Source organism: Microcebus murinus, chromosome 7 (genome assembly GCF_040939455.1).
Source record: "Microcebus murinus isolate Inina chromosome 7, M.murinus_Inina_mat1.0, whole genome shotgun sequence".
NCBI lineage: Eukaryota > Metazoa > Chordata > Mammalia > Primates > Cheirogaleidae > Microcebus > Microcebus murinus.
The window spans coordinates 10,385,707-10,457,220 of NC_134110.1; the positions used below are offsets into that span (position 1 = coordinate 10,385,707).

The 71,514-nt window shown below is 50.7% G+C and overlaps 1 protein-coding gene and 1 long non-coding RNA gene across 2 annotated transcripts in view; both read right to left on the minus strand.

The window, feature by feature from the left end:
- Window positions 1–21,785: 21,785 nt before the first annotated feature.
- On the minus strand, window positions 21,786–53,688 carry FAM174B (family with sequence similarity 174 member B). The gene is made up of 3 exons (XM_012748570.3): window positions 53,348–53,688; window positions 34,699–34,830; window positions 21,786–23,725 (listed from the first exon to the last, which is right to left on the minus strand). The coding sequence occupies exons 1-3, from the start codon at window positions 53,686–53,688 to the stop codon at window positions 23,722–23,724; spliced, it is 477 nt and encodes a 158-aa protein (XP_012604024.2). The 3' UTR covers window positions 21,786–23,721.
- Window positions 53,689–69,974: 16,286 nt separating this feature from the next.
- LOC142871845 (uncharacterized) overlaps window positions 69,975–71,514 on the minus strand; it is a 23,993-nt gene continuing 22,453 nt past the window's right edge. The window contains exon 3 of the long non-coding RNA XR_012920007.1: window positions 69,975–71,219. This is a non-coding gene — a long non-coding RNA (uncharacterized LOC142871845). The remainder of the gene's footprint in view (window positions 71,220–71,514) is intronic.

Consider the following 71,514-nt stretch of genomic DNA (forward strand, 5'->3'; position numbering starts at 1 on the left):
TTATCTTTTGAACCATGACCCCAGTAAGATACACCTGATGCAGGTACCCAGCACTCCCGCAGGTGTACCTGAAGAGAAAGTGTAAGTTTCACAAACAGTACTTACCGTGCTGTGTGCAGTGCGTGCTGATGATCTCTATTCCACTATTATCTTGACACTGTTCAAGGCCCACTAAATTGTTTCACACCTCACCGTTGGGTGGCAACTGGCAGTTTGAAAAGCACCACCTTGGGAGGTGCATGGTGTCCCCTGGACTCTTGGTTAGTATTAAAGAAAAACGGTCAGAATCAAGCCATGTTCGTGACTGACTTGATTCCTTCCCTGTCTCTCTGTGGTTGTCACAGTAAACAGCCAGGACTCTGGCAGAGCGGTCAGGGAAGAGAGATCAGACACTGGAAATTTTGCTGCTGGAACTCGGACATAAAAAAGGCACACGGTCACAGGACCCGAAAGCAACACTGCAGCTTGTTCCTTGCGGCAGGCGCCCCCATACTGACGGGGAGGTCAATTTGCAGTCCCTTTACTGCAGTTACTGACTCAATTTTACAGGGTGTGCCGGAACCAAAGAGTGGCCATTTGGGGAGCCCCACCTCTGCCCACAGGAAAACTGCGCTCCTGAATAATCAGGGTGAAAAGAACCAGCCCGAGGCCTTTGCGCACAAGCATTTAGCTCCCTGCCCGGTGAACTGCCCTCCAGGTTTGGCAAGCTTGTCCTGACCCTCCTACCAACAGCTCCCCCAATGGCCAGAAAAGCAACATCTGAGTCCCACCAAGGCTTTTCAAAGCCTTTTCAGGCTCCCACAACCTAGCCATGAACTGCTTTGCTCCTGCCCTGCCTTGGTGGTAGTGGAGATCAAGAAACCCCTGGGAGGTACAGGGTCCTTCCTAAAGCTTGGGCCACTCAAGTATCCTACCTGGGGGACCAGATTCTACTACAGACACAAAAGAACATCTCAGCAGCTGGCTGTCTCACAATCATCAACCAATGACAGGGAGAACAATAATAGAGCCCATAATAGCATCTTCTAACTCAAGCAAACAGGGTGTGGCTAAATCACACAAGCACCACCCACCATCACGGCCAGTAAGCTGGGGACCTAACTCACTACACACTGTTGGGAAGAGGTGAAGACAGCAGGTCAGAGATGACCTTAGAAGTACACCAAAGCTTCTAGAACACCCCATAGGCAACTCAGGACCAGCACTTCTCTCCCTGGCATGCCCAGGGATCGATTTTTCAGGGACCCAGAGACAGGTCCCTGAGCCAGGCCTAGCACCCCCAGGTCTTGACCAAAAGGCCAGATGAGAAGGAATCAGTGAAAGAACTCTAGAAACATGAAAAATCAGAGCACAGGATACCCCCAAAAGAAAACAATAACTCCTTACCAATGTATACCAACCAAAATGAAAAGATCGGAATGACATATGAAGAATTCCAAATATGGATTTAAGGAAGCTCAATGAAATACAAGAGAAAATAGAAGCCCAACACAAAGAAACCACAAAAACAATGTGGGAAATGAATGAAAAATTTACTAAAGAAATTGAATTATTAAAAAAAACAAACAGAATTTCTAGAAATGAAAAATTCATCCAAGGAAATACAATACACAGTGCATATTTCCAACAAGTAAATACAATAAAGCCTTAAGAATAAGCTAGATCAGGCAAAAGAAAGAATTTCAGAGCTTGAAGACAACAACTTTGGGATAAACCAGTCAGTCAGAAAGAACTGAGAAACAAGAGGAACAAACAGAACCTATAAGAAATATGGGATTATGCATAGAGGCCTAACATAATCATGGGCATCTTTGAGGGCAAAGAAGAAAATACACCAGGGTTGGAAAACCTATTTGAGGGAATAACTGAGGAAAATTTCCCTGGCCTTGCTAGAAATCTAGATATCCAGTACAAGAAGCTCAACAAACACCTGAGAGATTCATCACAAAGAGGCAATCACCACAACACACAGTCATCAGACTGGTCAAAGTAAACATGAAAGAGGCACTCCTTTGAGCCATAGAGTGAAAGTGGCAGGTAACTTACAAACGAAAACCCATCAGACTAACTGCAGACTTCTCAACCAAGACCTTACAGGCCAAAAGGAATTGGGGCCTCATTCTCAGTCATCTCAAATAGAATAATGGCCAGCCTAGAATTTTGTATCCTGCAAGACTAAGCTTCTTATATGAGGGAGAAATAAAGACTTTCTCAGACAAGCAAACATTGAGGGAATTTGTCAGACCAGATCCTCCTTGCAGGAAGTACTCAGAACTGCATTATACATGGTCAGCACAATAGACACCCATGAGTGTAAAATCACCCAAAAGCTAAAGGTTGGAGACCAGATACCACAATGGCTCAAGAAGTAAAACAAAGCAATAAAGTCCTACTCAACAAGATGAATCGAAATACACCCACTGTATCAATTCTTTCAATAAATATGAATGGCTTGAACTCCCCACCCAAGAGACATAGGCTGGCTGAATGGATTTAAAAAAATGCACCTTCAGACTCAAGGTGAAGGGATGGAAAACAATATTCCACACAAATGGAAACCAGAAGAAAGCTAGTGTAGCCATTCTCATATCAGATAACATAGACTTCAAGTGAGCAAAAGTAATGAAAGACAAAGATGATCATTATATAATGGTGAAGGGAACAATTCAATAAGAAGACATAATAATCCTAAATATTTATGTGTCTAACACATGTGCACCCAGATTCATAAAGCAAATCCTACTTGATCTAAACAAAATAACAAACATTTTGTACCATTGCAATAGCCGGGAACTTTAACACCACACTGACGGAATGGGACAGATCCTCCAAGCAGAAAATAGCAAAGAAATGATTGACTTAAACAGAACTCTAAAACAAATGGGCCTAACAGACATTTACAAAAAATTCTACCCCAAAACCACTGAATATACGTTCTTCTCAGTTCATGGAACTGAGAAGTTCATGGAACATTCTCTAAGATTGACCACATCCTAGTCCACAAAACATTTCTCAACAAATTTTTAAAAATAGAAATTATACCATGTATCTTCTCAGACCACAGTAGAATAAAATTAGAAATCCAACAGAAACACTAAATTCTGCAAAAAGTCATGGAAATTAAACAACCTACTGCTGAATAATTATTGGGTCAAGGAGGAAATTAAGATGGAAATCAAAAGATTCTTTAAACTAAATGACAAAGGCGATACAAGTTATCAAAATCTGTGGCATTCAGCAAAAGCACTAAAAAGAGGAAAATTCATAGCCATAAATGCCTAAATCCAAAAGACAGAAAGATCACACATCAACAATCTGATGAATCATCTCAAGGAATTGGAAAAGAAAGAGCAAACCAATCCCAAACCCAGCAGAAGAAAAGAAATAACTAAGGTCAGAACAGAACTAAATAAAATCAACAATAAAAGAATTATACAGAAGATTAATGAAACAAAATATTGGTTCTTTGAAAAGGTGAAAAAATAGACTTCTTGCTAGATTAACCAGAAACTAAAGAAAGGACTCCAATTAGCTCAATCAGAAATGAAAAAGGATATACTACAACTGATATCATAGATATACAAAACATCCTCTCTGAATACTATAAAAATCTCTATGCACATAAACTTGAAAATGTTGAGGAAATGTATGAATTTCTGGAAACACACAACCTCCCTAGGCTCAACCAGGAAGAAATAGAACAACTGAACAGACCAGTATCAAGTAAAGAAATTAAAGCGGCAATAAAAACACCCCCAACAAAAAAAGTCCCAGACCAGATAGTTTCACAGCCAAATTTTACCATACCTACGGAGAAGAACTGATACCTACCCTGCAGAAATTATTTTGTAACCTAGAGAAGGAAAGAATCATCCCCAGCTCATTCTACGAAGCCCATATCACCTTGATACCAAAGCCAGGAAAAGACACAGTGTCTCTCTTGGCCTGTTTATCACTAACAGGCAAACTTTACCCTCTGGTTCTATTGTGCAAATGGAAGCCTGCTTGTCAAAAGATGTGTCATTATGTGATTTCTCAGTGAACTGAAGTTTTTAACAAGGAAACACCATTACATTGTGACCCAACCCGATTGCTGTGAAAACATGTGTCTTCGCCCATTAGAAGCGCATAAGGCCTAGCAGAATATCTTTTTCTAAAACACAAATGAAAGTATACTAGGCAAAAGAAAGAGAAAGAAAAAGGAGGAAGCATCACTGAAAAACAATCTTTGGCTCTAGCTACACAAGTGGAACCGCCATGGGGGTGGGAGGGAGGAAGGAGTACACAGAAAAACCAAGTCTAAGAATAAACAAAGCTGGATGGGAGGCTCTTAGGGGCCAGCTTCTCCTGCAGGCTCCAAGAAGCAATGGGTCTTGATTTTACACATGCACAGTCAGGCGTGGGCGTGCAGCCTATAAGCCTCAATCTTAAAATGCTACCTTGCCAGGTGGCTGCCTCCATAGACAGTTGGGTTCAAAGTTATTGATCCTCAGGACCTGGACGGCCCTTTTCATGCTGAGCTGGTGAGGCTCACTCTCCACCTTCTAAGACAGTAAGTAGGTCATCCTGTAAAAAAGAACCGAGGAGGAGCCCACTGTGCTGGCCTCCGGAGGGGGACTGTCTCGAGAATCTCTGAAAACTGGAATCAAAGTAGAAGAGCCCCCTCAAACCAATACGCCCCAAGGGCTCGTCTGCGTTTTCAAAGCTTTTATATAGTAACAGAACCCTTTTTTCTGTTCTGAACAAAGTCCTCTCCCAGAACCCCAGATTGACGTCATTGCCAATGAAGCTGACTTCTAGTGGTTTCTCGCCCCTCAAAAGGAGAAACATCTGTAAAAATGCACACGCTGGACGGTCTCTGCAGAGAGGGCGTCCTGTGGATGCCATTCTGGAATCTCACCCGTGTTTCCCTGGAGCTCACCGCTGCTCGCTTCCCGTCGCCTCTTAGGTTGCAGGGGCAAAATCTCAGAGCCCCCGCGTGGGTCGGGGGAGGGCAGCGCCTGCGGGAAAGACTTTAGGAGAGGAAGGAAGGTTCCAAGGGGATCTGCCGCAGGTGCATGGATGGTTGTGTCCGAAGTCAACGTGCAGTGTACTGTCTAAGCCTCTTCCATTCCCCACTTCCTCCTCCCTGCTGAAGAAACACTTTCTACTCCATAGGATGCTCCTGAGATGAGCTCAGGAGTCCCAGGATCCCAGACAGACCCTGAGTTTCAAATAGAGATGAGCTCGTCACCCACTCCCTGAATGACTGGAGTTTAGGGGACAGGGGAGAGGCCTTTAAATTCCAACTTGAAGAAGCCGACTCTGAGCTTATCTGACACCTTAGACACAAGAGATGTTGTCTCCTCTCCACCCCACCCTTTGCTCTCTCCAGGCAAGAAGCACTGTCTGAAATGTCCCTGGGGAACAAGGCAGGGGAGGTTGGTGAGGTGGCCCAGAGCACCCCTGCCCCACAAGCCCTGCTTTCCTTGCTATGGCCCTGCGTCCCCCATCACTCTGGGAAGCTGCTGTCTGTCCACTGAGCTGCTTCCAGTAACAACACCATCGGCCTCTAGCAACATCCCTGATTGCCAACACCCTGGCATTGCCCAGACAGTCCAAGACCCCAGGGCACAGCCCACGTGGGTTTGATCCAGCTGTGTCTGGGTTCGCTGTTGCTAAGTGAAGTTGGGAGCCCTCCTTTTGTTGTTCTGTCCTCTTGCCAAGTCTCCTCTTTGGCTCCGATCCACCAGTAGGGATGGATTTCATCAGTCCCTAGCATCAAAGGGTTACATCCATGTACATCTCCGGCTCAAGTCACTCCAGAGCCTCCCGAGCTCTCACACGACTGCCATCATCCACTAATGTTTACAGAAGGCTCACTGCACCATGCTCAAGCCTGAGGAAGAGACAAAAGACAAGACAAATTCCAAATGCTCAAGGAGCATACATCACAGGGAAGACATGATTAATGTTGGAAGAACGTGCAACAATCCAGGCAATGTATTAAGTGCCCACAAGTGGTCAAGAGAGAGGAGTCTAGGGGTGAGATGACTGAGGTTTTCTGCATCTGGAGGTGGAACAGGAGCTCAAGGGCCATGGTAGGAATATGCAAGTCCAAGAACAACTGCAGACACTGCTAGGCCAGGAATGGGACTGACGTGAGGAAGTTACAGGTCAAACAAACTAAAGATAAAGACTATTCATCAGGTAGGATGCAGGGAAGTCTTCTAAAGTCACCTGTGGGTTGATGTTGGCTCATCTCCAAAAACACACACAAAAAAATAGTTATCCTTTTAGAAATGCAACCACAGCCAACTGGTTAAGATGCAGTTAAGATACAAGCAGTGACTGCGGTTTCCAGGGATCCTACGACATTGCCAGTGACAAATCACTGTTCTGTGAGTGCTAGGACAATGCAAGCAAAGGATGGCACCATCCCAGCCTCCCAAGGCTGTGAGGAGTGGGTTTCCCCATGCGGGTAGCTTCTCTGGATTTATTTTCTCTCTCTTCTGTATCATTTTTGTCAAGTGTCAAAGAATGTGTTTGAAAGAGACCCTTCCTGTTTCCCTCCCAGGGGCCAATGCTTACTATTCCTCTCTGCCCTAGATCAGAAAGTCAGGTGAGACACGCAGTGGGGGCAGGGAGCGCGCGCGGCAGGAAGACCAGTGCTTGTACTGGGGTTGTACCTGAGTGAGGAGACGCCTAAGACCTCTTCCAAATCCAAGATGCGTGAGTGTCCGCACGCCCACCCAAATTCATCTTCCATGGCCAAGGTCGCCAGGTGTGTGGCTGGGCAACTACTCCCCCATCTCCCAGTCAGGAAGTTAGGTGTGACCATCTGACTACACTCCTTTCCCATGTGAGCAGAAGGGGTGCACCCCATCTCCAGGTAGCCACAAAACTTCTCAGGTATTCTCCTTTATGTTCTTTCCCATGTCCTGTGAGCTGGAATGACCGATGGCAGCAACCTTGGAGGCAGTTGAATATGGCAAAGCCACTACCAGCCTGTTTCCCTAGAGAATGCACAGCGCAGAACTTTCTCCCCTGCCCCCCAGCATAACAATCTAGAACATACAATAGTCCACCCTGGACTGTTATGTGAGAAAGAAAGAAATGTCCATTGTGTCTGAGCCGGTATATTTTTGGTCTGTGTGTTATAGCAGTTTGATTTACCCTAACGTAATCTCAGAGGCCTGAGTTTTCCTATATCAGTCAACGAAGAGACTAGATACCCAATTACTTGCAATTCTAGGGATCGAATTGTAGGGAATTTTAGGGAGAGAGAAAATGAGGTGGGGATTTTAATGAAGGGTTGCAAATTGGTAAACTTCCTCTAAAATCTTTTGGAGGTGTCAGCCTCTATTACATGTATCTCCATTTGAGTCTGAAGGCGAATTTGGAAATTCATTTTAAGGACGTATCTAATTGAAGACTGTTATGCAATTCAACCAACACCGTCTGGGAGTCTCCCAAGTAGACCAACTGCGGGAAAGGGAACTGGACACAGAAATTGAAGAAGACCCCAGTCCTGGCCCTGTGGATGAGCCAAACGGCAGTGAGGCAGTGATTGACAGTTTACTGGGGGGCACTGCCCCTTCTTCCTGCTCGGCCCGGCTGTGACTCAGCTCTGGGCACAGCTTGCTGGATTCTGACCGACATCAGCAACTGAAGTCCTCTGAGCTCAGAACAGGGCTTCAGGACACCCAATCTCATGCCGGCCTTGACACTGGGGTTACCAGAGAGCCCAGTGTGTGCTTCCAGTGACCTCCTGGAAACAACGACACTCTTTATTGGGCTCCGAAAAAGCAATCAAATACAGTGACCAAACCAGCTCTTGCCTGCCAAGCTCCTTAGCGAATACTGACACTGCTAATGCGGTGAACGAAAGAGAAAAACCAGGAGGCTCTGGAAGGAGAGATGGTGCTGTCCTCCACCCTCCGAATTCTCCTTCCAGAGGGGCATCGGGTCTTAGAGTCTGTTTTCTGAGGACAGGAGGTCCAGGACTGTCTCCATATCCATTCAGAGAGAACAACAGCCGGTGGGCCCACAGCCAGACTCGGTGCGTGGCTGGGCACAGGTGTGTCGCACCCTTGGAAAGGTATTCTACACCTGAGGGGTGACAAGGGGCATCCTGGCAGCCCTCTCCCTCCCAAAGTCCTAACCCTAACCTCCACTACCTTGTCAGGGGGTGAGAATTCACCGACAGGTGCAGAGCCCCCGGCTTTGCTGGGCACCGTTTGGGGCTCAGCTGTGCCAGCTCAGACGGCGGGTGTGCAGAGGGCTCTGTCCTTCTCCCTAATGTGGGGGGAGGTAGGGACAGGGAGGGGCACCAGTGATGTCTCTGAAGACTGCATGTGGTTTTGGTGTGAGCCCCTCGTTGAAGCAGAAGCGGAGGAGGAGACGACAGAAGAGCCCCGTGCAAATTTTGCTGGGCTCAGGTTGTCGGGGGAAATGGTGAAGGGGCTGCATTTCCCATTTCTTGACACGACAGGAGGAACTCAAGCAGAAGTCTGAGGCCAGGGGACAGCAAGAAGCCCGTTTGCAGACGCTGGCAGGAACACGAGGGTGTGCTTTGGCCTTCTGTAGAGCTGGGGCCTGGAGCGTTGGCGAGAAGGTGCTCCCGTGAGCTACAGGCAGGGCGGTGGCCCCCTCCCAGGGCAGGCCCCCGGCTGTCCCGCGCAGCAGCCTTGCCGGGAACGCGCACGTCTGCACAGGAGTCACTGACACGTTTTGAGAAGTGCTGAATTGCAGCCGCACAGATATGCCACACATCCCATTTCTTAATCCATGTAACAGAGAGAAAATGCAAAGGAACGCATCCAGGGGACACCGTGACTGGACCGAGTCTTCTTTCAATTGTGGCACTCCTCTGAAGGTAGACGTCTAAACCCCGGCACTGTTACTGCCTGGCCTCAGGTCCTCACATTCCGGCCAAGCGGACTTGTGTTGGAGCTGTCTCCCATTGACAGCCCTGCCGCCCGGGCGACGAGCCCCCGCCGGCCATTGGGAGCAGCCTGTCCCCTCGTCCCCCGCCCAGCATTCTCCCCTTGGTGCTCCGGGTTGCGATGCCGCCGGCCCCCGCCCCCGGCATAAACTTGGCAGAGGGATCTGCACGCTCCCAGGAGGTGACATGCGCTAAAGAAACTCCACACAGCCCGGGCTGCCGGCAAATGCGAGTCCCGGAGAGAATCACCGTGTACAAAAAGGAGTGAACCGGGCGTGGGGCACGGTGGAATCGGCATCGCGAGGAGAGTGAGGGATAACTGAGCATGTCCTCAAGCAGGATGGCATTCCTGGGAATGTGCCGTCTACACGGGCAGGGCTTTCTGTTATTTTTTGGTCTGTTTCTTAGGATGATGCCCAAAGTAGGACTTGGAACATAGTAGGTGCTCAGTATATATTTGTGAAGTGAATACATGGATAGGTTTCTCACAAACTGAAAGCAGACGCACGGGATTATGAAGGTGAAAAGTGCTCATGCTAGCAACAGCTGCGCACAGAAGTTACTGGAAAGGCCAACTGGTGCACTTCCAACGGGCACGCTCCTCCCTGGAGGCCAGCAGAGGACCGGAGGAGACACAAGGACCTCCATCCAGCCCTCGCAAGCTCAGAGCCTGGTTTTCCTTGGCGTCCAAAACTGGCAAAAGTCCACGGCCAAGGCAATCGTTAGAAGAGAGAGAAGACCTCCGTCCCGGGGGCCGTTGGCGTGGTCTACAGACACGCCTCCCTGGGACCTGACCCCCACTCTGATCCTCTGTGGGCTGCAGGCCCCTCCAGCACTCATGTCTCTTCTTCTCTCCTTCTGGGCTGTCTCTGACCCCAAAGCCCCTTTGAGCAACGTGGGCTCAACAGTAGATGAACGAAGATGCCAGTTCTGGAGGCGTCTTGGGTGCCCAGGTGCCCCGGCCTCCTCCACCCTCAACTCAGACCCAGCCAGCCTCCTCCTCTCCCCTCTTCCCTCCCCCAAGCCCTGCTGGGCCCCACTTCCCCAACTTGCACATCTCTGGAGCTGCTGAGAAGCCACATGGAAAGGAAGGACCAAGAGAAGCAGCTAAGATTTCCACTTCTAGAAATGGCCATGGAAACCACCCGCTGAGGACAGTCATGAAAGAAGGGGTGGGACATTAAAGCAAGAACAGTCTTCTTAAATGCATCAAAGAGATAATGAGCCGGTGGGGAAGGACTGGGCAGGGTCATTCGCTGAGAAGAGAACCCAGACCAGCAAACCCAGCTCTCAAAGCTGCTTTGTCCTTGAGGCCACTGGTGGGCCCAGGCGGACCTGCTCAGGTGCGCTCAGGTGCGCTGCGCTTCTCACAGGCCCCCGCAGCGCCCGCCGCCCCGCCGATGCTGGGGCCCACGTGGGTCCCCTCGCCTCCTTTACGCTGGCCCTGAGGGAGCTCAGGGTTGGGGTGACCCAGAAGGAAGCCAACCCTCCGTGGACCTGCAGCTCAGCTTCGTGTTATCGCGTGGATCCAGGGACCCTCAGGTTGCGAGCTTGGGGCATAACGGTCCCAGGCTGGTGCTGCCAGCAGACTTCCGTCAGAAGAAGAGAGAAGTCCCCTCTGGAAAAAGATGGCATCATCCTAGGCCTCAAATCATTCCTGCGAGGAAAGAGCAACCCTGTAAGTCCTCCCCCACCAGGAACTCCCAAAAGGACTCGTGGAAGTCACCCCGCAAGGGTGCCGTCCATCTGACTCCCGGGACAGAAACTGAGCTGATCCCTCCCCAACCTCAGCTCCCCTCACTGTCTGCTTTTCTGGGATGAACCTGGATCCAGCTGCGGGTTCTCTACGAAACCAGCTGTTTCCATGCTGAAGGCCTCTCCCTGCAAAGCGAAATAAGCACAAAATCCAAATTAGAGCCATTCAAACCCCTCATCTGTTTCTCCCATGTCTTTCTTTGCAAGGAGCTGCAAGTACCTCTTAGCAATCAGCCCTGTCCCTGAGAGGGTGGGCGTCTAGCACCGGGCTCTTGGTTAGGGAAGTTGCCCCCGTGATGAACTCAGGGCACATCCCACATCCTGGCCGGTCCCCCTGAGCCTGGCTCCGCTCTGGGCCCTCCCTAGTCCCGCCCACAGCCCTTCCACTTCGGTTCAGAGCTGACTATCCCCCCCCCACAGCCTGCGGGCTGCCCCTCCACTGCCCTTAGCGATTTATATTTGCTCAGTGTCTGTTTTTTGCTTGGTATAAACCCTATGAAAGCAGGAACCAAGTTGCTTTGTCCACTAGGGTGCTCCCAGTTCCTAGAACGGTGTCTTGCACAGGACAGGGCTCAGACGCTTATTTTTGAGTGAAAGAAGGAGATCATAGCATTTCTTCTGGAAGCCCAGAGCCGGGCAGGCAGCTCCTGCTCCGCCCGCCTTGGCTGCAGCGCCTGGCTGCCCTGACCTCCGGGGACCGGGGAGCCAGGGTTCCTCGCCTCGCTTCCCTCTCCTCTTCTTCTTTCGTACGAGACTTTTCAGAGTCATCTGGTGCTGTCAGAGTGCTCTTGTGTTAACAGCATGAAAGTGCTGGCTGGCCCCATCTTCTCTAAAAACACTCCCGGAGTCACCTAGCCGTGGCGGTGAGGGGGAGTCCTCATACTGCCATCATTGCCACTATCAAGGTGATCCCTGCCCGCCGCCCCAGTGGGCCCAGGCCAAAGCTGCGCCACCACCACGGGGAAGGCTGACCCAGGCAGGGATCGGGGCCGAGGTGGGACCGAGCGCGCGTGGCACCTTCTTAGAGAAAGAAGGCGGTTTGCGCAGGGCAGGGGCGAGAGAGTGAGGCAGGTCCCACAGGCCTGATGGGGGGCCGTTCCGGTGCTCAGAGAGGAGAGTGCACTGACCGCATCGTGAGACAAGCAGACGGATTTTTCTTCCTTTGGGGGCGGGGGAGGGGGTGGAAAAGGGGCGGGAGGTAACTGAGCAAGGCAAAGGGGGGCAAAAAGAGCAGAGTGGGCATGAGCAAGACGCAGACCCGGGGCTAAGGGAGCCTTCCGGCGGCAAGGGGCCAGGAGGCACGCTTACAGCAGAATGTGCCAGGCACCCCTGTAGGCGTGTGCGGCACGTGTGCGCGTATGTTCGCCAGGACAGTCCTCTCCAGAACATCCCCAGTTCCTCCATGAAGTCAAGACGCCACCCCCGAATATCTCATGGGGTTGAGCTTTGACTGCATCTCGCGCCCAGGACAAGGCAGTGACCAGAAAGAGCAGGGAGGTGCCCAGAAGGCAGAAACCAGGAGGCCAGGACGGCCGCACAGCCACGAGCTGGCCAAGTGGAATCGCGCCTGCGCTGCCTTGGTCTCCAGTCCCAAGGAGGCCTGCCCACCCCCCCGCCCCCGTGGGCACCATCGCCACTTAAAAGCAGAACCTGAACTGGACTTGACCTGGAACTTGGCCACTTAAAAGTGGAACTCGACTTGGAAACTGAACCGGACCTGGGCTGGAGGGGTCTGGGGGCCGGGGGGAGGACACGAGAGGCCTGTTCAGGGACCACCGAGAAAACGAGCTGGGCAGACCGTTAGGACGCCAGCGGGGGGAGCAGCCAAGAGCAGGCTCGAGAGAGACTCGAAGCTGAGCTAAGTTTAAGAGTTTGGACTTTTAACCTGTTGGCAATGGGGAGCCACTGAAGGTTTGCTGACAGGAGAAGTGACGAGAGCCGGTGAGCGGCTGGCTGGGGGGAAGGGGCGGGGAGGAGGACAGGTGAGGCCCTGAAGCACAGCCGGTGTGGACGTCTCCCAGGTCAAAGATGAAGTGGATGACAAAGGAGCCCGGGGCTAGGGGTGCGGGGACCCTGCAGGGAGGCAGGCGGGCTGGGCTGTGGGGGGGGGACCTGCCCCAGGAGCTCATCTGGGGGGGAGAGGCGGGAGGACTTGCTGACCTTCACACTGCATTTCTCAAGTGCAAACTTCCTCCCCTCTGTCTTCTCAAGTGTACAGAGGCTCCGCACCTTCTTGCTTTGGACTAACAGAGGTATCTGTGTCTTGCTGGACAGAGAGATGGGGCACCCCAAAACGCCCTTGCGGCAACCATCCCCACGCCCCCGACCTGCAGCGCTTGGGGCTGGCTCTCCCTGCAGTCAGACCAGGGCCCGCCCTGCTTGGCACCCACGCAGCCGCCGGCCTGCCCGTTTACCGTTTCCCTCGTGCCATTTAGAGCCCCCTGTGCAAAAGCAACCCTTCGCATTTCAAGGGCTCTGTGGGCAAAAGTCTGCAATTCCCCACTTAAAATGCCCCACCTCCACGGCCAGCCACCCTCCTCGTGCACTAGGCTCTCGATTCCAGGCTTCTACTTGCAAAGCCTGAATGTGCCACTTTGCAGGTACTGCGCTTGAAGGTTTAAGAGTACTTTTCTCTGTCTCTCCTCTGCATCTCTTCCCTCCCTGGGCCACCTGTGTCACTGTGCGCCTGGTTTCCAAACACAATCCTCTGCCGCTTTCACACCCTCCAGTCTTCACTCCCCTGGGTAGACGGGGACTATTTGGCCTAAAGCCCTGTGATTACACCGGGTCTCATCCTTCTCTAGCCCCAGATGGAACCTTCCTTGCGCATCTTTTTTCATGTTAACTCCCCCTGGGCTCTGGGCTGTCCACACTGCAAGGATCTCTGGGATCCAGCGGGGGCCTGTCTTCCCTAGGACCTGCCTCTGTCATGCTTGGCGGGCAGGACGCCGCCACCACGCTTCCTCCTTCTGTGGAAGTCTGGCCTGCAGTGCGGGCTGGGCCCTCCTGGCAGGGACCCTCCCTCTCTGCACCAGGTTTCTTCTCCTGTACCTTGCCGAGAAAGGAAGCACGCTCTGTAGTACTTTTTGAAGTCTTTTCTGCTCATCAGAAAGATCCAGCCGAGTATCTGCATGGGTTTACAACCTGCCATACGATCGACTAGGTGGCGACCCCTTCCCAGACGTTGGGACCATCTTCTGCCACCCCACCCCCGCCCCCTGGCGTCCTGGAAATCCTGTTCCTCCAGACAGGGTGGCTCTTTGGGCACGGAGAGGAATCTGCCAGCTCACCCAAGTCCTTCCCCTCCGGGGTGGGCGATACCTTCCTCTGGGCCCTCTGGCCTCAGGTATCCCGGATGGTCCTTGGAGCCCCACGTGTGAACCCCCGGCCATGACATCCACGTCTGGATGCCATGGTGTCGACCCAGGAGGCATTGTGGTACCCACGAGGTGCTACAGAAGAGCCACAGGCAGGGATGGTCACGGACTGTGGCCTATGCCTCCAAGGCTAGAATGCAGAAGCTCGAAGCAGGGTGTAGGAAAAACGCACCCTAAAATTCTGACTCCTCAAGCTGCATGTCCTGGGCCCGCAGCCCGGCACCTCCAGGGAGCCTGCTGAGGACACGGGCTCCCTGGCCGCAGACCTTCGGGTCACCACGTGGGGGCAGCCTGTCCGGGCTCCGGCGGTGAGGTCTCACACGTCTGCACACGCTATGTGGCATCGGCCTCAGTGGGCCTCTCGGTGGTCCCCAGGTTGGCCCCTGGGGCCTTGGGCCTCCGCCTCTCCCACCCGGCCACCCCTCCCAGGACACCCAGCCCTGGAGCCTCCTCCTCCCAGCTCAGGCATGCCCTGCTGGGGGGCTCGAGAAACACGCAGCCGCAGCCCCCACAGCAGAAGCCACATGCTGCCTGGCCATCAGTCGGGGTCACCACCCTGCCCGGTGCTGCCTGGTCCCCCTCAGGGCGAAGTTCAAGGATTTCAGACTCCCTTGGGTCCCTTAGTCACTGCGCTCACAGGGCTGCCCTTCAAAAGCACTGTGGTGTGAACGGAGAGTGTTTCTCTAGACGGGTCCAAACCCATTCTCTGCCCCGAGGGCAGCAGCCACGCCCCTCACGGTCTGGACGCGGGTGAGCGTGGCCACCCGACACAGCCCGGACACCCTCCTCCGTGTCAGCAAGGGAACTGTGCAGCGGAGGCGCGGCCAGGGCCGGCTGGGGAAGTGGTGCAACCGGCCTCCGCTCAGCCCTGCTTAGGGCTCGGGGACTTGGGTCCAGGCTCTGAAGGCCAGAGGAACTCGCCCTGCTCGGAGGAAACAGTTGGAATTCACATGAACCCTGTGAGCCCGAGTGTCCTCGCCTGTAGGATAAAGACCCTGTACCCCACGATCTCTGAGGGCCACTCCGGGGTGAACACGGCTCCGCCCCCTGCCCCCGCCGGCAGATTCCATGATGGCATCATGCCCAGGAGGGTTCAGCCCTTGGGTTGGCCCTTTCCAGGCTCTGGGATCTCGTCCCGCAGAGAGTTATTAGGGCCTTAGGAGAGAAGATGCAAACACTTTAAACACAAGAACTCTGATGTAGAATCTAGTCTACGACAGAGGCCACCTTGAGAGATGCCGCCAGTGCCGCAGTGGCCCCGGGACAATTGGATGGACGCTTGGGAGCAAACGAAATTGAGTCCAAACCTCATCCAGCAGCTGCCCCGGAACCGCGTCCAGGGCACTGGGGGCTTTCAGTGCTGCAAGGCCTGCAGGGGTGGGGAGGCCCGCGGGGGTCGGGGAAGCCGGCGGGCGGGGGTCTGGGTGCGCTCGTCCTGCGCGCGGAGCTTCGGCTCGCCCTGCCCTGCGAGCCCGCACTTGACAGGCTCCCCGCCACCCGGGCAGCAGCTGTCTCTTGCGCACTCTGCTCAGGGACGTGAGGACCCACGGTCGGTCGCTGAGCCTGTCTCTGCTGGGGAGGGCGAGCGCAGGGTCAGCACTGCTCGGGCTGGCCCTCACTGCTGGGCGCGGCAGGGAGTGGCTGCTCCCCGGCCACGCAGAGATAATGATGGCCCACTGCGGTGGCGAGCTGAGCCCAGCGCTCAGGCAGCCTTCACCCTTCCCTACGTTCCAGATGGAAATACTTTCAGACGGGAGAAACGCAGGAGGGGGCAGACAGGAGGCGGACCGGCCTCGGAGCTCTTCCTGCGAGCCAGGGCCGGCCCCAGGGGCCTCGCCCTTCGTGCTTCTTGGTGAGGCCTCCCGCGTCTGTTAGCTCTTGCCGATGCCGGGAGGAGATGGGTCACTCAGCAGCGCAGTCCCGTAAAGGACAGTTGGAGGGTTTTCTCTCAAACGGCTGTTTTAAATATTTATGGCCGCGGGGGGATGCTCGCATGGTTAAGTGAAAAGATGAGGTCAGATGGCCCAATTTTGCGGAGAGAAACGTGGCAAGGCGCACACGCTGAAGTCCAGAGGTCACTCGTTGTCCATGCAGAGCTGGTGCCTCTCTTGTCCGGCTGCTGAGGCCCACATTCCCCGCCACAGCGCTTGTTCTCTGTCACCCCCGGCGGCGACGTGTCGCGTCCTCCCCAGCTCTCGAGCCTTCCAACTAGCACAGCGCCTGGCACAAGCGGGCGCTCAATACCCGTCTGCAAATGACGAGCGAACGTGGGACGGACGGACGGACGGATGGACGGACGGATGGATGGGGAGGAGAGAAAGAGGGAGAGAGGGCAGGAGGCAGGGAGTTCAGAGGGAAACATACCAAAATCCTAACAAGGGTCATTATCATCTGAACAACTTATTTCATCTTCTTTATAAATATGTGACTTCCAAATCTTCACCAATAAAACGATCACTTTTATGATAAATTTTTTTCATCAAAGTTCTGTGATTTATCAACGAATCAGTCTGAATGCTTCCTCGTAATGTCGAGTCCTATTTTTAGCTGAATCAAGAAGGCCCTGAAGTAGGCTATGTCTATGAGAGCGGCCAGGTCTTCCAGAGCCAGCGCCGGGAGACAGGCTCTGACGGGCTCGAAATGCTCATAGAAGCGGGACTGTCTGGAAGCAGGGCGCCCCACAAAGGCAAGACCCCCGCATCTAAGGAACAAGTGCTCCACTTAGGGGAGAGGACCAGTAACACTGGGTCGTGGACGGACGGCGACCCTCAGGAGGACAGTGGGCCTGTTGGCCCCTCGAAAGTGCCCACGTAAGGGTGAGAAGAGGGAGCTGTCAGAGGGAGGAAGACACGCGACCTGGGCGCCATGCTCCTCCCAGCTACACTTTGCTTCCCTGAGGCTGAGCCCATTCTGCTTTTGGGATGATGGATACTGTCTTCCAAAGGGAGGAGCTGGATTATCAGGTAGGCAGAAGGCCCTTCTGGAACCTCCTCCCCACCTCCATGGGCCCTTCCCCCTTCTGCTCTGGGGCCGCTTCCGTGGACCCCGCTCAAGCACCAGTCACTGCCAACGTCTCGCCCGGGGGGCGGGGGGGAAGAGAACAGCCTCAGGGGACCCCTGGTGCCCAGCACCCTCTGTGCCTCTGGAGTCCCACAGAGCCCTGCAGCTCAGGCGGGGCCTGGAGCCAGAGGGATGGGCACCCGCCCCTCTGCAGGCCCGGCCCTGACCTTGGGCCGAGGTCACAGCACTGGGTGGCGACGCAGCAGCACTGTGCACAGCGCCCGGGCCTTCAGTAGCAGGCAGACTGCTGCTAGCAAGGGATCTGGGCACGTTCACCACCAAAGCCTGGGTTTCCTAGGTTGAAAGCTGAAACAACACAGAAGCCACTCTGCGGCGCTGCCAGACACGTCAGCGCATCAGGGCTGCGTGCGGGCCCGGTGGCGTTGCAGTACCCGGATGACGTAGGTACTGCTTTTATTCCCCTCTGACAGACGAGGAGCGGCACTCGCAGAGAGGTTAAGAGATGTGCCTAAGGGTCGCACAAGGGGTAAATGTTAGCACCGCGATTCCAGCCCGGGGAGTCTGGCTTCAGAGGCCAAGCTCAACTTACGTCACAAACGAGCCTCTTTCCCATGCAGGTAAGCTTGTTAACGCAATGCCCGGAACGTATTTAAAGCTCAGTAAACAGGAGCTGAGGCTCTTAGCTGCTGGGACGCGCAGGTGCCTTTGGGAAGCGGAGGGCAGCCACGGCAGGGCTCCGCGCGCAGACTGCGGCTCCCTCCTGCCCTCGCACCGACAGACAGCCGGGAGCCTGCCCGTCTCATCCGCCTCCCCGGGGCCGGCATGGCACCCTGCAGCTCCCTGAACACCTGCCGGGCGTGTGATTCAGCAGCACCCCCTGGGTGTGCCTTGTCTCACGCGACCCTTCCACCGCCTCGCGGGAAGCCGAGAATTTCAGTCTCTGGGCGAAGGGACAGGGCCCGTCCGCCAGCGAGGGGCGAACAGTGGGCCCCGGGGGACTGACTCGCCGGGCAGTACAGCACGCCCCTCGGGTGGATTTCACACGAAAAGGAGATCATTTATGCGGTGTCATTAGTTACATTATGTGCTACTTACACAGCTCTGTTGTTCTTCCCTTTCTATTCAGAACATTTCCAGTAATTATTTTCCACGGGACAGTGATTCTAACCAAAGGAGTGAGAGAAAAGTATACCGACGTTCGCCAGGACCTTGAGGGAATTAAGAGGCCGGCTGAATCAAGAAACGGTCTCAGAATCTCATAATGCGGGCAACACAATCATTACAAAGTAAAACAATGTGATCTTGGAGCAGTGGCAATCTCAAAGCATATCTCTACATCTCAATTAAAAAAAAAAAAAAGATGAGACATGAAAAATCCCCTAGAACCAGACTCCTATTCGGTGGACAGTCAGTCATAACATCACCGGCTCCAAGATGGGGCTCTTCAGTGATGAGATCAGAACCAGAAACGGAGCCCAAGTGCACATTTTCCCCAGTGCACAGCCCAGGTCGGGCCCCAGCTGAGCCGAGCTGCTGCTGTCACCTGCTGGGCCCTGGGCAGGGTGTCTGTGAAGACCCCCAGCCTGCAGCCCATTCCCCTTCCCTGGCCTGCGTTACGAGGGGCCCCCACGTGTGTGTGTGGACACGCCTGCATGCACATCTGGGCTCCATCCACACGCACGTCACAGTCACCGCCTAGGCGCGGGCAAACAAGTGGCCCCAGGGAGGATGAGCCCGGCGCAGGCCCTGGCAGCCAGCGCAGGGGCAGCTGGGCAGAGAATTCTGTAACAGAAAGGGAAGGGCCTGGGCTCCAGGGAGCACGTCCCCTTTGCCCCGCAGACTCCTTTCTCCATCAGGAGGGGCCACGGCCAGAGTGGGTGCCTCTTGGGACATGTGACATTACGTCTCTTTGGCCTAGAGTTAAGACTTCTTATGCTGTACCAAGTGTGAGCTCTTTTGGTCTCAAAAAAGAAGTCCTCTATCTCTTCCCCTCAGGCACAAGTGCTGAAGAGGGCAGGAGACTGGTGGTCCAAGACCTGCCTCTTATAAACCACGTGACCCTGTGCAGTGACAGACCTTAGACCCATCTGCACGTACAGAATGAAAGCCTTGACCACCCTCCCCACATTGTTGGTGGGACTCAGAAGGTGTTACAGTGTCAGGCAAACAGGGTATCTGTCTTCCTATGGAGCCAGGGAGTGGGGAACAGCCTGGGCCTGTAGAAATGATCACAGAGCCCCCAAGGCCATTCCAGGAATAACATCTACCTGAAGGACACTCTGAAGGACTGAATAAGAAAGTGTGTGCAAAGGCACCTGGCACACAGGAGGAACTCCAAGATTATCAGTGGTGGAGGTGGCAGTGGTGACCATTCCCAGGTGCCTGCCACAGCAAGTACTTTGCTAAATTGTACATTTTAATGATCACAATAACCAAAGAAGTAAGGGTACCCCCCCATAGTACAGATGGGGAAAATGAGGCCAAGATCACATGGTTTGTGAGCAAGCAGCAAGGCCAGGAATCACAAGTGGGTCTGTCTGCAGCAAGATTCTTCTTCCCACCACACTCAGCACCGCCCAGCTGGTTTTCTTGCAGGCTCCGAGGGTAATTCATTCATGCCATCCTTACCTGCTCACAGCACCCCGTGCCGGATCAGCCACTGAAGCCCTGCAACCAGAGACCGTGGGCCACCTGCTTTGCCAACAGACAGAAGAGCTCATTGTGTTCCCGTCAACTTGGCTCATCAAAAAATCTATCCCCGGGAAAGCGGAGGTCGCTGATAAGACAACTAACTAAACCTAACAAGAAATATCAATAACTTCAAATTTTGAGGCACTTCACAAGGAGAGTCACACGCAGGTGCTCTGTGAACCAAAGACTCAGGTGGCAAGGCTGGGAGTGGCTCATGACAACCACCCAGAATGGCCACGTCTATCTGGTTCCCAACAGTAATGGAAAATACAAGTTGAGTCTGTCTCAAGTGCACTTGAACTCTCCGACCGATAAAAACCACAAGAAATCTCTGGCAGTGCCAGGCTGGAGGTGAGCACCGGCTCCCACCTGTGGGCAGGGGCAGCGAGGGGCCTCGTGCAGCAGACCCTCTCCCTGCACTGGTGGTGCTGGGGCGGGGGCCTCCAGATCCCCAGAGATCGGCCCTCACCCTCAAGAGGGTTAGACCTCTTATTTGCAGCAGAAAAGACCTCACTCAAACATGCTCAAGGAGGCCCAGGGAGCAGCCTGTGGTCAAAATGCAATCAACATTTGGACCCGCAAATTGAGGGCGTTGCCTTCCCTGTAGGAAGAGCGTGCGGGGAAGTCGGGCAGCTGGGGAGGCAGCAGGGGCTGTCACCGAACCCTCCCCTACGGTCCACCCCACCCCCCACCCCCCACCCCCAGGGGCCAAGGCGTGACCTACAGCATGACCCTCTCCTCCCTCCCCAAGGTGCCAATCTCTTTAAGTGGCTTCTGTTGCCAGCTCTCAGCAGCACATTTGGGGCACTGGTGCACCCCGTGCCCTCCTTTCCCCCTGGAACCTGCTTTTCTGGGTCATTTCCCCGATTCCATTAAAATAGTAACCAAACCCAAGAATCTCACCAAAGGGGACAGCCACGGGACATGAATTAAACTTACAACTTCATCAGGGGCCTTTTGGGGATAATGTGTCCATATCCTTATAAAGCATTTTGCATTGACACCCCAGTCTCTCCCCCAGCCCCACAGGGTGTGAGAATAACCCCATGACTGATGCTTTTATAACAGGAAACGCAGGCAGAGGGAAGGGCTCTGACGGCAGGGACTCTTTCAGGTACTGTTCTCCAGTAAGTGTTACGTGGCTCACAGGGAAGACAGGTTTCCTCCGTGCGGGAGGTGGCGTGGTGGGGACAGGTCCCCAACTGAACCCTCACCACTAGGAGGCAAGTGGCAACACCAGCAGACCGTCTGCGGGGGGGGGGGGGGGGGGGCGCTGCTGGCTCCAGAACACGCTCCTCCCGCTTGGGCTGGCTCGGCCCAGGGTGTGTGAACGGCCCAACCGCACACGATGGTGCTCAGTGCAGGACACGCCGCTGAGCGGACCAGGACGATGGGAAACTCACCTCGGGGGCTTGCTTCCCACGCAGCCCCGCCTGGAGAAAGAGCTACCCGGAGAAGCCTAGCCAAGCGAAGGTTGCAGGGAGGAGCAAGGACAGGAGGAAGAGTGAAACAGACCACACCCGCCAGCTTCTCCGTGACTTCTAAAGGGCACCATGTTAGACTGCAGTAAAAGTGCTTTTCCTTCTGGCTGTCACTCGCTTAGGTGCTAACCCAGCCCACACGCACCCACTCACAGGAAGGGTAAACCAAGCCGGGCATGCGGCAACAATACGCCGGCCACTTTTGATGGTGATTGGTTCTATGTTCTCTGGAGATACCCCGAGACTCTCCAAAAACAATTAGGGCTCAGTATTTCCTACCCAAAGCCAGCTTCCAGGAAATAAGCAAGTGAGCCTTCAAATGTAAAATGTAAAAATAGCATCCCCGCCCCCGCCCCGCCCCCGCCACCACCACCATTTCATTTTCAAGCCTTTATATCACTCGGATCCAGACACCTCCCACCCGGCTCCCGCCCCACCCTCCTCCACAGCCTGTGCCCACATTCCTGACACCGTCACAAAAGGCACCTGGCTGGCCTCCATCGCAGAAAACACGCAAACCCAACACGCATGTGGTCCACGTCTAAAGGGCTTTTATTTCAGAGTCTGCAGGACTGAAGTTCCTCCAAGGATCTGGAAGGTCATTCTCAGCGGCGGCCGCTGCTGCCAGGACCAGCAGTGAGCACCTGGCAGGCGGAGCCCCGAGCTTGCACACAAGGCGGAAGAACCCAGCTTTTCCGCAGGATTCGGTCGCAGCCGTCAAAAACCAAGCGCAAGCCAGCAGTTCCAGTTCAAAGGTCGAGAGGGCGCACAGCTGCTCGGTGGCCGGGCTCCCCTGCGTCACCACTCTGGTCCGGGGTGCGCCGAGGGGAGAAGAGATAAAGCAGCCACAGTTGCTGCGCTGTCTCCAGTCCCACCCCTCTGGCAAACGGGGGGGAAAGGAGAAGAAAAGTCATCAGAGAAGGAAAGGGAGCAGAAGGGCAGCCGGCCCCCACGTGGGCTCCCACGGCACACAGAGCCACGAGCCGTGGGCCCGCAGCGCGCTGTGCTCCCCACTCCTCCCTGCAGAGGCCGGGCTGCCTTCCTCACGGAGCGCCCGTGCCCAGCCGGGCCTCGGAAACCAGGGACCCCGCTGCCCTGGCAGCCCCTTCTCACGGGTCCCCCATTCTCAGGGAACCGAAGAACCGGGAAACAGAGGTGAGTCCGGAGAAGCTGGAGTTTTCACCCAAAACAACAGAGCAGGACGACAGACAGGCAAATACACAAACCCCGGAGCAATGTCGGAAAGGAAGGGGGGGGGAGTAAAAAAATAAAGAACACCTTTCTGGAGAGAAGAGCATCATCCCAGGATCCCCAAGGCACTGCTGAGGGACGCCGAGAGGAGCACGTTCATTGCGGCAAATAACCTCGACCCCGGGAACACCGCTGAACAAGGGGCCTCTACCAACCTGAGAAGCTTCCAGAAGCCAACAGACGTCTGGGTGACACCACAGAGGAGCCCTCACATCTTGGAGACGGGCCACTGCCCGGGACCCCTGCCTCAAGGGCCTAGACTGACTTCAAATATCGTCCCTGACGGCGGGCTTTTCTTCAGCCAACCGGATCGCCACTCGTTTAAATGACCACAGTGGTTTTTTTAAAATCCCATTTCTAGGATAAACAACATAGAGCTATGACAGAGCAGAGAAACACAAAAAAAGCACAAAGGATGCTACTAACCAAAAGCTGCCTGGCGCTTTCCTTTCCCCTCCAAGAAGGAGAAACTGTTTCATATGTACACGTGCATGTGTGTGCAAACGTGCATATGCACACACAGAGACACACACACACACATGCACACTCGGTTTTCCCTGATACTTGAAATTCTCTGTGAACTAGCCATGTCTATTTCTGCTGAACCCTTTGAGAAAAACAAAAGAAAGGAAAGGAAAGGAGCTATAAACACGTCCCATTCTGGAAGGGGAGGACCAGCTCTGAGCACTTCCGCTTTGATCTTTCACACGGAAGCCACCGAAACAAGGCCAGGCCCCGACAGAGCCAAAAAGACGCCCCCAGGTCAGACGAGGTCTAACATGCAGATCCAGGAGAGCAGAGTATCAGAAACCCTCAGCAGGCAGTTGGGTATCCTTCAGGCTTCTTTTAGATTCCCGATCCGCCTACTCTCTTTCACTGTTGTCAACAATTGCTTTAAAAAAATGTTTTTTTTAAATCAACACGGTTCTGCCCTTCACTAATTACCAAGACAAAAAAAAAAACCTCTTGAAAGGGGGAGAGAAGGGAGTGACATTTTAAAGGGACACCCATAGGGTGGCAGAAACCACTCTCGTGTGGCGATTTGGAAACAAGCTTGACGGTGACATTCTGAGCAGATGTCCAACACACACCACGGAGCCAGAGTTTTATAAATAACGTGTGTTTTGGTTCCAAAAGAGCTTCAGCTTCCAGATCCTTCACACCCCGGGCTGCAGCTGACCAACTTTCCGCAGGATGCCAACGTGCTGAAAGGCAGCTTCTACCTAAAAGAAAGGGAAGAACAGGAGTCAGCAACCTTCCGGCAGGGCCCCGAATCCGACATCTCCATCCCTCACCGCCTTTTCAGCCCTTGGACACTCCATATCCCCGACCACAGGACCTTTGAGCGTGCTGTCTGGAAAGCACACCCTGCTCTCCCAACTAACCCCTTGCCTTCCCCGGCCCCCTCCAGCCCTCCTCATGCACGACCTCTTTGCTCCTTATATCCCTCCTTCCCAGCACCTCTGTGAGTGTTTACACCAGGGGTCAGAAAAGTTTTCCTATCAAAGTCCAGGAGTAAATATTTTAAACTTTGCAGGTCCTGCAGTCTCTGTGGCAACCACTCAACCCAGCTGTCACAGCCGAGAAGCGGCCGCAGACGGTACAGAAAGGCTTGAGCGTGGCTGCGTCCCAATAAAACTTTATTTATGGACACTGACATTTGAATCGTGTATGACTCTTCCACGTCATGAAACTTCTATTCTTCTTCTTTTTTTTTAATTAATTAATTTATTTATTTATTTTTATTCTTCTTTTGATTCTTTCTCAACCATTAAAATGTAAAAATCATTCTCGGCTCCTCATGAGCCATACAAACACATGCAGCGGGCTAAATCTGGCCCACGGACCACAGCGTGCCGAATATAAACATTATCATATCAGGTGGCTATTTACTAAAAGATGTAAACATCCTATTTTTAGGAAATGTATACTTAAGAATTATATTTACAGGAAAGCACCATGACATATATATTAATAACTTATCCTCAAATGGCTCGGAAAAAAACAATTTGTATGCGCGCACACACACACACACCAATCCAAAGGCAAATGAGGCAAAATGTTAACAACAGGAAAATCTGGGTAAACGGGTATGAGGGTGTTCCCTGCACTATTTTTATTTTTGCACTGTTTGAAATTTTTTCCCCAAATAAAAAGTTGTTTAAAGAAAACCAGACAGATGTGGCTGCCCTCGTATTAGCCACTAAGGTCCCCCACTCAACAGACCAGAGGAAGGAAAGAACCACCTGCCGGCAGCCAGGCTGTACAGGCTGGTTTCTCACGGCACCCACCGCCCCTCTTCTGGGTCAGGGAGTTGGGGGGCTACCCCCACACACACACTGATCGTCATCTGGGAGCCTGAGCACTCGCCCCCACCACGCAAAGGGACTGGGGACCCCAAGTGTTAAGGCTCCCTGCAATTCTGACTCCACCAGGCCCCGGCTGCATCCCTCTGCAAGTTCCACGTGGAGGACGAGGGTGGGGGTGAGGGGACCAGGAAGGAGCGGCGAAGCTTTCGAAGTCCAAACCGGGAACCAGACGGGGGGAAGGGACCTGGTGCCCAGTGCGACACCAGAACAGGACGGACGACAGCGGGCCTGCGGGCTCGGGAGGGAAGCCGCAGAGATGTAAGCCCTGTGCCACCAGCGTGCAGAAAACTCACCTTCGCAGCGCCCGAGTATGGCTGTCCTGCTGACCCTGCAGCTTTTGGGGGTCCCCTACAGGCTCTCTGCCCTCGCCCCATCCCCCAGGTCGCTGTTTATACACCTGCGCTCTTCAGACGAAATACCCACGCGTACACACACCGGTGGAGAGCGACAGAGCACAGAGGCCCCCCAGTGAGCACCCCACAATGCCTCGGGCCCTTCCAGGGCAGCACTAACCCTCCAAGGCTGCTGCTGGGAAAAAGGAAACAGAGACCTTTCACACCTCCACGGGGACCCTCGCCAGCACCCCGCTGAGTTCAGGCCCAGGGACACTGGCTCTCTCCATGTCTCCAGAAGGAGGTGAGCCACGTCGCAAGTCTGAGCAGTGTGGTGTCATTCATTGGGCCCACGGGCTCTCTGGGGTGACTAGGACTCAACAACAATGACACAGGGACAGTGTTCCTGAGTCCTGTACAGGAGGCTGGCTGTGAGGTCCCAGCTGTCTCAATGTCATCCAACTGTTTCCCTGTGAGGCCACTTCGAGGCCTGAAGCTTTGGGGTACCCCCCTGAGGAGGGTCCTGGGGGGCAGAGGCTGCAGCCCGCCCCGCATCCTCGGCTGGCTCAAACACCCCCGTGTCTGCACCTGCTGTGGCTTCCCCCTGGAACGCCCTCACGCCTCCCTGCCCGTCCAGCCGCCTTGGGCTCCCTTCCTGGTCCTCTCAAACTCACCTAGGCTCCGCCTGCCCTGGGAAGAACTTCCTCCTGGCTGCCCACAGCACCTGTCCTTCCCTCTGTTAGGGCCCTTGCCAGGTGGTCTTAGAAGTGGCCGTGCTCCTGGCTGTCCCTGGCTCTGGACACGAGCTCCCTGGGAGCGAGCCAGGCCTGCCCAGCCTGCGCTCACAAGCTAGACACACGGCAAGGGCGGCGAGCAGAGACCCCGGAGGCCTCTCTCAGCCCCCTGCACGTCCCCCAGAGCCGCCCGACTGCCAGCAAGAGTGTCAGTGCTGACGCCTCCCACTCCCCGCCAAACCTCCCGCTGCCACGACCCAGGCTTATCCGGATTTCCAGCTGTCCTGCACAATGACACTGGGTTATAACCAACCACCCAGGGAAGGGGAGCGACATGTCCCAACTAGTGTCTGTCCCACACTTTGTTAGAAGCTTGTCTGGCAGGTGAAACAGCCCTCAACACTCCGGGAGCACCGGCCTCGGCGTCTGTCGGTGGCGCCCAGCACCCTGGCAGCCGAGCTCTCGGTGCGGCAGGCAAGGACGCCCCGGAACGAGGGCACAGCGGCCTCGGGGATGAAGGACAGAGAAGCCAGAGGGAGGCAGCCTGGCCCCATCTGTGAGTATGCCCGAGACAGGCAGACGTGGGGATACCACCAACTAGCTGGGGGGCAGGAAAGCCCCCCGCAGTTCTACTGCTTACATCCGGGACACAAAGGAAAAGAACATCTGAAAAACGTGGCTTGCTTTTGCAGAAGCACGGACGCTTAGGGTTATTTGTGTGGTTTTCTGTATTGGAGAGAGATTGTTTTATTTGTCTGTTTTTGTCTGATTCTTCTGCAGTGCTATAAACTGTAGGCAGGAAACTGAGCAAGTCAGATTCACCTAGGAGGACATTGTCATTGCCATACAAGTTCCTGTGCCAATGCCACACAGCCTCCATGCTCACAGACATAAACCCCAAGGAGTTTTAGGGTGCCTGGGCTTAGAGCATGATACCTTAACTGCAAACTGCCCACAGACTGCCAATACTGCTTTCCAAAGAAACAAAAATGTGCCCCGAGATGCCCATTCTTACTTAACACGTAAGCCCTGCACTCCGCAAGGAAGGGGCCGGCAGATCTTTATTCAAACGGGCATGGCGATTCCTTCTGACGTCCGGGCAGGATGCTCTGGCACTCACGGGGCAGGCTGCAGGTCACCGGCTCTCTCTGGTTTCTGCCAGGCCTTGGAAGCTCACGATGCCCAGTGTGTCCGTTCCCACTCACCCCACGGCCGTCCACGTGCTGGAGGAAGCATGGGGTGCGGGGCCAGTCTTCCAAGCCCAGCCATTCTGGGGTGCTTAGGACACACAAGCAACCCCAAGAAGTCACTGCCCTGAGTGTGCTCAGCAACTGCCGTGAGGGCGCCACGGTGTTTTCTCCCACGCCCAGTCTACCCCGCAGGGGCCTCTCGCTACAAACTGTGCAGGATGCCCTTTGTTCCCAAGACAAGATGCCAGGCACAGGCCCCAGGGTTGCAGCGGAAACCTCATCGGTTTCTAATTACATTCCCGCAGGAAGTTCTATCCACAAGAGGGCTGGAGGGCAGGCATTTCTAGAATGCACGTCCACACCCCTTTGGGGCCACATCTTTTCCAAACATAAGAAGTGGGGAACAGAGACCTCCCCCTCGGCGGGGAGGAAGGGCTGGCAGGAGCAGCACCCTCTCCCCTCTGGGCTGTGCTTGTCAACAGCTGCCGGCCGCCTGCCACACAAGCAGAGGAAGAGCCGGCATCTGCCTCATCCCGGGGATGCCTTGAGGGTGTAACAGAAGTCTCCCGTAATAAACCGGGATGCACAGAGTCCCAGAACATCCGTGCAACTGCACACTAGGCCAGCCATGCTCAAAACACATGCAACCGAGATCCAAATGCCTCGGGGACCATTTCCAGGGTCCTCTGTGCTCATTTAGCTCTCGTCTCTCCCTTCTAATTAGCCTGTTTAAGGACAGAATTGGAAACTCATTTCTACAGACTCCCCTCCTTTCCCCATCTGGCCCTAGCACTAGAGTTCTTATCTCTTAGCCTGCCTGCTGCCTCCTTCCTCTACTTTCCCACCTGCTGCAAACTCCGAGAAGCCAAGCCCGGCTGACAGGCACAGGCTGTAAGTCATGAGATGCTATCAGAGAGTTACACGTGTAACAATAAGAGGCAGGTTACTGCCTTCCCACCCTGGCGCCAAAAACATGATTTTCCTCTTTCCATTCAATCATAAAATAACCCAAAGTCATGACTCAGCCACATCCGATCTAAATGTAGTCTGTTTCCTAGAGAGAACCCAAAAGCTGGGCTGTGCTACGTCCAAACAGGAAAAACAAATACCTGTGAACAGATTAGCAACGTGCAGACAGAGACGTTCACAAAAGCACTGAGCAGAACATAAAACCGGTCTTAACGTTTTTGTTCTTTCGTACTTATTGACCTGAAAAGGTGTTCATCAGACGTTGTTCAGGTGGGAAAACGTTCCAAAGCAGCACGTGCAACACAGCCCGTTACTACAAAGGAGAAAGTTCCACAGATACGTGCTCACACACACTCTAGTGGCTGCTGTTTAGTAGCAAGATTATGAGTCATTTTACTTTCCCTGCTTCTCATCTGTAGTTCCTGTAGCATAAATTACATCTGTAACAAGAAAGGCTATCACTACTCGGTCTTCCTAAGCAGTCAGCCGTCGTTGGGCCTGAGGACAGGAGAGGTCTTACGTCAGGGACTCCTCTCACTGTTCACGCACATCCTGATTTTATATCCACCACAGAACAGCACGTGCTTCCACTGGGAGCTTCCCGAAGTTCAGTCCTTCAGAATAAACAGGGAGGCAGGGTGGTGCCAGCGAACGCCCGTGGGAGGCAGATAAAAGTCACAGAGTAGACGCTGATCATAAAGGGAAGGCTGAAAACGAATGGGCAAACTATTCAATGGAAGAAGTTAGGAAAAAAAGAACAAAACACAGCCAAAGGAAGCTTGAGGAGGGGAAGCAGAAATCAAGTGAAAATTGAAAACGATAATAGGGACAGGCTCAAATAAGCCAAGAGCTGGGTCTTCGTGGAGACTGATAAAATTAAACTCCCAGGAAGACTGTCGGGGGGGGGGGGGGGGGGGGGAAGTAGAAAAGGCAAAGATGATCAGTATTGAGAATGAAAAGAGGGGCGGGGCCACCCATGTCACAAAGATTCAAAAGATTGTAGTGAGAGGAGAATGAAGAGGAAGAAGCAATGTGACCCTGGAGGCAGAGATTAGGGCAATGCGGCCACAAGCCAAGGGACAGCTGGAGCCATCGGACACTGGAAAAGGACAGAAAGGACTCTCCCCAGAGATTCTGGAGGGAACATGTACATGCAGATGCCATGATTTTGGACTTCTGGTTTCCAGAACTGTGATAGAATAAATTTCTATTGTTTTAAGCAAAAAAAAAAAAAAAAGATTATATTAATAATAAAAGAATGTTGTGTTCAAACAAACCCATCAAGAAATGGGGGAAATGAACAGAAACTTTTCCAAAGAAGACAGAATAATGGCCAGCAAACATATAAAAAAAAATGCTCAATATCTCCAATCATTAGAGAAATGCAAATCAAAACCACAATGAGATATCATCTAACCCCAGTGAGATTGGCCCAAATCAAGAAATCCCAAAACAAAAACGTTTGTAGGGTGGCGGGCAGGTGGGAGGGGGGAGGAGGGGATGGGTGTATATTTACATAATGAATGTGATGCGCATCACCTGGAGGATGGACATGCTTGAAGCTCTGACTGGGGGGGGGCGGGGGGTGGGGGGAATGGCAGGGGCAATATATGTAACCTTAACAATATTTGTACCCCCATAATATGATGAAATAAAAAGGAAAAAAAAAAAGAAGAAGAAATCCCAAAACAACAAATGCTGGTGAGGATGTGGAGAGATAGGAACACTCTTACACTGCTGCTGTGACTACAAATTAGTGCAACCTTTATGGAAAAGAATTTGGAGATACCTCAAACAGCTAAAAATAGAAATACCACTCTATCCAGCAATAGCATTATTAGGCATCTACCAAAAAGAGCATAAGACATTCTATTATAAAGACATCTGCACTCGAATGTTCATGGTAGCACAATTCACTATTGCAAGGACGTGAAAACAACCCACGTGCCCATCAATTCATGACTGGATTATTAAAATTCGGTATATGTATACAATGGAATATCACTCAATTCTAAGAAACAGCAGCGAGCTAGCACCACTTATATTATCCTGGATTGAGCTTAACCCCATTATCCAAAGTGAGGTGACACAAGATCAGAAAAATGGGCTCCACATGTCCTCGCCGTCAAATTGGTACTGACCGATTATCAATATGGAGCTCAAAGGGTGGTGGTGTTCACCAGAGATTCGGAGGATGGAGGGATAGACCCACATCTGAGGGATGTGGCGAACAGTGTGCAGGGGAAGAACATACCTCTAACCTTTGCTAGTTTAGGCAAATCTATAAAATCTAACCAAAATACTAAAAAATGAAAAAACAAAACATTTATCTAGTGTTGGGCAGGTAGGTGTGGAGGGGATGGATATATATATATATATACACATACATTATAAGTGCAATGTGCATTGTCGGGGGGATGGACATGCTTGAAGTTCTGACTCAAGGGGAGAGGGAAGGCATTTGTACCTTAACATTTGTACCCCCATATTATGCTGAAATAAAAAAAAAAAAAGAATGTTTTCAACAACTTTAGGACAACACATTTGAAAATTTAGATAAAATGGACAAAGTTCTAGGAAAAAACAACCTGTCAAAACTGACCCAAAAAGAAGACTAAATAATCCCATAACTATTCAAAGAATTGAACATCCATGGTTTTTTAAAAAATCTTCACATGAAGAAAAGCATAGGGCCCAGCGAGTTTTAGCACGCTATACTAAACATTTAAGAAACAAACGAGTCCAATATGATACAAATTATGTCAGAGACAGAGAAAAGGAAAATAAGGAAAATGTCCATTTGGTAAAACTTTTACCAAAGCCTGGCAAGGATACTACCAGATCCCAGCCATTAAGAAAGATAAGAAAGTCCTAAAAGTATTTTTTTTTGGTTTGTTTTTTGTTTTTGTTTTTGTTTTTGTTTTTTTTGAGACAGAGTCTCACTTTGTTGTCCAGGCTAGAGTGAGTGCCGTGGCGTCAGCCTAGCTCACAGCAACCTCAAACTCCTGGGCTTGAGTGATCCTTCTGCCTCAGCCTCCCGAGTAGCTGGGACTACAGGCAGGCGCCACCATGCCCGGCTAATTTTTTATATATATATCAGTTGGCCAATTAATTTCTTTCTATTTATAGTAGAGATGGGGTCTCACTCTTGCTTAGGCTGGTTTTGAACTCCTGACCTTGAGCAATCCGCCCGCCTCAGCCTCCCAAGAGCTAGGATTACAGGCGTGAGCCACAGCGCCCGGCCAAGTCCTAAAAGTATTAAAGTGAATGCAGCAATGCGTACGAAAAGGTAACGTAACATGACCAGGCTCTTTTTATCTCAGGAATGCTAACTTGATTTAATATTAGAAAATTAATAAATACAAATTCTCCACCTTCACAGATTAAAGGAAAAAGTATGACAATCTCAATAGAGTTAGAAAAAGCATTTAATAAAATGCAACGTTAGCAAACTAGGAACAGAGGGTAACTTCCTGGGGAAGAAAAACCCACAAACACCCTATAGCAAACACCACTCTTAGTGGGCAAATATTGAAAACACATCCTTTAAGCTCAAGAGTAAGACAGAATACCTAGAGGCCAAGAATGCAAAAAGGCTAAAAAGAGAGAGAGAGGAGAGAGAGGGAGGGAAATAAAACGTTTAAAGACTTGGATGGGGGGTGGGCAGGGGGACACTTGTTAGTCTCAGATGACATACCTACACAGAAAACCCAGAAAAATCCACATTTATACTATTAGAATTAATAAGAGTTTAGTGAGGTTGCTGGATTAAAAAAAAAATCAATTACCTTAAAAAAAACTGCCATGAACAAAGAGTTTAAAAATAATATTTTTTAGAAGATATTAGAGACAAGGCCATGAGTCGTGGCAGAGCCTTGCACAGGAACCGGTTTTTGAAGCTGTCCACAAATTGACAGCAGAGAGGGCCTGGCAGCCCCAGGTGTGGTGATTGTTCCGTGAGACAAAGGGGTTCATTACGGCTGGCTGACGGTGAATTTCTGCCTAGAATGGGCAAGAAGGAGAGACACTAACATGCTTGAGGGAGCTAAAGCAATTTCCTTATTAAAAACCACCAGGTGCTGCACTATTGCTGTGTGTCAGGTAGAAACGGAATTCAAGAGGCCAAGAAAAATGCCCCTGAGCGTGCTTGGAGACCTGCCTTCTCACCTCCTTTTGCCCTTGCAACAGGCCAGAAAGCAAAAAAAACCAAAGCATTGTCTGTTACCTTAACGCCCACCTGGTGGTTCAAGTCACAGCCAGCAGCAATGCCACTACGGGACTAATTGTCAGCCCAGAAGAGGAACTCGCTCTATTATTTGAAGAACCGAGACAAGCTGTGCACGTTTCTTAACCTGATTGTGGTTTCAGAGTGTACCTTACGTTCATTATGCCAGACACAAAATCACTCCAGTGATCTTCAAGCCACAGTAATACCAATATCCATGTATTCGGGGAAAGGCCCCTTTCCCCACCTTATAGTAAAGAAAGAGCCTATGTGGGAAGACTCTCTGGACAGACTGATTGTTATATTTCCTTGTTTATAGTCTTCTCTTATTTAGTGGGACATGGGGATATCGTGAAAACGGTTCAGCCTCCCGCAGTTCCCATGGAGTTAGTTGAGTCACCAAATATCCAAGAGATGCTGGTCAGTGGCTGGAGATCAACCCAGGACATTGATCCAATGGAACTAGGAAGTGCTCCCTGTCATGCAATACCCCCAGGGCCGCAGAAGGACACAGACCCTTTTTATTGTGAATAATAATGAGGACATATTTTCTTCAGGTTATACTATATTTCTTTGTGTTGAATGTGAGACAGATAAAATGGCTTAGCAATAAAATCAGCACAATCACTAACTTTCCCATGTCTACAGTCACCCCTTGGTCTCCCAGGAGATCGGTTCTAGGACCCCGCACAGACACCAAAATCCATGATACGCAAGTCCCCGATAGAAAATGGTATAGTATTTGTATATAACCTATGCACATCCTTCCGTATACTTCAAGTCATCTCCAGATTACCTATAATACCTTATACAATATAAATGCTATGTAAACAGTTGCTGTATTGTATTTTTTTTGACCTGTATTATTTTGTGTTATATTGGGTTTTATTTTTTTAATATTTTTGACCTGTGATTGGTTGAATCCGCAGATGCAGAGCCTCAGATACGGAAGGATGACTGTGTATTATTTTGTGGTATGGATGAATATTACTAATTCATTTGATTCTCTTCAAAGGGTGCTGCTCTTTACCTAAAATGCAAATTAAAGCTAATGGGTTTTTCTCCCACTCTGCTGTCTATAACCAGGTTTAATGTTTTCATATTCTTTATAAAATTCAGATGTGATTAACCAACTATTTCCAAAGCTGATATGTGTGTAGACATGATAGTATAGCCCTTTTTTCAGACATCAGTATAAATAAAATAGCATTTTTAAAGTAAAATATATATGCAAGGGATATCTGGAAATTATCCAGCTGTGTGATATGAAAAATAGAGCCATTTATTATATTAACAATGGCTGGATACTTTCCAGAAAGCCCTCATGTCTAGATCAAAATGTAAAACACCTAGGACTATATCTAACAAAAATGTATAAGACATTTATCAATGAATTTTTGAAAGTACCAAAAGACATTTTTAAAAACCCTAAATAAATGGAAAGTCATTCCACATTCACAGATTGGAAGAGCCAACATAAACTGATCCACAGAGGCAATGCAGTTCCTATCAAAATCCCAAATGTTGTGTTGTTGAATGTGAAAATGATTTACGCAGAAGGACCAAGGCCAAGGACAGCCATGGCTGTGCCGAAGAACAAATCAGGGCAGGCGTGGAAGGCTCTCCTTCCCAGGCATGCAAGCAGCCGTGAAATAAGGGGAACTTGGATTGGGACCCTGGGTTTTTGTTCCACCCTCACTACTAACCAGGACCTTGGCCAAGCAACTCTCCTCTCTCTGGGCATTCGAGCCCCCGTCTCGAAACTAAGCTCGCCCCCAGCTGTTCCACTGAGAATTTCACATACTCACAGTATATCCCAAAAGGATCTGAAAACCCACACTACTACAGTCCTGAAGTCACAAAGTCACCCTGACTTTCCCAGAGACCACCTTTAAGAAACACGCCTATCTTCGGAGCTAATGGGTAATTCCATGCAAGCAGGAACCCCACCCACCCACCTCCTTGTCTGTGGACATAAGCAAGGCTGAACGAGAAGTTTCTGCCTGGACACAAAGTACGTGCACATGCAGCTGCTCGGGCCAGACCCCCCACAGCCAGTGCACAACCAGCTCCTTGTCTGAAGTTCGACACTCCTCTTCCTCTCCTAGAACTGACTTTACATCTTCATATGGGAAAAGCAGGGAATAACATTTCTCTGCCAGCATTTCTCTGCTGAATTTCTGGGTTCTGTGTGTTCTAGAAAGGGATCAAGGAAGGTCCCTCCGTACGCAGAATGCCCCAAGGCCCAACACTTCACCAAAGAACAAGAACACATGGACACCACTCCTGGCCTCGAGGTGCTTCCAAAGGTGAACAAACCATCCCTCCTACCCAATACCTGGAGCCCAGGATGAAGCCCCTGTGCCCACCCCTGTACCTGTATTTGATATCAAATACTGTGGAGTCCTCATCCTCATCATCCTCTTCGTTCAGCGGGGCCATTTCTACTCGCTCTGCTGGAGTGGTGATGATGTCATACTTGCGGGTCTTCTTTAACCTCTTTCCTGACCTGAAAGAGGAGGAGGACATTCATTTGAACACAGCCTGGGGAGAAAGAGCCCCCAGGCCCAAGCCTCAGAGGACCCAATACAGGCTTGGCAGGTGATGCTAAGTCAGGTCCCCTCCCTCCCACCTGAGAGCACCTCCAGCCTGGCTGCCCAGGCTGCTCCCAGAAGACCTGGTTAACACCCTGGCTGCCCCACCTACAGCCAAGACCTCCCCAACCCTTTATGGTCCTCACCCCTAAAACAAAGGTACCTGCCCTGAGCACCAACAAAAACTCAGTCATCAAGATAAATAATATATGAAAGCAACACTTTTAAAAGGCAAAATTCATACCAAAATAATCCACAATGAACAAAAGGTGAGGACAGGTGCGTCACAGCCTGGCGGTTGACGGCACCACCCCATGGGCCAGCCAAGGGTCGCCTGAGTCAGAGCCCGGGCACACACTACGTGAGTGATCAGGGGCAAGCCGGTTAATCTCCCTAAACCTCCATTTCCTCCTAAATAAAACTAGACAGGAATAATCTTGCTCACAGGTGAGGGAGGATGGCATGAGGTGATGCCCTTCACGAGTCTGTGCATGGGAGGCTCTTGCAAACGTTACTATTAGTAATAATAATGATAAATAAACAGAAGTTAAACACGCTACATCCTTTCTTGTATGACAAGAACTTGTGAAAATGAGTCAATTTTGTTTCCATCATGAGGAAATGATTACTACACTGCATTTTTACCTTTGGGGGGCTGGGAGAGTCGCCATGGGCCACAGAGAAAGTGTGACATGGGCCGCTTCAGTCTCTAGCGTAAGGACTGCACGAAGGCTGAGACATGGACCGGGGCAGGGCTGGGAAGTTTACCATGCCACCCGGGAAAGCTACCATCACAATGACGACTGCTGCTCTTTGCATGCATTTATTCCTCCACTCTCTCGAACTTTTTCCCAATTGCTTTGTGTTCTCTGGAGTCTCTCCTTTTTAAGAATATTTGATACTATCCACAGGAAACCAGCCAACCCAAAAAGTCATAAATGGGGTATTGAAGAATCATGTTCTCAACCCATTCTTCCTACAGACTGTAAGTTGTTCCCGAGTGGCGACCACATCAAAGACACATGTGAGGCTTCTTTGTCCGCAGCACAGAGAAACTCTTCAGTAAGTCTGTCTGCACAGTGAATGAAAACAGAACTTCGCTTTTGGGTTTTCTAAAAATTTCTTAGCCATAGCAACTTGTTCTTGTCTTACCTAGTGCGGTTTACCAAAAATATGATTTACCAAAGCGTCATGTCATCTATATAAAAAGTTTCAGTACCATATCTTTGGCGTACAGCAACCTATTCGACCCTTAGTACCTGCTCCTCGTGATTCTTCGGGTAGAGAAAAGAGGTGAGATAATGGGGAGAGAAAGAGAAGCCAGCTGTAAAGTCTGATGATCTCCAAGCTTCATCGCAAAGCAGATTTTCTTCCCTTCTTTCATCACAGGAAAACACACACACACACACACAGAGGCACAGACACAGGATGTAGCATGATGCAAACGCCAAGCCTGGTGCTAAGAGGATAAAGCGAAGGGGCATGACAAGTCACCTTGCCAGTGGCCCTGGGACAGGGGTGTTTTAGAAGCAGGCTTCGTGTGGGACTATAAAAGCTCACCTTACACATATTGTTGGTCCCACATTCTCCCCATCAACAGCTTCTTCTCCCCGCCTCCCCCTAAAGGAGTAAGGTAAATCCCCACACTCTGCCCTAGACGATTTACAACCCCTGACCAATTCTGTCTCCAGTACTAGATGGCGGAAATGTAAGCCCAGAAATGGCTCCAAATGCCTCAAGCAACCCAAGACAAAGCCACCCATCCTCAAGCCTTCGAGGCTAGGGTTAAACCCCCAATCCACACAGGCCCACACACCACACCTTTCCCAGGAAGACAGCCCTAAATCTCCACCCGGATGATTCACCAGCTGTCTGGAGGAAACACCTGGCTTTGCAAGGGGGCAGGACTGGGCTGTCCACTTCCAACATATACCCAAACATTAGAAAAGGAGATGTCCTGTGAACCAGAGGACCAGGCAAAGGCCCCTCTGGGCCCTCGAAAAGACGGACTCCCAGAGGGTTTCAGGCTGAGGAATCACAGTCCTGTTTGTGACTCTTTTTCAGGTATCACAACGCCTAGAAAATGTAAAACCTGATTTTCAAACCTCTTAGTGCACTTGGAACTTGACACCTTGTTAGTTGTAGGCTCTGGGGCAGGACTGACCTGCTGATCCCGGGAGAAGGCTCCGGAAGCTCCGACTTCAGCCCTGCCTCAGGGGAGTGGATTCCAATTACCTGTGAAATCATTTTCCTTCTTCTCTATAATCTGAAGACTCTTGTGTATAGAGTCTTATGATGAGAAAATTAGCCTATTGAGCTAAAATAAGGCCCTTGAACACCTAACTCATGGGAAAAAGAGGAAAATGACACCAGCCCCTACAACACTACGGCCTTTGAAGCTTTAATGCCAGCCTCTCCAGCCATGCAACCTCAGGGAATGAATTTAAACTGCAAGACCGCGGCAAAGGTGTGACGGTTAATGTCAAGTGTCAACTTGACTGGGCCACAGGGTGCCCAGACTTTCGGTCTCACATGATTCTGGGTGTGTCAGTGAAGGTGCATGTGAATGAGAGTAACGGCTGAATCTAGGACTACGAGCTAAGTAGATGGCCCTCCCTAATGTGGGTGGGCCTCCACCGGTCAGCTGAAGGCCTGAATGGAACAATTGCCTGACCCTCCCTCAAGGCGTAAGGACAACTCCTTCTGCCCAACTGCCTTCAGGCTGGGACAGCAGTTTTTTTCTCCTGCCTTTCTATTCAAACTAAAATTATTAATTCTTTGTGGGTCTTGACAAGCCTGCCTGCATTTAGGCTGGACCTCATGCTGTCAGCTCTCCTAGGTCCCCAGCTTGCAGATGCCAGGTCTTGGGACTTGTCCTCCTCCATCGTCACATGAGCCAATTCCTTATAATAAACCTCTCCCCACCCCCATACATACACACACACACACACACACACACACACATGCACCCCTATGGTTCTGTTTCCCGGAAGAACCCTAACACAAAAGGCTATTAGCAGGAGCCCTCATGCATGCTCCAAACGCCAGTTTTGACATAATGAGTTGGAGAAATTACATTGCAGTCAACACTCTTAGACAAAATGCTCTCCACGAAAGAAGAACATTTTCTGCTGTTTCACTGCTGGGTGTGTTATTATAATAAGGGAAAACTGAGGCTTGTGAGATGTTTAAAGACACTTAGACACATCCCCAGCAGAGGCACACTGGGCACGCTGGCTGCGTCCACAAGGTCTCCACCGATGGGCAGATGGGCTGGGGTGGGGTGCAGGGGCGAGGGGGGGTGACTGCACAACATATACACAGAGCTGGAGCTGGGGGAGGGATGGGCGGGCCAGTGGGATTGATGGGGGCTGGGAGGTGAGAAGCAGCACACACTTCTCACATTAGAAGGTGAGCTCTTCCTCTACTAGCTGTGCACTAGATAGAGCGGGGATATTGGTGAGCACAGTGGATCAGCCTTTCCCAGATCCCCGAGCCTGACTGCCCTGGGGCCAGAGAACAGTGTCATTCTGCCTCGGAGAGAAAGAACCTGAGAAAAATGGGACAACCGTGTGTGCGTTCAAAGCCCAAAGAGCCTCCCCAGGTCCTCCTCTCTCTTCTCTAAATGTGGATTCCATCACACGTCTTTTTAAATTAATAACAGTCCACAAGAGTTGAGCTCTTCCTGGGCACGGGCTAAGCAATGCACACGTGTGACCACATGCAAAACATCTAAGTCACCCTGAAAGGCATATGCTGCTGTTATCCCTATCTTACAGCTGAGGAAACTGAGGCCCAGAGGGGTCGACTTGCCCAGGTCCACACAGCGAATGAGCTGCAGAGCTAGGGTCTGAAGCAGGCAGCGCAGGCTCGCAGCCGCCACCGCCGGCCCCCTGCCCACGTGGCTGGGTGCAGTGCTGCACAACACGGCTACCACAGTCTGAAATGTGCCAGGAAGGCAGGAGAGCACGGGGCACACAGTGTGCACACACCATCCCTGAGTGGCTGCCCTGGCGCCGACCTCCTCAGCAGGCCACCTGGAACCGCCCCCGGCTCGCCCCGGGGCAAGGCGCCAGCTCTCCACCAACTCGCTCCCAACAGAGAGCCCCGCCCACACCCCACCAGACTTCACCACCACTTGGCTTTCATGCCCAACACTCTTTGCCCTCCCTCATCACACTTTCTGGAACGTGTCACTTAACACGACTCACACTTTCCTATTTTGCATTGATCTGGGCACGCTTCTAGCAAACTCTCTCTACACTGTGACTCCCTTAGGACGCGTGCTGAGCTGGAGCCACCCAGCATCCATTTCCTCCCTCCTTGCGCAAATGTATCCTGCGTCCCCTTGCTGGATCCCCCTCCAACACGGTCTCCGTGGTGCACCCCCAGCCCCAGGAGTGGACACGGGCCCAAGCCAGAGTGCACCACAACCCCCAGGCCAAGGCAATGGCAGGGGACGGAGAGGAAGGCACGACCAGTCAAAGCCAAGGACCCTTTGGTGGGAAGGCTAGAACGGGGCAGGTGGGGGCCCCCGGCCCCGGCCTAGAGACTCAGATGACGCAAACCATCTTGCCGCCTTCTAAAAACAGAAAATAAAGCCAACGAGGCAGAGGACAGACTGGAGAAGAGAGTGCGAGAGAGAGCAAGTCCCAACTCTACCACAAAGCCGGCCCTCCTTGAAAACCACAAACCTACCCTCTTGTTCACCAAAGCCAGCTGGGGCCGGGCTTTCTGTCACACAGGATCTAACAAACCCTGACGTCCATGGGGTCTGGAAGGCAGGCACGGAACAAAACAAGGCCACCACTGTAATAACAATATCATCTCGGGATTTTTTTTTTAATTCTTATGGACTATTATTGATTTAAATCTGACATTTTAATGGTAGACCTTCCACATATAAGTATAATTTTCCTATTTCCTCAAACCCTTTAAACCCCTGGGACTCCTCCCCTTGTATTAAAGAAACGAGAACCGTGTGTGTAAATAGTGCCTCCTCGCCAGAAGCATGACAATTTTTGCTCAGGGCTACCTGCGAACAGGCTTTCCGGGAAGACAAACATCTGGTGGTGACTCCACCTCACAGGACTGCTCTGAGCACAGGGGCCTGAGGAGAAAGCAAAGACCACGCCACCACAGGGAATCCGACGTCGTCTCAGTCTCTTTACGGGCAGCGGGGCAGCCTTGAGGACAGAGCCCTCATCTTGCCAAGAGCTGCCCACAGCTTGAGGACAAACACTCGGTTCTAGAAGAAGCCCCGGTGTGGAGTCAGACTTGGGCTCTTAGGCTATCGTTCCCGCCTGCAGGGCCTGTTCCCTCAGCGGTACGCAGGGCTGGCGTCGGCGAGACGGGGTAAGAGAGCAGCCCGCGAGAACGGTCAAGTGTAGCACCTGCTGTTGAAGAAGATTCCAGAAGCAAAAAAGGAAAAAGACACCGCTGGCACACCCCCCACAGCACGGCCCCTGTGCTGGAACTTTCCTTTTCTAGAACAGGAAACCATAAACCAGCTGGCCTCAACCAAGAGACTAATAATGGTGCTTCTAAGTAAACGCCCACGTTGTCCTCACAGCCATAGGCAAGGCCAGAGAAGTCCAGAAGGGACCCTGCCCTTCCGACCAAAACACACACTTCCAACAAGAGAGGGAGATGTTCAAAACCGTTTTACTCTGAAACATAACCCCGAAGCCAGAGGGTTTGTTTACTCAAAGGGCCTTTCCACAGCTGGTCAGAAACGGGTCTCGCGGTCGCACCACTCACACAAACGGCCCGAGCACCAGAGCTGGGCAGGCCGGCGGGAGAGAGGCCTTCCTGCCTCGCCCGCCCCCACAAGGGAAAACAAAACCGAACCCTCTCAGGCTGCTTCAGTCTGGGGTCTGGCAGTCAGACCTCAGCTCTGCAGTCCCCGTGTCTATGTGCCTCTGGGCAAGCCGCTCATCCCGAACCTTCATTTCTTCACCCATCTCGACTTCTTGCCGAGGACGGCTGGGGTCCTAGGACAGAGCCTTGCGGCACCATCAGCTTCTTGTTTCTCTTGAGGCCTTCCCATGACATGCCAACCAGGCCAGGTTTTCTCCTTCTTCCAGTCTCGCAGCTCCCGGGACCTCCACTCCCAGGCACCTTCCCTGCCGCGGGCCACTGTCTATATGTGACCTCTAAGCACACAGCTCCCTCCCTCCCCTGGGGTGACAGTCACAGCAGCCACCATGACAGGGCAGCCTTAGTGCCAGGTGACACGCATGCAACCTCATCACAGCCTCCAGCCAGTGAGGCAAGGAGGAGGTCCTATCACCAAGTTAAGGAAACCAAGGCCACAAGGCGCTGAGTGGCATTCCCCGGTAAGCAGGACTCACGTCCAGGTCTACCACACTCCAAAATCCCAGCTCTTCCCACTCCAACAAGAGGGCAGGAGACTCACCTCGGACACCTGGCTGTCCCCAAACCCTAGGAATGGGCACTCAAAAGATAACCGCTCAGGCGGCTGGAAGGGCAACCGCAAGTTCTCTGGGTGGCCGGCCAGCGCCTGCGACGCCCAAAGGCAACCAGAAGAAGTGTGTCGACAAAACAAGGGTACCCTGCGCTCCAGACCAGAAGGTTTCGGTCTCATAAAGATATCAAGCCACCGAAATTAACCTACAATTTCAATGACATCCAATGAAATACTGACTGATTTTTCTTGGGGGTCTAAACAAGCTGATTCCACATTTCACGGAGGGGCGCAGCGCACAACTCCGGCATATACTAAAAGCCACTGAGTTGGACGCTTTAGGTGGCTGAATTGTGTGGAATGTGAATTATATCTCACCAAAGCTGTTATATAAAATAGGAGCGATGTATGTGACTGTGTGTGTGTGTGTATATATATGTATTACATTTGTTTCTATATTTATAAAATCTCTCTGGAAAGCTCCACAAGAAATTGAGAGCATGCAGTGAAGGAAACTGGGTGGCTATATCCTCCTCTTTTATTTCTTGTGAATTTTGAACCATGTGGAAAAAACATATATGGGACCTATTTTTAAGCCAAGTAAATAAATAAAATTCAAAGTAAGTGACTGAAATAAAATTTGAAAGGGACTCAGTCTGCGCCAGGCTACAGTCCCTCTCCCAGAGCCCACCTGTCACTCACCGCCTCCGTGTGGCTTTGCAAGGCTCACCTGGTGACTTCAGAACCCAAACGCAGCAACTGACACCCGTCCTCCACCCCCGCCGTTCCCATCTCTGAGCCCCCTGACACAGTTCCGCAGCTCAAGGGCCAGCGTTCTGCTGAAGCCACACGACTTGTCACAACAGCGCAGCACATGTGACTTCCGACACTTAGAAGAATTCGCAAAGAAAATGAAAATGGAATGTGGGGTGAGGGGAGTGGTACCTGGAGCAGGCAGGTGCCTGCAGTGTAGACAGGGAACACTGTGCAGGTGCAGTTGCCCCTGACACTCTGAGGACACAGGCCTGTGTCACTTATAACCTCTGGGCTCTACTCTGCACCTCCTCCTCAGAACACAGTCATAGCAGAGCCTCCCCTGGAAAACCAGCTGAACTGGAAGAAAGGGAAAACGTGACTCCAGAACCCCCTTTCCAGCTCTGGCCTCTGCCCCACCCCATAGGGCGGCCGGTGCCCGAGTCCCCCAGAAAATCAATGGGCTAGCAGGGGTCTCGAGGGCAAAGCCACCCGGGCCTGCCACCGCAGCACCAGTCCTGAGTCCCAGCCTGCCCTCCCTTCCTGCCTGTGCAAAGCCCCCTGAGCTCCACCCGACACCTTCCCTCTGACAGTGTCACCGAGCCCCTGGGAGAGGCAAACGCCCGTGCCGTATATGAATGCCATCGTGCTCCACTGCAGATGGGCAACCTCAGACACACACTAAGTCACACGAGATAGAAAAAAGTACTTTCCTCTGGTGCAGCACGAGCTTCGAGATCTCCAGCAGCCCAGCCCCAACACGGGCTCCGGCCGAGCCCTCTCAGAACACAGGTGTTGGGGGGCCCTCCAGATGTGCCCACGCCCCACCCCTGTCCTGGGGCACCCTCCCCACCACACCCAGCCCCTCTGTTCCAGCACCCAGTGCCCCGTCAAGCACAAAGACTCAACGCATCTGGTCAATAGCTCGAACACCCCAGGGCCCTTTGCTGCAGACGCGGAAAACCAGTCCAGCGGGACTGCCCGGCAGAAACATGGCAACAAATGACGATGACAAATGGTGGACAACGCTCTGTCTTCAAGCCAAAGAGGCACAAAGAGCGGAGCCCTGCCCAGCCTAGATGGGGCGGCAGCTGCCCATGTCTGTCCCGTGGAACAGAAGCCCTGCACTCCTAGGAACCCCCGTCTGTCAAGAAAAGCAGATCTGGATTTTTATGCAAAGACTCCCAATTTTTAAATACTCCCAACCATCTTAGTTTTTAAAAATACTGTGCAGATAAAACAGAAATAAAAACAAAACAAAAACAAAACAAACAAACCAAAAACATGTCTGTGAGCCAGACTTTTTGGCCCCGGGGCCATGAGCATGCAATCTGTGACCTAGTGCCCTGGCCATAGCTTATGAGGGCATGAGCACCAGGCATGAGTGACAGTTAATAACTCAGCTGAGGCCGGGCGCGGTGGCTCACGCCTGTAATCCTAGCACTCTGGGAGGCCGAGGCGGGCGGATCCTTTGAGTTCAGGAGTTCGAAACCAACCTGAGCAAGAGCGAGACCCCGTCTCTACTATAAATAGAAACAAATTAATTGGCCAACTAATATATATACAAAAAAATTAGCCGGGCGTGGTGGTGCATGCCTGTAGTCCCAGCTACTCGGGAGGCTGAGGCAGAAGGATCGCTTGAGCCCAGGAGTTTGAGGTTGCTGTGAGCTAGGCTGACGCCACGGCACTCACTCTAGCCTGGGCAACAAAGTGAGACTCTGTCTCAAAAAAAAAAAAAAAATAACTCAGCTGAAAACCATGAGCTCCGAGAGAGAGATGTAACGATACACACGTTCGACCCAGGGCTTTCTTGTCCCTGTGCACCAGCAGTGCGACTACGATTAAGAAGTGTTGGCTAGGCACGGTGGCTCATGCCTGTAATCCCAGCACTCTGGGAGGCCGAGGCGGGCGGATCGCTCGAGGTCAGGAGTTCAAAACCAGCCTGAGCAAGAGCGAGACCCCGTCTCTATTATAAATAGAAAGAAATTAATTGGCCAACTAATATATATAGGAAAAATTAGCCGGGCATGGTGGCGCATGCCTGTAGTCCCAGCTACTTGGGAGGCTGAGACAGGAGGACTGCCTGAGTCCAGGAGATTGAGGTTGCTGTGAGCGAGGCTGACGCCACGGCACTCACTCTAGCCTGGGCAACAAAGTGAGACTCTGTCTCAAAAAAAAAAAAAAAAGAAGAAGAAGAAGAAGTGTTGCCGTCATTTATACAGCCTCACTGCTCCCCTTCCCCTCCCCTCCTGGCCACCACCTCCTTGGCTGCTGCTGTTGACGCCCCAACACTGGCACCAATGCACAGGACGGGCCTTATGCTTCAGAAAGCCCCACAGAGCTCAGTGACAAGTCTTAGGATTTTTCTTCACAACACCGCTGTGTTCCGCCTCCATCTCCTCCTCACCCTCTTTCCCTTTCCCAGTCCCTGAGTGATAGATTCAGCTCTCATTCTGCCAAGATACAATCAGCACAGCCCAGGTTTGACCTGTGGGAAGAGCCACGTGAAAAACAGCAACAGCAAATGCCCCAAGACCTGTTCCTCCAGCTCTCGTGTGTTTGCAAAGGGTTGGGTCCGCTTGGTTTTCTTATGAGGTGGCAGGGGAGGGTGTAAAGTGAGGTTTAAAGCAAACAAGGCAGCTCCGTGGGATCAAGGGCAGCAGCAAGATGACCAAGAGGGACTCTTTGGGGGACCCAGGGAACCAGCCCACAGTCTGGAAATTCTGAGGTCACAGTGCTTTGGGACACGTGCCATAAGTGGCCCTTGCAGCGTTCACTTATCCCTGCCACGTGGTAAGGGAGGTGTGGGAATGTCAGTCCTTGCTACCCCCTACTTTGGGGACCAATACTTCTAGGCAGACGCTTCCAACCTTCTACCCGAGCACGGATGTCAGCTGCATGCATGGCTGGCCTTGCCATGTGCCAGTTTCACCTGTGCCTCCTCCTCTTCCTCACCAAGGCTTCTCCCCTGCCCTGCCTGGCCAGCCCCTTCACCACACCCCCTTCTCCGGGCCCTTTAGGGCATTTCGTGGCACTTTCCTCTTCCTCCTCCTCTTGATCCCCTCAGGCCTGCAGGCCTCCCAGCCATCCTCGGCCCCCTATTCCAGCCATGTCACTATTCGTCCATTCACTCAGCAACTATGGAGTAAGACTGAATAGGGACCAGTATTTCTAAAGTCACTCCCGTATTCAAATCCTCCATTCGCACCTTTGACTACAAATCCCAAAATCCTCCAGCTGGAATGGCTGCCTTCCAAAATCCTGGGGGAGAGTGAGTCAGACTCCTCCCCTTCCCCAGCACCACTGCTTCCAGCAAGACACTGCTCTGTGCCTTGGTTTGCCCATCTGCAAAATGGGGACCCCAACAGTGTGCTGCTCATAGGAGTAAGGAAACATAAAATGCTTATCACAGAGCCTGGTACACCGTAAGGGACTAATAAATATCAGTTGCTATTGTTGTTATCATCATCACAATTTCCAAGTGGTCATTCTCACAAACACTACCCACAGCAAAACCTGCTTCACCCATCCAGCCCTGGAAGAACCTCTTCTTCCTCCCATCCGGCCAAATCCTAATGTTCCTCCTCCCATACGATACCTTCCTGGATTACTGTGTCCCCAGCCAAAGCCACTGTGCCGGTCCTTTCTCAGTCCATGAAGCGTTGCTTTGAACGCATGGCTCCTCTACTGGACTAGACAGCTTCTTATCTGCCCAGCAGTCTCATTCAAGGGTGTTCTCCTACCTCCCAGATTGACCTGGATGCTCTTTGGCCTCTGATGTGCCCCCTATGTTCACAGTCGGTGTTCATTAAGCACAATGGGAAAAACACTCTACCTACTCAGCCATATTTCCTCCTGGGTGCTGGGCTAGGCATTGAGTAGACCCAGCTGGATGGCACCAAAGCTCAGCCTACCACATCTGGGAGGCCCAGAAAATGTGAAACTTGGCATCCAAACACCTGGACTTACGTCCTACTTTGTCTACAAACTCACTGAGTGGCCTTAAGAAACCCTCCCCACTTCTGGGCCTCAGTTTCCCCATTTGTACAAGGAGTCAGGGGAGGTAAATCAGAGGAGCTCCAACTGCAAAGAAAGTCCACACCTGAGAGGCTACAGGGCACTGTGACCTCCAGAGTCTGGAAGAGCCCTCCCCCTGTCCCCCACACGTCACCTGACAATGGGAATGGTTTTCCTCCTCCCTGCACCTCCAGGAAAATAAGTATCAAGACTGGATTCCTGGCACATCACCCTTACATTAAGTATAGATTTTTTTAAATGAAACCATACGGCCGGGCACGGTGGCTCACGCCTGTAATCCCAGCACTCTGGGAGGCCGAGGCAGGCGGATTGCTCGAGGTCAGGAGTTCGAAACCAGCCTGAGCAAGAGTGAGACCCCCGTCTCTACTATAAATAGAAAGAAATTAATTGGCCAACTAATATATATAGAAAAAATTAGCCGGGCATGGTGGCGCATGCCTGTAGTCCCAGCTACTCAGGAGGCTGAGGCAACAGGATTGCCTGAGTCCAGGAGTTTGAGGTTGCTGTAAGCTAGGCTGACGCCACCACGGCACCCACTCTAGCCTGGACAACAGAGTGAGACTCTGTCTCAAAAATAAAATAAAATGAAACCATTACAACATAATCCTAAATTCATGGTCCCAGAACTTCCCTTTGCAAATGGTTACACCCAAAATATCAGCCCTAAAACTAAAGTTCCCAACACAACCCATGGGGACTTGTCTGCTTAAATGCGGGATGGTTTCCCTCCCCGACCCTGTCCCTACAGGATGCTCTGCAGACCCTGACACTGGAGTCCCCCCAACCCCACCACTTGCCCCTAGATGTGCCTGGAGTCTCAAGAAGGACCTGCATTTGCGAACACCCCCAAACACAAAGGGTGCATGGGCATCAGAGTCTATGGGCGATGTCATATAACCCAGAGGACTCAGGGTTAAATTAAACAGGGATTTTCCTCCCTTTCCAATTTGATAGAAGGAATCAGTGGCAGGTGCCTGTCATGAGGCACCTCCTTCATCAAGGAACTGAGTGGGCTCGCTTGGGCTAAAAACAGTCGGCAATTTCATTTGAAAGAGGCTCAGAAGCACATGCACCTGCCTGATTATTTTGGCCATATGGCTGCATCCTCATTTACGGGCAGAAGCAAGACCAAAAGGTTGGGTGTAAATTGCATCTGTTTTCAGGATCATATTTTTTCAAGACAATAGGACACTTGGCTGCTTAAAAGGGGAGCCGGGGACTTGGTTGACACAATCTCATTCTGAACATCCCAACAGCCCTTGGAGGCGTGGACTGTAGTTAATGATGGGAAACAGATGCCCAGAAAGGTCCAGGAAACTGCTCACATCAGACAACCCGCAGGCCTCAAAGCCAAGGTTCTCAGGGTTTCTCAACCCTGGCACCCTTGACATTTGGCGCTGGATAATTCGGTAGGCGGGGGAAGGTGTTCTGTGCATCATAGGATGTTCAGCAGCCTCCTGGCCTCTACCCACGAGATGCCAGTAGCGTTCTCCCCCCACCCCCACCCCCCAGTCCCGACAACCAGAAATGTCTCCAGACATGTCCAGATGTCAGGGGCAAAATCCTCCTCAGGGAAGAGCCATTTGAGGGACCGTATTCTTTTCATGCACCATGATGTTTCGTGGAATTGAATCAAGGGCATGCTCTCTACTCTCTTTTTTAAAAAGTCTGGATATTTGCTGTATCAGCTTTAACACTTCTTCACCATGGCCTATAAAATTGAACATGAAAGAAGAGCGTATGTGCTGCTTCCATGGTTTTTTCCCTCAATTCAAAGCCTTGGCCAGACAATCAGAAATGACCTACTTGATGCTAAACAGGTCCCACACTACCTTTCAAAGTCATAAAAAGGGGCTGGACCTTCTCACCATGGCTCCACCCAAAACTCCAATTTATAAAAAGAATATTTATGGACTACTGAGCAATGACTAAAAACAGCTGAGATGCTAACTTTCCCTAAATGCTAAAAGCTATTAAGCTTTTACATTTTTCTTTTAAATAACTTTTCTTACTACAAATGTAAATACACGACAGAAAATTCGGGAAATCCAAGGTAAGCAGGAAACTTTTAGTTCCTTTTCAAAGACCAGGCTTAGTAAAATCAGCTGAGCTTCTGCCAGTTCCTCCGTCCTCAGGACAGGTGGTGTGCACCTTTCCCACCGACAGCTGGGCAACGTCACATCGCCCGGGATTCATCTCCCCCTTCCCCTGGGAGGCACCAAAACAAACCCTCCTTTCAGACAAGAAGACTTTACAGAAGAGATGCTGATAAGAGGTGGCTGGGCACGCAGCCAGCAGAGACCTGGGGGAGGTGGGGCCTGCGTTTGTCCGTCCTCGCAGAGCTGGGAGACTGGCCAAGACTGGGGAGGGAGCCCCAGGAGGAAAGGAACACCGTGGTTCCCCGGTGGTGGAGTTTTCCTGACTTGCCCCCACCCTATTCATAAGACACAGCAAAGTCAAGTCACATGCCCCCAAGAACTAAAAGAGTAAGGGTCCTAAGTGAAAACGTGAGGCAAAAGGTACTGACACCTGCAGTCACTGGCTTATGTATGTTATCCCTGAATCCTACCAAAATCCCAGTATCAAAAAATCAGTAGTCTGCAGTTTTCTACTTCCTAGACACAGCCTCCTTGTCGATTCCCTTCCAGCGCTCACTCGCAAACCTGCAAGCAGCAGACCCCGGGGGCCACCCCGGGGTGCCCATGTGAGGGCACCTACCAGAGGGCGCTCTGTCTCCAATCCACCTTTCCCTCCTTCCCATTTTGCCTGAAAATGGTTTTCCTTAATGATAAAATACATGAAAGAGGTGGAAATGATTCTGCAGATGGAAGACCAGGTTGATTAAGAAGTATAGGAAGGGACAGCTGTTCAACCTCAGTAGAAAATGAAGAAACACAAAACAAAGCAAAGAGATGCCGGATTATGCCCATCTGATTGGAAAGCATGAGAAAGTCAGATAATACTAAGTGTTGGCTACGATGTGAGGATCTGAGACCCCTCAGGCCCTACGGGTGGGAGCCTGCACTGGTACCTACTCAAGGAAATCAAGTATGAGCACCCCGGGACCCAGAAATCCCACTCCTGGGAGTACACCCCAGACACTGTTAGGCTGGTCCTCAGAAAGACATATCCAAGGGTGCAGCAAGGAGCTGAGTGTACACACAGGGAGAGAAATCGTGAAAGCATATCACTGGATTATAAAGGAATTCTGACAATGGAAAAACATATCATGAATAATAAATTATAAAGAATCACTTCCACAAACAATCATCAGAAAAATGATAAAAAAGACAGTAATAAATAAGAATCACTCACATTCATATACGTACACATACACATACATTTGCTTGTACATTTATATATACATATTTATAATTTATATGAGCTTATACTACACATGCTGTCTTGTAACCTGTTTCACTCAACGGTAGATAGCAAGTATTATATCAATGTCACCATTTTTGGTAGCTGCACAGAATTCCCCTGTAAGGATTACCATAATTCACTTAACCAATGCCCAGTTGTTGGATACTTAGGTTATTCAAACCCTTTCACTGTCAAACAGAACTTCTCTGAATATCATTGTACACGCTTTTGGCTGCTTCTTCTAATTATTAACATTGGAAGCAAAAAATGTATATTGCAGTGAAAAATGTATACACCTTAGGAATGGAATTGCTTGATTAGATGCATAAATATTTTTCACGATGTTCTTTGCAGTTTCCTCGGATCCACATTTTTTCTGTTGTCTGGCAAGGTGACTCCTTCAGGGAAAACAGACAAATATGCTAGGACTGCTGCTTAATAAGCACTAATACTTGGAACTCCACACTCATTCTTTTTTATTTACCTTGCTAAGAAAATGAAGGGCCACTACCCAAATTCCTCCCTCACAGGTATCCTGCAGCAGCCAAGCTTTCAGTCCCAGGGTACATTTTAAGAGACATCAGCAATGTGAAACACTTGGGATTTCAACATTCTTTTGCTAAAAATATCTTCGTGAAATGCCAGCTTGTGCCTGGAACCACACTAGATGTTAGAGACACAGAAGATTAATGCCTAGCCCTGCTCTAGGGAGCCCTCAGCCTGTTACGGCAGAAGGAGAAGTTCAGCGACACTTGACTCTGAGGAGGAAACTCAAAGCTCGAGTGTGCTTCGGGAGCACACGGGGCCCTGGCTGGCGGGGCTGCTCAGAGAAGGCGGCAGCAAGAGGTCCAGCGGCCACGAGCTGGCCATGCAGTCTTGGCAGCAGGGGCACCGCAGGCAGAGGATCAGACTGGGACAAGACGCCCAGGCCACACAGCACCTCTGAAGAACCCCTGGGCTGGAGCTTCAGGAGAGGGACACTGGGCAGAGCCAGGGTGGGGGCTCGAGAGGGAGGCGGGCCCTGGCCGTGAAGAGCCAGGTTTGCCCGCACACTAGGAGCTTTACGTAGGGGGGTTGGCAGGGACAGGGAGAGGAAGGATGAGACCAGCATTCTGGCAGAAGAGGGAGGATGGACTGGAGAGGGAGGAGGTTGGGGGCAGGATCCCTGGCCTAAAAGATGCCACTGCAGTTCAGGAGACACAAGGTAGGTAGGCCACCCAGGCAGGAATAGTGGCAGGTGGGGAAGCTTCATTGGGGGAAGGGGACACGGGCAGAGGGAAGACAGTCTCCGGCAGACTGGGGTTGTGGAATGGCCAGGACCGGTGCCTGCACGCTGAGGAGCTGGAGAGGGAACAAGGAAGGAGGACACCTGGCCAGCATGGCAGGTGTTCGGTGATCCTGATGAACCAAGCCTACAACGGAATGTGGAAAGGAGGAAGGGCCACAGTCCAGACCACAGAGTGGCCAAGACGGGGTGCTGGCCCTGCCTTGGTCACACAGACTTGTAGAGTGTTCTAGAATCTAGTGATGACTTGTTCCACTCTCCGGGATGCAGCTTTCTCATCGGCACAGGGCTGCGTACCATCGAGGCCCTTCCTGGCTGTAAAACGCCACAAGGCCCCATCTGTCAGAACCCGGGGTGGCAGCTGCCCACCTGGAGATGCGCCCTAATAAGAGTGCCTTTCTGGGAAGGGGCAGATTGTGTCCACAACGAGCTTCTCCTGTGAAGTCATCACCTTCTTTCAACACTCCACTCCCAAGCCACCAAGGATCCACCCTTCGAGGCCGGAGTGCCGGCACGCCTGCTCCAGCACGAGGCTCAGACCCTCACATCTGGCCACATGCTGCTTTCTTTTCTCCTCCACTCCTGGGTAATAAAGAGCAGACTGGCAAAATAGTTCAAATACCTCCTTAGAAAGTACACAGCCTTGTGGGCTCCGCGGCCTATTTTGAGCTAAATGTTTCAAACCTCCAGGCTCAGAGCTGTTCTAGGCATTAACGTTCACTCCAGCTGAACAATCAAGAAGTCAGTAAATGACGATGGCACCTCTGCTGAATGCCAGGCCCGCAACGGGCATGGAGACATGAGGACGACCTGGACATCCCACCCTCCAGGGCTCTCTGCTGAGCGTGAGAGCTGGGCACTCAACACAGCAAGCCAGCATGGCGCATAAGGGTTACACTGAAGTTCGCACGAGGCTAGAGATGGGGAGGCCAGAAAGGGAAGTGATGGCCTCATTCAAATGTCGAGGAAAACATGCAGAGGAAGGAGGATGGGAGCCGGGACTTGGTGGCTGCCTGAAGTCTTGGAACATGTGGAACAGGAATTGGATCAGAAGCAGGAAAACACAGCCGCACCATGGAGCAAAAGGAAAGGAGCAGAGACGAGACGGGGACCCAGAAGGGCTGCTTGATGGCTACAAGGTGGGCTCGGGCCAGTTTGCAAAGACCCCGAATGCCACACCTAGGTAGTGACATGCCTAGGTAGTGGCCACAGGAGCCACTGCAGTTTGTAAGCAGAGGATCGAGGGCAGTAGGAAGGGTAGGGTGAAAAGGGGGCATTTCAACCCAGAGAACTCAAAGAGACCAGCAGAGTAGGGAATAATGTGCCCTGAGCCAAGGCTGGGAGGAATGGTCAGGTGAAGGCGGGGCCACATCTCCCCTTCTCTATTTGCTCAGACCGCTGGCATCTAATCCCACAGACCCAGAAGGAAACACCTAGACCCAAAGTCACAGCCCAACAGCAAGCCTCCCTAGACAGCTCCCAACCCTGCCTTTCCCAGGTCTAGTTTCTGCTCCTGCACTAAAAATGCTACCCAGGAGCAGGTCCCTGGCCCTAAACCTTCGACAGCTGAGCAAACACCGAAGCACAGTGTGTACACTTGCAAGTGGAGGGAACCGGCAGGGAACAGCCAACGCACATACCCAGATTTCCAGGCTGCTGGGCCTGAGTGACAGGTTCATTTCCTGCAAAAACAGGACTTCCCTGGCATTAGGGGAAAACATCCTTGCATTCCCTGTATCCCTGTCCACCTCACCATTCCAGGGACCTGGGACATCCTTCCTAATTTCGCACATGCTTTCTCCCTGAACTCAACCAACCTACAAAAAGCCTCTCCAAGATCCCCCATGCCTCTGTAAACTTTCACCCGAGTAGCTTAGTCAGGCAGGATCTAGGAGAGCCGTTTTCATCTCCCACTAATAGAAAGTCACAGAGGCCACCAAGAGTCACCCAGCACCCTACAGCCCAGCTCTAACTCCAGTGCAAAGCTGCCTCCAACAGACGTTCCTGGGGGCGGCGCCCAGCCCCCACGCTAGAAATTTCTTCTTCCAGTAGCAGAAAAAGAAAAGAAGTAGGTGGAATGTGAGGGAGCTGCAGGCAAGAGGGGAGAAGAGGTAGCTAGAGTATAGTTAGGTGGAGCTGGGTTCAAATCCTACCTCCACCACTGAGTTTACTTGGACAAGCCACCTTGCCTCTCTGAAAATGTTTTCCTTATCTGTGAAATGATTATAAAAATAAATTCGGTGTAAGATTGTCGGAATTCAGAGCGCTATTGTTAGTGTTAAGCATTAGCAGAGTTAACAAATGGAATCAAACAAATATTTATGATATATATCGTTAAAGAAAGGGAGAAAAATGCTAAGATGTATACCAAGAGAAACCAGACGAGCGCGCCCCGGGCCCCTGCCACCCTCCCCGGCAGGACAGCGCGGCGCACGGCTGGCTGGAGCAGAGCCCCGCACCCAGAGCACCTGTGCGCGCAGGTGGGTTGGGCGCGTGGTGACAGCAGGCTGGCGATGCCGCGCTCGGCCGGCCGGCGGGGGAAGGCAGAGGCGGGGGCACCCACCTGAAGACGCGCAGCAGCAAGCAGGCGATGAGGAGCGCGCTGAAGGCGCACGCCACGATCACGGCCGCCTTCAGGGTAGGCAGGTCGCGGAGCAGGGTGGAGATGCGTGTCACCAAGGCGTCGCCACTGCTGTTGGAGCTGCCGCCACCGCTGCCCGCCGCCCGAGACCCAGTCCAGGTGGAGTTCCCGGGCCCCGGGCCGGGTGGCGGCCGCGACTCGCGCTCGGGCTCGGGCTGCGGCGCCGGGGCGGACTGGGCTCTGCGGGCGCGGGCGGCGGGCGCGGCCAGGAGCGCGAGCAGCAGCAGCGGCAGGAGCGGCGCGGGCGGCGGCGCGGCACGCATGGCGCGGGCGGGCGGGAGGGCGCGCGGCGGGGCCGGTCCGCACCGCGCAGAGGCCTGCCCCGGCGGCTCCTGCGGCGGAGGCGGCTGCGCGGTGCTGGGCAGGAAGCTGCGGCGCCCGGAAGAGCCCGCGCCGCCGCCACCAACACGTTGCACCGAGTCATTCGACGGCCCGCGGCCCCACGTGGGCGGGGCAGGCCACCGGGCCCGGGTCGGACTGCGCTCCGCCCGCCCGCCGCCTCAATTCCCTGGGACTTAGGACCTCGTGGGCCAAGTGGTAACTGCCAGGATCACTCTTGGGCAGGCGCTGTGCGGCACATTCAACACGTTCTATTTGTTTCATTTAATTCTACAACCCCCTTTGGAGACAGGTTTGGTGTTATCCTCATTTTGTAGTTGGTGTAGCACCCAGAGAGCCAGCTCACGGCAACCCAGATTGTGTCCGACTAAGAATCAAGGACTGTGGGACCTGGAGGTAAAGCCCCATTGTACAGATGGGAAAACCCAAGCCTCCGAAGTGATTGCCAGATGCCTTATGCATTGTTATGTATTTAAATATCTACCCCCAATTTCTTTTTTTTTTCTTTTTTTTTTTCATTATCTATAATAAGATTCATACCCCCAATTTCTTTCTCTCAAAAAGAGTTTCTTATCTTATGGCTTCAGATTTTTTAGGCATTTTGCACCTCTGCTTGTGACCTGGATTGGGATGTGACTTCTGCATTCCTACCTTTGTTGTGTAGGGCAGTTATTGTAATTAACACCCTCTGCCAGGCTGAAGTTGCAGGCTCCAGGGTGTCATTGGCTTCCTGCCTCTGCTTTGTAAGCTAAATGATGCTCTGGTGGAGAAAGACAATTATGGAGGTCCTGGTAGTGGGAGACCAGAGGTGGGAATTGAGGGAGGGTGCAGACCCCCAGGGAGCACGAGGACCTGCCCCCAGGGCCTCTGGGTTCTGCTTTTACCCAGAAGTCCTGGGTAAAAGGATGGGTCCTGGCAGGAAGCTCTCCACTGGTGGGTAAACAACTAAAGACACGTAAGAAGGACCAATGACCTTAACCAGCCCATTTCTGGTCTTGCTAGAGAAATAAATAAAAATAGTACAGTGTATTAGTTGTCTATTGCTGTGTAACAAATTACCCCAAAACTTAGTGGCTTAAAACAACACACATTGTCGTCTCGTAGTCTGTGGGTCAGGAAGCTAAGCACAGGTTAGCTGGGTCCTTTGCTTTGGGGTCTCTCACAAGGGTGCAACCAAGGTGTTAGCCTGGGGTGGGGTCTTCTTTAAAAGCTCCACTGAAAAAGGATCCGCGTCCACACTGGGTGCTGGCCCAAGGCCCCCCTCACTTCCTTGCCATGTGGGCCTTTGCAACATAGAGACTTGCTTCATCAACCTGTGCAAGCCAAGATGGCAATAGGGTCTGCCAGCAAGATAGAAGTCACTGTCTTATGAAACCTAATCACAGCAGTGACATTCCCTCACCTTTGCCATATTCTGTGGGTTAGAAGCAAGTCACAGGTCTTGTCCACAGTCAAGGGGAGGAACTTATCTTTGAGCCCATCTTAGACACCGCCTGCCACATGCAGTATAAGCATTTTGATTTGGGGAGATGAACAATCACGTTATCAGAAGCCATCACCCAGGAGTACTTTTTGAAACGCATGTGGAATACGTAAGCATCCTCCAGTGATGAGAGGTGTGGATAGATCATGCGATTTAGGTCCCTTCCAAGTCTGAAATACTTCCTTATGGTATGTTAAAAAATGTTGCATTAGTAGAGGGTCGCATTATCGTTATCATTATGATAAAATATATTAAAAATAAGAGAAATTTTTTAAAGAACCCCTTATGTTGTCCATAATTTCAGAGCACTGTTTTCTAAGGCTGTGGTCCCCAGCCCCTGGGCTGCAGACGGGTAGCGGTCTATGGCCTATTAGGAACTGGACCACACAGCAGGAAGTGAGCAGCAAGCAAGCCAGGGAAGCTTCATCTGTATTTACAGCCACTCTCCTTCACTTGCATCACTCCCTGAGCTCTGCCACCTATCAGCTCAGCAGTGACATTAGATTCTCATAGGAGTGAGAACCCTACTGTAAACTGCGCATGTGAGGGATCTAGGTTGCACACTCCCCATGAGAATCTAATGCCCAGTGATCTGAGGGGGAGCTGAGGCGGTGATGCTAGTGCTGGGGAGCAGCTGCAGATACAGATTATCGTTAGCGGAGAAGTTTGACTGCACAGTAAATGTAATGCACCTGAATCATCCCGAAACCATCCCCATCCACGTCCATGAAAAATTGCCTTCCATGAAGCTGGTCCGTGGTGCCAAAAAGGTTGGGGGCCGCTGCTCTAAGGCATAAACCTCAGATATCACAGCCTCGTACTGTTGTACTTGTCAGAAATTCCTGCGTGATAGAGCAAAGAGGCCCTGGGTTCTGGAGCCTCTCAGCCAGGATGAAAGAGTTGACCACTGAGTGGCCTTGGCCAAAGACTTAACTACTGAACCAGTTTTTCAATATCTAACACAGGGACAATAATGCCTAGCCCAATAACGTCACCAGGTGCATACATAATAAAGATGAAAATGTTAATGCTCTTTCCCCCCTCTCTTGCCACAATTCATGGGCTCGTGTGGATTTGTTTGATTCTTTAACATTGACTTAACATCAAGAATGTAAAAAGCACAAATGAAAACTTTTATAGTAAAGTGAAACTTTCATTCTTTCTGATTATTTTCTTACTTATAAATTGCCCTCAATTATAGTTCCCTAAACATTTTGATTCAACTAACCATAAACAAGGACGTGTTTAATATGGAACACTGGTGACAGGCAACAAAACCCACTCTGGTTGATTTCAGAAAGAGAGAGTTTATGAAAGAAAGCATGTTGGGTTGCTTCTAGAATCAACTGTAAACTAGAGCCATTCTAACAGTGTGGTCTGTGGATCCCTGGGGTCCCTGAGACCCTTTCAGGGAATCTTCAAAGTGAAAACTAATTCCATAATGATAATATGATTTTTTTTTTCTCGGTGTTGATGTTGGCACTGATAGTGCAAAAGCAATGGTGTGGAAAACCAATAGTGCCTCAGCAGGAATCGAGGCCAACTATACTGATAGTATTTGTATTTGTCACACCGTGCACTATGTGAAAAAAAAGATCAGTTTCACTTTAGAATGCCCTTGAGGTAGCCGTGAAATTATTACATCTTGACCCTTTAAATATTATATGTGATGAAATGGGAAGTATAAATAAATCACTTCTGCTGCACTTTGAAGCACATGTGCAATTTTTAGAGTTGCAAACTGAACTAGCCCCTTTTTTAATGGAACATCATTTTTAATCAAAAGAGTGACTGACAAACTTCAGAGTTGGTCTTTGGCAAGCGTTTTCTTAAAAATGAACAAAATGAGCCTATCAGTTCAAGGATACCAACCGACATTATTATCGCTGATAATAAAATTCAAACCTTCAAGCAAAAATTAGAATTTTTAAGAAAACTTGTCAATTAGGATATTTGAGCTTGACAGCTTCCCCTACCTCAAAACTTTTCTGATGAGCTTGGTGGTAATATTAAAAAGTATGGGGTTTTTATATAATGAAATATGTCAAAATTTAGAAGATCTGCATAAATTTTTCCACATGGCCAATGCACAATGTTATAAAATCATTTGTGAGTAAAAGATCCACTCAAATATGAGATAGACCAGTATATTTTAATGGAACAAAGTATGAAACAGTAATTGCCATGGTTTCATATTTCACACTGCAACTAATCTTTAAGAAAACACTACTTGCAAGTTTTGGCGTAGTATCAAAAAAGAATGCCCATAATTATCTGAAAAAGCCATTAATATTTTCCTCCCTTTTCTGACTATATATCTGAGTGAGACTGGATTTTCTTCATATTCTTCAACCAAAACAATAAATTGCAACAGGTTTAATGCAAAAGCAGATAAAGAATCCAACTATTTTCTATTAAGCCAGACATTAAAGAGATAAGCAAAAAATGTTAAACACGGCCATGCTTCTAATTTTTTTGTTTTGTAAAATTAGTTATTTCAAAAAAATAATTTATTGTTGTTAACATATTAATGTATTGATTATGTTTGTTTTTAAATAAATTTTAAAAATATTTTAAAGACTTCTCCATTTTAATTCCTAATGCAGTAAATATCATTATGTACAGCCCACAAAACAAAAGGTCTTTGAGATCCTCAAGATTTCTTAAGAGTGGAAAAAATTCCGGACCTGTAAGGGACCGTCCACACAGCAGGAGGTGAGTGGCTGGGGGTGCGGGGGGCCAGCAAAGCTTCTTCTGTATTTACAACTGTTCCCCATCGCTTACATCACTGCATAAGCTCCGCCTCCTATTAGATCAGCACAGCATTAGATTCTCACAGGAGCGAGAAGCCTACTGCAAACTGCGCATGCGAGGGACCTAGGTTGTGCGCCTTCTGAGAATCGACTGCCTGATGATCTGGGTGGGGCTGAGGTGGTGATGCTGGTGCTGAGGAGCGGCTGCAAATACAGATTATTGTTATCAGAGAGGTTCTACTGCACAGTAAATGTAACGTGACCGAGTCATCCCAAAACCATCCCTCCCACCCCAGTCCGTGGAAGAAGTGTCTTCCATGAAAGCTGTCCCTGGTGCCAAAAAGACCCGGGACCGCTGAGTTAGGATACTTTCTGCCATACAGAAAACTCAGCTTGAACTGACTTAAATAAAAAAGGAAATCTTTTCTCTCACATAAAGGAAGTGCGTGCCCGGGTAGGGAGGTTCGGGTTTGGTTGATGGAGCAGACGTACATGAAGTCTGGCATCCGGGATCTTTCCATCTCTCCCCTCTACCACCCACAGTGTCAGCTTCAACATTAGAAGGGTGGCCTCCTGGTCACAAGCCGGCTGCAGCGGCGGGAGTCGTGTGTGTTGTACTCCCACCGAGTGTTAGTGTCACCTCAGGTGCGTTGTCTTGTGGGGCCTCACAGCCACCCTCTAGCTCCGTATTAGCCTCCCCAGGCAACAGGTGAGGAGATAAAAGTCCTGAGGGGTCCGAGGACTGGGTGACAGACCCTGAGCTCGGTACGCCCCACTACTTGTCAAGGATGGGACCGTCATGTCCAACAACGGCGGCACCCCTCCATTAGAAATGCTTCGTCTCCCCTGTGGAACCCCCCCACAGAGCTGGGAACATGCAAGTACACTTAGAAGAGCAGAGCTGACACAGTGGGAGAACTCTCTGGAACACTGATGAAACCTCCTCCGGCAGGAGGCCGCGGGCACTGGTATAAAACACGCACCTCAAATACCAGTGAGATCTCACAGTCAAATCCAACTCTCAAATAGACTTCTTTGTACGCATTTGTTATCATCCATATGATAAAAGGGATTGGATTTCTCTCATTTGGCTTAAGTCTTTGCACAAGTGCCTCCCACTTCCCCTGGGCCTGCTGGGGGCTTGGAACAACCCCCGCTGGAGGGACAGCAGGGGAGGAGGGGAATGCCCGGCATGGCAGTCATCCAGTCATCCTGTTTCAAGACTGTGTCACATGTCACAAAATGGCCAGGTGGGTGGAGAAAGTCACGTGGACTTGGCGCAGGGTATGCAATGTGGCTCTCCCCTCCCCCAGCTGGGTGCCAGGTAAGTTAGTGTCCCCTCGAGGAGGCGGGTAACTGCTTGCATGCCGGAGCCCTGGCACTGTCAATCAGTATCAGTTGAGACAAGAGGAAGAATGAAAGAAGGAAAAGTCATCCTAACCTAACTCAGGATGGTGACCAACCCTACAGTTTGCCCAGGTCTGAGAAATTTCCCATTGTGTTAAACCCAGGCTAGTCCCCTTACCTGTCCTCTCCACTCTCAGACAGTGCAGCCCGTGGGCTTTTCAATCTCCTGTCCTGCCTCAGCCCACACGCTCGCCACCCCGGGGTGCTCCCGGGCAGGCAGCCTTTACTAACCAGCTACTGTCATACGGAGCATTTGCTCAGCGCCAGGCAGTTTACATCAGCCCTAGGGAGAAAACACGGTTCTCACTTTCTGTTACAGATGCGGAAACTGAGACTGGCAGAGGCCAGTCGTGTGCACAGATAATTTCATGAAACCAGCTTCTGCTTGCATTTGAGTTTATAAAGAGTCTCCATCCTCTGCTTTCTAAAGGTTGCCAGAGAGAGAGAGAAAGAAGGAGGGTGGAAGAATGGGAAGGAAGGAAGGAAAGAAGGAGGAAAGGAATGGGGAAGAAGAAGAGAGAAGAGAAAAGAAGGACGAGAGAGAGAATGAGCGATGAGTGGGGGGAGGAGAGGAGTGGTGAGGGTCCTCCTGTCCTCCTCCCCCGAGGAGAACGTGCTGCATCTCCAAAATCAGCCCCCTCGAAGGATCCAAGGCCGGAGCCTCGTCCCTCCCTTGCTCTCGCCGCCTCACCCACGGAGCTGACACAGCACCAGCTGCAGCTCATTTCACTCCCCGCCAGAAATGAGGGTATTATCTTATGATATTCATGCCCGTTTTTTATAAATAATTCATCCTTTTTGCAACAAAAGTGAAATAGCCTGAAGCTAGAACATTTAAAAAGAACGTCAGAGCCTTATTCATAAAACAATAATGTGCTAGTTTGCCAGACAGTTTGTGAAAGTCCCGAAGCTAAAATACACCTCGTTCTAGGTCTATTTTTAGCCTGGAAAAGGCCTTCCAATCCGCTTTCTCTGAAACGGGGCTTTCCCGAACCAGCTCACACGGGGAAATCTAAAAGATAACTTGGCAAATGAGTGTATTTATGAAATCCAAACCTCCAAGTACACAAATGCTTTTTTTTAACTCCACAAACATAACTTATAAGCAAAGGGATAATGGAGTTTATGGTCAGCCGTGAGAAATGGAGAAATGGAGCCACAGATTGTTAACGTTTACCGGACTCTTTTTCCCAAGCCCTACAGAGACGTTTCCTTCCCAGAGGGATAGCAACTCTGGAGCTGGAAATTGCAACTGTGAAAACAATGATGGAAAAAGCAATCACGTTAGAAGATCACATTTGGGCCTCCATTTTATTATGGGTTCCCCCTTTCCCCCAATATCCTACCTTAGTTTTTTATGAGAAAGAGCTTTATTTCTTTACCTAAGATGATTTTTAAAATGCAAGCTTGCTCTTGGCAAATATCTTCAAGGACACACAACACACTCATAATGGTTATTGCCTGTGGCATAGGGTGACCAACCAGCCCAGTTTGCTGGGGATGGGGATGTGGCCTGAGAGGAGAGAATTTCAGCACTAAACAAGAAAGTCCCAGGCAAACCAGAACTAGTTGGTCACCCTACCTAGAGACACCCTGGATCACTGCATAGGGCAGAAGTGAGAATGGTAACTGTACCCTTTTGTGCGTTTGGAATATTGAATTGTGTGACTTTATTGCCTGTTCAAAACAATAGGTTAGAGGTGTTCTGTCAATATCAGGTGAGAGGAACATTTGTTTAAATTAGTAGATCTCTAAGAATGGCATACAATGGTTTACTCAACTTACACAAAATTAACATCAGTACATTTAAAGTCTGTTTAGTTTATTATTTGTTTATTATTATTTGTTTCTAAAATATGTCCTCCAGGCTGGGCAAGGTGGCTCACGTCTGTAATCCTAGCACTCTGGGAGGCCGAGGCAGGTAGATCGCTCAAGGTCAGGAGTTTGAAACCAACCTGAGCAAGAGCAAGACCCCGCCTCTACTAAAAATAGAAAGAAATTAATTGGCCAACTAATATATATAGAAAAAATTAGCCAGGCATGGTGGTGCATGCCTGTAGTCCCAGCTACTCGGGAGGCTGAGGCAGAAGGATTGCTTGAGCCCAGGAGTTTGACGTTGCTGTAAGCTAGGCTGACACCACGGCACTCTAGCCAGGGTGACAGAGTGAGACTCTGTCTCAAAAATAAAATAAAATAAAATAAAATAAATAAATAAAATGTCCTCCAAAAGGCTTTATAATCTTCGCCAAAAGAACTAAAAAATGTGCACTGTTCTTTAACACTCATTCTGTCAACACCAGAAAATAATTGAGGCTCACGCTGCTGCTCCGTTTTTGGAGATTAGGAAATGGAGACCTAATGAGATTATCTGGCTTGCCCGGGTTTGGACGTGGGAGTGCACTGGGGCCCCTGTCCCCCAGGGCCGGCCTCTCCCTGGCCGGGCTACTCTATATCTGCTTAGTATTGTCAAACCATGGAAACCGCAGGCTGTTGCCAAAGAGAAATATTTCTATCCACGTTTCTCAAGTGTCCCCTAGGAGAGCCGGCAGGCAGCCAGTGACGACGTGATGTTGGCTGACGGAGCCCTCCCGGCCCATCGTGCTGCGGGGACAGTGCCACCCACAGGGACGGTGTCCACGGGCTGGCGACGGGACGCAGCGTCCCGAGGTGCACACTGGGGGGCGCCACCCCGAGCTGAGGGCGGGCCGTCCGTGCACAGCTTCTTTGGCTGGGCCGTATTTTTTCTCACACGCATGGAAGTTGCTTCCGATTGAGAGGCGAAGACCAGCGGGCCAGAGCTCAGCAGGCTCCAGGCGTCCTTCCCGGGAAAGCCGAGAGCGAGGACGGGCCAGCTCACGCCCCTCCCCCACGGCGGCTTGGAAAATAAATACTGCTGAGGCTGAGGCGACAGCCTGCTGGAAAGGCAGGCCAGCCGCCGTCTGTGCGCGCAGTTCCTGGGGGCGTCACCCCGCGGCCGGAAACACCCCCTCCACACCTGTCCCCACTGTGGTCCCCACAGCCGCCACCGCGACTGAGATCTCGCATTTGCACTGTATTCGTGTTCCAATTCCTCAGGGGAGCCCGGGGCCTTTGAGGGACAGGGACTCAGGAAAGACAGGCTTCGAGAAAGCCCGCTTTGGCGCCTCATTCTCCTGCTCCCCGAGTTCCCCGCGGCGCGGATCCCCAAGGTCGCCGCTCTGCCGGCGCGCCCGGCCGCTCTGGGCCCTTCCCACAGGCCGCACGGCCACCCACTTCCCAGGAAGCTGCGCTGCCTTCCCGCCCATGTTTCCTGCTCCCTGCAGGCCCAGGGGTACACGCCCTCCTTTTCCGGCCGGCACCCCGCACCTCGGCTCTGGGTTCGACCCTCCTTCGTCTCCTCCAAGGCTTTGCTCCCCACATCGCATCGCCTCCACTTTCTCCTGTGTCTCCAACCCTCCACTGGGCACTTCCCATTCTGGCTTCTCGTTGCTTTAAAAAAAAAAAAATCCCCTCAATTTTGTGCGCCTCCCTCCCTGCCCCACAATGCTCCCTCACTGCGCCTTCGCTGAAGCTTTAGGTGACGTTTGGTGAGGCCGGGGCTTCCTACCCCGAGCTCTCTGCTCCCTCGATGGCTGGGACCGCTTTCCCTCCAGGTTTCCATCTCCCGCTCTGACCTCTTTGCCCTCGGTGTGGAGCTCACCCCTCTGCCTTTTAACTCAGCCCCCAGTTCCTGCTGATCCCTGTCCTCACTCTGCCCCTCTGTCTGGGGTCTCCACCATGTCGTCCGGCCCTCAGCATGTCCAACACTGGACTGTAACAGAGGGGACGGCCTGAAAAAGGGTAAAATGTTTTACGAGTTGTCTCTTTAAACCCCCACCCCCACTCTTTGGAAATTAAAACCTGCATCCCTGCCCGAGGCCAGTGATCAGAAGGGCAGAGGAGTGTCCGTTGTCCTTTGTACCACAGCAGATGGCTCAACGGAATTATCTGGGCAGAAGTCACGACATTGTCCCCACCGGAGATGCCTTAGCTAAACAGCAATAGCCCAAAGCTGAAAACTCCCTTTAAAAGCTCTGTGTTTCTGCTTATAGATTAGACAATGCTGCTTTAAGATGCAAGTCTGCCATTCTCCTCATCTGCTGGCGAATTAATAAACTTCTCTTTCCTTCTCCTCAAACCACTTGTCCTTGTTCTTTATTCAGCTGCAGGGACAAGTACCAACTTTTAGTAACAGGACTTCTCAGCTCTCCCCCAAACCTGTTGTACATCCAAGGCTCCCAGGCTCTGCTGGCCACCATATACTCCAGCTGGTGGAGCCAGAGGCCTGGGGGTCCCCCTGCACTCTTCCTCCTCCTCCTCCTCCTCACACCCAAAATTGCTAAGCCCTTTCTCTTCTCCCCTTGAAATGGAGTCCAGACCCAACCACAAGTAAAGTATATTGACTTGCTTATTTGTTTATCTACCTCCTCAACACACACACACACACGCAAATGTATTAATAATATCCATCAAGTCAGGCATTTTGTCTGTTTTACTCATCGCTGTACCCTCATCAACCAGAAATGTGTCTGGCACACAGTAAATGCTCAATAAATGTTGCTCAATGGCATGAAGAAAGACCCACTGCCATGGTTTATATATACCGTGTAACATACTTATTTAAAGTCAGAAAGCAGACCGGGCGAGGTGGCTCATGCCTGTAATCCTAGCACTCTGGGAGGCCGAGGCGGGCAGATTTCTCGAGGTCAGGAGTTCGAAACCAGCCTGAGCGAGACGCCGTCTCTACTAAAAATAGAAAGAAATTAATTGACCAACTAAATATATATATACAAAAAATTAGCCGGGCATGGTGGCGCATGCCTGTAGTCCCGGCTACTTGGGAGGCTGAGGCAGTAGGATTGCTTGAGCCCAGGAGATTGAGGTTGCTGTGAGCTAGGCTGATGCCACAGCACTCACTCTAGACTGGTCAACAGAGTGAGACTCTGTCTCAAAAATAAATAAATAAAGTCAGAAAGCGAGGGTTGAAATCTTGACTCTGCCACTTGCTCTTGGTGTAACTTTAACTAAATTAACTTCACCTAAGTCTCAATTTGCTCACCTGTAACATGAGCATAAAAATAGCAGCTAACTCAAGAGTTCATTAGCAGGATTAAATGAGATAATGCATGTGAAGAGCTTAGCACAATGCCTGGTACATACTAAGTAATCGATAAACATTAGATATGATTATTGTTGTTATTCCTTCTTGTCCCCATGTGTCACCTGTGCTATAACATCCTCCCAACTGTTCTCCCAGATGCCAGACTCCTCTCTTCGGGTGAATTCCCATCCTACTATCATAACCAGAGTGATCATTTTAAATGCAAAATCAAGCATAACATTTCTTTGCTGAAAACTCTTAAGGGGTTTAACGTCTTTGCCTCCAGAGTTCAAATTCCTTAGTATAGTCCCAGCTCCCCCAACCCCAGCTTCACCTACTCCCACCTCCCAGCACCCCAAACTCCAAATTTACTGCACTCCTTGCTATCTCTTCCCTCCAAGCCTTTGCCTAAACTGTTCCCTGCAGCTGCCACCAGGAATGCTCTCCCCTAAGCCCCTCCCCTGCATTTTTTGCCTAAAGAACTCCTAACCTTTCTACAAATAAGACATGACATCTTTTGTGAAGCTTTTCCTGAACTTCCCTCCACAACCCCCCACCACGCCCTGCAGACCTACCCCAGCCCATACTCATTCCTCTAGGGCAGCCCAGGTGACCCTGACCAGTTCATCCAGGAATGAAAAGTCAAGCAGAACATGGGACTTTCAGTGCTAAAACCAGGAGAGTCCCAGGCAAACAGGGAAACCCTGATGGCACTGATCACATGGTTCTGGGGTTAGTTGAACTTCTGATAAGACTGGAGAGCAGAAAGCTTGCCTTGAATCCCCAACGCCTAACGTGGTGTCAGGCACCTAGATGGCCCATACCCAATAAATATGCGCTGAATGCATTAATTGAGATAGCAAAGGGGCAGAGGAAGAACTACTAATAAAGGCCATGGTTCAAATTCACTCTCACTGTTTGACCTGGGCGAGTTATTACTTTCATTTATATATGTATTTGTCACTGAATGACTTAAGGCAAATTTCTCGGTCTCACTGAGCCTCCGTTCCCTCATTTGTAAAATAGAGATAATATTCATTTTGTAGGAATGTTGTAAAGATTAAATGCATGTAAAGTGGTTAACATAACGCCTGGCATGTAACAAGCTTCAATAGCTGCTATTTCTATTCATTTTTTAAAAGAGCACAGCGCATTCAATAAGGGTTGGTTCCCTTCTCCCCACTAAATAAATTAATACAGGTGCCCTCAAATGTAATTATACCATAGCGAAGGCCTCCCTTAGGACAGAGATGTGCCCCCTTGGCTACACATTAGAATCCCCTGGGGGGCTTTTACAAACACTGATGCCCAAACCCAGACCAATTAATTCAAATCTTTGGTGGATCCACACTGCAGCACATTTAAAGAGCTCCCCCGGTGACTCTAATAGGCAGCTGGGTTGAGGATTTCTGCCTCAGGGCACCGGGTTAGTGGCTCTTCACCTCTTAATTGCTGCACTGGGTCTTTCCAAAATTATCCCTAATCTAGCTGTTGTCAGCTGCAAGTGTGTAATTCCCCTTGTCCCCTTCACTCTCTCTCCTTTACTTTGTCTCCAGGGCAAGACGTAGAGAATCCTCAGCAGACCTAGGGGCTCCAGGTTGCCTGTCAACAATTCCTGGCCTGTACCCAAGCTCCTGACAGCCTTGATCGCCTGGCCGTGGCTGCTCCCATCCCTTCAGAGCCTTCACAGCTTGACATTCTTTCAGGAATTTGGAGAAATGACAAAGAGGTCACTTCATCTGTGCCTTCCTTAAGGGGACACACAGTTTCATTTTCTAGCCAGTGTTTCTCAAACTGGGGTCCACAGACATGTTCTCAGGCATCCACCCGTTCTGTATGAGGATTTGTTTGTTTGCATTTTCTTTCTTATTATTTTCTTTTCTTTTGACACAGGGTCTCACTCTGTCACCCTGGCTAGAGTACAGTGGCGTCATCATAGCTCACTGCAACCTCACATTCCTGGGCTCAATCGATCCTCCCACCTCAGCCTCCCAAAGTGCTAGGATTACAAGTGTGAGCCACCACATCCAGCCTGTTTGCATTTTCGATTTGCTTAAAACGTTACTATTTTACGTTACCTGGTTGGTCCTTTGTAAAAGACCTACTACAAGATTTGATGTCTGTGTTTTCTAAAGGCAGTGCACATACACAGATATCAACGTAGTTTAAATAGAAGGACCCAGGGGAGAACCGAGTCCTCCCATGGTACAAAGCAATAGAAGCAAAACAGACTCCAAATGACCAGCAAGTCATTGTTAGTCTCAAATTAGCTACAGAAACAGATGCAGCTTGTGTGTCCTGTCTATACAAATGGTTTCCAGCAGTTCATTAGCAGTGAGTAGTAAATATACATTTAAGGTATTTTTCTTTTCTCATTCTAAAAATAATGAGAAGAGAAACCCCATTTAAAGTAGATTTTAATAAGGCTATAATGCTAACAGTATCTTTAAGTGAACATGAGCCATCTACAGATTTATCAAGTGACACCTCATTAAAACTAACAACTGGTAATTGTTCATAGGCCAGATTTGGGTCATATAGCGTCTGATTTCCCAGCCTGAACAAATACAGCCTTGACGTTAAATACCATTTATGCCTCCTTCTAATGAGAAGAGACCGTCTTTTCGTGGGTATTATTAAACTCGAAATCCAGAAATAGACATAGAACTAGACCCCAGGCTACATCTTTCCGTTATTAAGCCGGCAATAGTGATTTACTTTTAGGACAGCCTCATCATAAATCTCATCAAAAGAATGTTGTTTATTTAGATTTTGTACCCCTGTACTTTCTTTTGCTTTCAATTTGTAAATTTGTTTTTGGCTTTATAGGTGCATAAGAGCTAAGAGCATAAACAGTTTATGCCTAGTTTTATTTTATGCCTAATTAAGAGATAGTAGAAATAATTCTCATTGTTGCTGTCAGTCTTCAGGGATCTTTTCCCCACTGGTTTGGGACATTTGTGGCTGGCTATAGGTCAAAGAATCAGCTGAGGACTGTCACACACACAGGCTCCCAGGTCCTGGCACTGCTCAGCCAGAGGTTAGAGACGGGGTCAGAGTAGCGGACACTTCACTGGGCTCCAGATCTGCTCTGTCACTAGAGGCAGAAGATACTTGGTCACAACAGCCATGGGCTCTTAGTCACCTCTTGGTCACCACCTCTCCCCTCTCCTTCCACTCCCGCCCCTTCCCCTGTCAGTTTCCCCATCTCCCTGAGGTCTGCAGTCTTTTCGGTCTCAATTTGCTGTGTTTCTGTGATTCCTGCACTCTGTGTGACAGCAACTCAAGGTCAAAGATAAGGCGCCCACAGAGCTCAGGTCAGACCTGGCTGAGAATTCTGATTCGGACACTTTCTCACCTTGGACGCCATCCTAGTCTGTCTGTGTTGCTGTAAAGGAACACCTGAGGCTGCGTAATGGATAAAGAAAAGAGGCTTATCAGGCTCCCAGCTCCGCAGGCTGTACAGGAAGCATGCAGCCAGCATCTGCACTGGTGGGGGGAGGTGAAGGGGCTGCATGTGGAGGTCACGTGGTGAGAGAAGAAGCGAGAGAGAGAGAGAGAGAGAGAGAGAGAGAGGAGATGGGCTCTTTTTCACCACCAGCTCTTGAGAGAACGCTTTGCCAGGATGAAGGCACCAAGCCATTCAAGAGGGATCCACCCCCATGACCCTAAGGCCTCCAACACGGAGGATCAAATTTTAACATGAGGCTTTCAGGGGACAAACATCCAAACTCTAGTAGACACTTAACCTCCATGAGCCTCGGGTTTCTTAACATAAAATGCAGAGAATAATGCTATTGTCATCAGACCTTGTACAGATTATGAGACGAGGAGTGTCTGGGAAGCGGAGCTCATTCCTCCCTCTCTGCCTGGGTGTTTGGCAAATGTCCGACGCTGCCTCTTAGAGTTCCTTCTAGACCCCAGGAGGGGCTCTCAGGTCTGACTGGGAAGGAGAATGTGTTTTGTGTTTTGCTTTTTAAACTCAGCCCATAACCTCCTTTCAACCAAACAAGGTCTTCCTGAAACGTCTTGGATTTCTGAATATTTAGCCACAGGATAGACAAAGATGGGGGAATCTAGGCTGAAGCTGGGGGGTGAGGGGGCCCAAGGGCTGCCCCCACTGTTCTACGCAGAGGGCGGAGACAACAAACCCTTCAGGGATTAGAGAAGAAGAAGTTGTGCTCGTCCCCTCGCAGGACTGTTGGAAATGAGGCGTGTCTTTCCTGTGCACTTTCCCGCTATCTGTAATTAAGCAAACCAGATTTTTAATTTTAATAAGGTGTGAATGATGGATTGCTTCAAATACACACGTCTGTCGTGTTTGTTTACCTACCTGAAACTAACTGGAGAACTTTGAGGCCGACGCTGGAAACATGGGTGGGAGGGCAGGATTCACTGGATCCCTCTCCCACCTAAAGTCAGCCTTGGGGTGGGAAAGAAGCCCCTGGCTCGAGCTTCTCAATGAAGAGAGCCTCCTCACACTCCAGACAGGAGGCTGCCCCAGCCCTGAGCCTGGGACACCTGAAATTCTCTGAGCCCAGGTTCCCAATGCCTGGCAGGTGGGCAGGAGGTGGCTTCCCATTCAGCCAGGGTTCACAGAAACCCCAGACTCCTCCCTGGCAGGGAGGCCCTGCTGCCCGGACCCCTGAGGACCCAGGGAACCCAGGACATCTGAGCTTTGGGGTCCCATGTCCTTTTCTTCTCATCTCCTCCCAGCTACATCCAGAACCGCTACATAAAAGACCAGTTCTGTAGGATACTGCATTACTCTGCTGGGGCTGCCTTAACGGTGTACCACAGACTTGCGGCTTAAACTGTGGAAACTGAGGTCCCCCGTTCCGGATGGTGGAAGTTTGAGATGAAGGTGTTAGCAGGGTTGCTGTCCTCTGAGGTCTCTCTCCCTGGTCTGTGCGTGGGCGTCTTCTCCCTGTGTCTTCACTGGCCGTCCCTGTGGGTGTCTCCTTGCTGATCGCCTCTTCTTGTAAGGAAACTAGTCACGCTGAGTTAGGGCTCACCCTAAAGACCTCATTCTCACTTAATTACCCCTTAAAGACCTTATCCAAATACTGTCACATTCTGAGGCACTGGGGGCTAGGACTAAGAGGAATTTTGGAGACACACAATTCAGCCCATAAGATATTGTGATGGTTAATATCATGTGTCAACTCGGCTAGGCTATGGTGCCCCTGTGTTTGATTAACCACTTTGGGACCGCGTTCACCAGCCACGAAACCTTGCCCACAGCCCGCACCCACAGTCCGCACGACAGTTTGTGCTGTGCATGGACAACGAATCCGTTTTGCTCTTGTGTGATGAGGAAAGCTTTAAAGCACTGAATGCTTGTTTTACTTTACAGGCAGCTTTATTTGTAATGTAAATCAGAAGAGGTAACATGTACATATATGTTTTCATTACATTATTTTTAAATGTTCACAATTTTATTTTGATAAATGAAAAATTAGAAAAGTCACATCACAGCTGTCGGCTAAAATCGCTGTACACGTTCATCTGTGGCTATTGACTACAGTCGACGCTGGTCCTGAAGTGGTTAAACACCAATTTAGATGTTGCCAGGGAGTGTTTTTTAGATGCAATTAACATTAAAATTAGTAGATTTTGAATGAAGCATATCACTCTTTATAATGTGGGTGGGCCTCGTCCAATCAGTCAAAGGCCTTTAGAACAAAAACTGGAGTCCCCCAAAGAGGAAGGAATTATGCCTCCAGATTGTGACATAAGAGTTCTTCCTGAGTTTCCCACCTCACACTCAAGACTGCAACACTGACTCTTGCCTGAATTTCCAGTCCATCTGCCTGCCCTGCAGGTTTTAGACTATTGGCCCCCACAATCACATGAGCCAATTCCTTAAAATTCATCTCAATTGCTTCCTCTCCGTCTCCCCCTACCTCTGTCTCTCTCTCTTTCTTTCTCCATATTTGTATTAGTCAAGGTTCTCCAGATACATAGAACCAATTTCACACATATTGGCTCTCTAAGAGACCCACATATATGACCGATATTGGCGGGTCATAGGATACGCATATCCTTAATTTGATTAAGACTGCCAGGTTGATCTCCAAAACTGCTGCACAGGTCACCCTGCCCACCAGCAATGCAAGATTCCCTATGTCCCTGCACATTCCCACTAACAGGTGCATGATCCAGCTGTCTAATTTTGCCATTGTAACAGGTATAAGGTGTCAGTTCTTTCTTGTTCTAATTCGTGTTTCTTTTACAGTATTGCTAATGATTTGGAGCCTGTTCTCATAGTAATCTTTTTGGTTTTGCAGGGAAGGTCAAACTTCTCCTCTACCCTCTTAGGGTTTCTAGCTGGACTCAAAAATTAAACTGATATTAGACAGATTAACAGGAGAAATGTTTACAAATTGTATTTAGTAATTTTTGCGTACACATGGGAGCCTTCGTGAGAAGAATGAAGACCCAAAGAAGCAGTTAAGGGCTAACACTTATACCCCAGGTTGGACGAAGAGTAGTAAACTGTGAGCACGTGACAAGACAAAGGAGCTTGGGCTAGGGCAGCTATTGTCGGAAGAGTCACTAGGAAGATAAGAGTTAGTTTAATGAGGTTGGTTTCGACAGATTTCTCTAGGCCTCAGCTCCCAATCTTTAATGAGGAGAAGGTCCTCCTTCCTCCTGGTACAGGGTAGGCACCTTTCACATGGGTCTTATCTCCTGTTTTCAGGAAGAAAAAGAAAGGTTAGAGTGTCAGCTTGCATCCGCTGTTTTTCAAAGTACCTTGAACTCAAAATAATTTGCCAGAGTGGCATATTTGGAAGTAGCATATCTTGCTTCCCCTATAGTTTCTACTTCTATAAATTGCTTCTTTGAATTCTTTTCCACATTTCCATGGAAATTCTTGTCTTTTTTTTTTTTTTCTTTTGTAAGAGTTCCTTGAATACTTTAGGTATTTGCTATGGCCTGAGTTATGTCAACAGTTGGTATGTTGAACCCCTAGCCCCCACAGTGG

What these genes read in the sequence shown, in the direction of transcription:
- FAM174B (XM_012748570.3), bottom strand. Translation starts at nt 53,688, where the DNA reads ATGCGTGCCGCGCCGCCGCCCGCGCCGCTCCTGCCGCTGCTGCTGCTC. An exon ending in TTGCTGCTGCGCGTCTTCAG is followed by an intron (nt 34,831 to 53,347) that starts GTGGGTGCCCCC and finishes CTCCTCTTTCAG; the next exon opens with GTCAGGAAAGAGGTTAAAGA.